The 69,907-nt window shown below is 44.7% G+C and overlaps 6 protein-coding genes and 1 long non-coding RNA gene across 12 annotated transcripts in view; 5 read left to right on the forward strand and 2 right to left on the reverse strand.

Moving 5' to 3' along the window:
• The first annotated feature begins 2,112 nt into the window (after positions 1-2,112).
• On the forward strand, positions 2,113-25,481 carry LOC132450785 (adhesion G protein-coupled receptor B1-like). The gene is given in 32 exon segments (XM_060042894.1): positions 2,113-2,581; positions 5,192-6,047; positions 7,162-7,311; positions 7,668-7,763; positions 7,935-7,958; positions 7,961-8,101; positions 8,531-8,581; positions 8,584-8,694; positions 9,940-10,104; positions 10,245-10,511; positions 10,636-10,742; positions 10,857-11,051; positions 11,237-11,305; positions 12,316-12,424; positions 12,942-13,085; positions 13,232-13,301; positions 13,416-13,518; positions 14,060-14,103; positions 15,802-15,928; positions 19,516-19,619; positions 19,750-19,852; positions 19,995-20,145; positions 20,332-20,401; positions 20,528-20,594; positions 20,706-20,791; positions 20,945-21,116; positions 21,254-21,349; positions 21,476-21,512; positions 21,687-22,348; positions 22,504-22,644; positions 22,901-22,951; positions 23,244-25,481. Coding segments are annotated over 31 exon segments (4,629 nt in total). The 5' UTR covers positions 2,113-2,581; positions 5,192-5,341; the 3' UTR covers positions 23,454-25,481.
• A 4,996-nt stretch (positions 25,482-30,477) lies between these two features.
• LOC132450796 (uncharacterized) lies at positions 30,478-32,121 on the forward strand. The gene is made up of 4 exons (XR_009523918.1): positions 30,478-30,948; positions 31,326-31,406; positions 31,795-31,830; positions 31,936-32,121. It is a non-coding gene; the product is annotated as an uncharacterized LOC132450796 (long non-coding RNA).
• A 2,538-nt stretch (positions 32,122-34,659) lies between these two features.
• atp5if1a (ATP synthase inhibitory factor subunit 1a) lies at positions 34,660-36,102 on the forward strand. The gene is made up of 3 exons (XM_060042884.1): positions 34,660-34,858; positions 35,124-35,236; positions 35,829-36,102. Exons 1-3 carry the CDS (start codon positions 34,787-34,789, stop codon positions 35,968-35,970), a joined length of 327 nt encoding a protein of 108 aa, XP_059898867.1. The 5' UTR covers positions 34,660-34,786; the 3' UTR covers positions 35,971-36,102.
• A 260-nt stretch (positions 36,103-36,362) lies between these two features.
• On the forward strand, positions 36,363-43,990 carry LOC132450720 (heterogeneous nuclear ribonucleoprotein R-like). Of its 3 annotated transcripts, none has more exons than XM_060042783.1 (15): positions 36,363-36,535; positions 37,084-37,241; positions 37,354-37,472; positions 37,597-37,704; positions 37,841-37,954; positions 38,071-38,247; positions 38,504-38,639; positions 38,776-38,981; positions 39,260-39,409; positions 39,505-39,626; positions 40,114-40,655; positions 42,317-42,379; positions 43,090-43,159; positions 43,367-43,510; positions 43,727-43,990. In XM_060042783.1, exons 2-12 carry the CDS (start codon positions 37,085-37,087, stop codon positions 42,346-42,348), a joined length of 1,863 nt encoding a protein of 620 aa, XP_059898766.1. In that variant the 5' UTR covers positions 36,363-36,535; position 37,084; the 3' UTR covers positions 42,349-42,379; positions 43,090-43,159; positions 43,367-43,510; positions 43,727-43,990. The 3 variants fall into 3 exon arrangements, with proteins under 3 accessions (XP_059898766.1, XP_059898767.1, XP_059898765.1); XM_060042784.1 differs by having other exon boundaries at positions 43,751-43,990; XM_060042782.1 differs by lacking the exons at positions 42,317-42,379; positions 43,090-43,159; positions 43,367-43,510; positions 43,727-43,990 and having other exon boundaries at positions 40,114-41,608.
• Positions 43,991-44,996: 1,006 nt separating this feature from the next.
• Positions 44,997-48,730, forward strand: dnajc8 (DnaJ (Hsp40) homolog, subfamily C, member 8). Its single transcript, XM_060042848.1, has 9 exons — positions 44,997-45,138; positions 45,707-45,808; positions 46,025-46,081; positions 46,224-46,290; positions 46,717-46,811; positions 46,925-46,996; positions 47,262-47,353; positions 47,719-47,794; positions 47,955-48,730. Exons 1-9 carry the CDS (start codon positions 45,067-45,069, stop codon positions 48,072-48,074), a joined length of 753 nt encoding a protein of 250 aa, XP_059898831.1. The 5' UTR covers positions 44,997-45,066; the 3' UTR covers positions 48,075-48,730.
• A 149-nt stretch (positions 48,731-48,879) lies between these two features.
• LOC132450758 (uncharacterized) lies at positions 48,880-51,894 on the reverse strand. Its single transcript, XM_060042855.1, has 4 exons — positions 51,661-51,894; positions 51,101-51,492; positions 50,311-50,398; positions 48,880-49,290 (listed from the first exon to the last, which is right to left on the reverse strand). The coding sequence occupies exons 1-4, from the start codon at positions 51,730-51,732 to the stop codon at positions 49,135-49,137; spliced, it is 708 nt and encodes a 235-aa protein (XP_059898838.1). The 5' UTR covers positions 51,733-51,894; the 3' UTR covers positions 48,880-49,134.
• Positions 51,895-66,524: 14,630 nt separating this feature from the next.
• clk2a (CDC-like kinase 2a) overlaps positions 66,525-69,907 on the reverse strand; it is an 11,185-nt gene continuing 7,802 nt past the window's right edge. For 3 of the 4 annotated variants that reach the window (XM_060042803.1, XM_060042802.1, XM_060042804.1), the window contains 4 exons: positions 69,257-69,339; positions 68,955-69,034; positions 68,786-68,876; positions 66,525-68,528 (listed from right to left, as the gene is read on the reverse strand). In XM_060042803.1, the coding sequence (XP_059898786.1) occupies positions 68,337-68,528; positions 68,786-68,876; positions 68,955-69,034; positions 69,257-69,339 (446 nt within the window). In that variant the 3' untranslated portion in view covers positions 66,525-68,336. The remainder of the gene's footprint in view (positions 68,529-68,785; positions 68,877-68,954; positions 69,035-69,256; positions 69,340-69,907) is intronic. The other variant, XR_009523902.1, reaches the window with a different exon arrangement.

The following is a 69,907-nucleotide window of genomic DNA, read 5'->3' on the forward strand; positions in this document are numbered from 1 at the left end:
GTGGGTGGGTGTGGGTGGGTGTGTTTAGGTTTGTGTGTGGGTGATTTGCCTACAGCGCAATACGGTTCCATTGAGCACCTTACCTTCCAAAGGTAACGCTGTTCCACACAAGCTCCCCCCTCAAGCCTCTCCGCCTCGCCAACGGTCCCACGCCGATGCCGGAGACCACGGGACCGGCGTCCCCGAGTGTGGGCCGGTGAGTCCGGCCCGCACCACCACCACCTGACTCACAAACCCAAAAAGTGTTTTCACCACGTATCAAAGATGCTTCGCACAGATTGGTAGCTATAAAAGGCTTGACGTGACGCTCTGCCTGCCTACACCTACTTGCCCACTCCTACTAAGGGGACTCCCCTCCTTCTGGTACTGCCAAACGTCCTCCTCCGGCTGTAGGGTCCCTGGCCAAGTGTGAGCAAATGGATAACATTTACATAATCCTGAGTCACCGCCGTCATCATCATGTGGACCTGGTGACCGTTTATTAATGTATTAACGTTTGTTGTTCGTTTCATTTTACTTCTGTGGAAGATTTGGTGGAGGACATCATCCAATAAACGCCCACTGCAAGATTTTTTTCAGTGTGAGTGAGAGAGAGAAAGAGTGTTTGTGTTTGTGTGTGCGTGACGTAGAGATTGTGTGTGTATGTATGTGTGTGTGTGTGTGAGACGTAGAGATGTTTGTGTATGTGTGTGACGTAGAGATTGTGTGTGTGTGTGTGTGTGTGTGTGTGTGTGTGTTTGTGTGCGTGTGTGTTTGTCTGTGTGTGTAAGACGTAGAGATCATGTGTGTTTGTTTGTGTGTGTGTTTGTGTATGATGTAGAGATGGCGTGTGTGTGAGAAGTAAAGATTGTGTGTGTATGTGTGTGTATGTGTGTGTGTGTGTGTGTGTATGTGTGAGACGTAGAGATGTGTGTGTGTGTATGTGTGGGACGTAGAGATTGTTTGTGTGAGAAGTAGTGTGTGTGTATGTGTGTATGTTTGTGTGTGTTTGTGACGTAGAGATTGTGTGTGTGTGTGTGTGTGTATGACGTATAGATTGCGTCTGTGTGTGAGAGGTAGAGTTTGCGTGTGTGCGTGTGTGAGAGGTAGAGTTTGCGTGTGAGAGAGAGAGAGAGAGAGAGAGAGAGAGAGAGAGAGAGAGAGAGAGAGAGAGAGTGCACGAGAGAGAGAGAGGGGGGGAATAAGGCGGGAGAGATGGAAGCACATGTTGAGGCAGATCCGCCAAAAGAATCGGCAGGGAGGGAGGGATGCAGGGAGGAGGAGGAGCATTGAGCTGATCCGTCTGCCTCTCTCCTCCTCACTTTTGCTCGGGCAGTGCGTGTGTGAGTTTGTTCGCAGTTGTGTGCATTGAACGTCTACTGCATATTATACCAGATAAATTCTCTTTTCCATCACAGCCCCAACTGGTAGTGGTGCACACATATGTATTCCACAAAGCCTGTCCAGTGTCATATGCTACATATACAAAGTGTCAAATCAAATAACAAAACTTGTTCTGTAAACGTTTCTATCAAATAGCTAATATGCCATCGAATTTAAATGTTGAAATCAGATCTCCGGTGGATCTGAAATTAGAATCTAAATATCCCGGCATGCATATTTAAATTAATTACTATAGCCATACGTGACGCGTTACTATGCGAAATATAAAATCCATATTTATCCGATAGATAGATATGAAACAATAAATGTGTAAATAAATGTGGGTTCGGCAGACATATACACATATCCCATGTCAATGAAAACTGCAATCGAATCGTTGTTATTCGCTTGAGACAATTACGCCATGTTATCCCATAGATATATCTATGATGTTATCCCACCAACAGCCCAACCATAGTGATCCTCTTTCCGGTCCTCTGCCTTAATATCTGCGTAGTTTTCTGCTTGTCACATCGTGCGCGTGTGTGTGTGTCTGTCTCTCTCAGTATCGCGCATTTCCCTCCCTCCTCTGCCCGAGCGAGCCACCCCGCCCTCTTCCGAGTACACAGTCACTGGAGGGAGTTCTCCCCCGCGCGCTTCCCTCCCTTCCTTCTTGCTGGCTCATTCACTTCGCACGCGCTGACTCCGAATCGTAGCACGAAGGAGGGAGGAGGGGTTGCATAAATAGTAGAGCGAGGAGGCCACGAGCTTCACTGAGACAGGACCCACTGGCAGTGCAAGGACCACAAGCAAGAAGACTCCGAAGCCGGGAGTAAAAGTACCAACAATTATACTGGAGCTTTGACGAGGACGATAAAGAATCCTTTCGTTTTGATTTCATTTGACTGGACTTGTCCGCGTTGGAGCTCGCAAAAATTCGACACGCCGCTTATACGCCAGTCTTCACTGGATATAGCGAACCGAGAAAAGTTGGTAGTAAACTCTTTGGAGTTTGGTCAGAGTCGCGATATTTTCATTTTTGCTTGTGAGAGTGGACTGCACTGAGTCTTGGGAACGACCCTGTTGGATCGTGTTTGGACCTTCTGCGGTGTTCTGCCGTGAAGTCTGAAGACTTCCGAAGTTGCTGTGCCAAGCCGAGTCGTATTGGACGCCCAGCCGAGCGAGCGCCATCAAGGCTCCTGCACAACGTGTTACACCGGTAAGTTAACCACACTTTGCTTTTGTCTTGCTCTTCTTAAATGTCTAACTAGATGTGCGTAAGAACATAAACATTTTCAGTTATGCTATAATCACCATATCGTAGTGTTTGTATATAGCACAACTGAACATGTTTATGTTGTTTTATTGCGTTAAAGTGTCTATAGCCTGCAACCGTTATGGAATTGCTTTGATTGCATGTGTGCATTTGCTATCATTGCACATCGCAATGTGACAACCCCTGAATGTTAAGCAAAGTTCCCATAGTGCTTTAAACACTGTCTCAGCGCATCGATTTCTATGAGCCGGATCGCTGTGTGTTTGCGCTTACGGCTTCACGTGTGATGGAGTCTTTCAGCACCACGGACAGCGACAGGTTGTGGCGCTGAACAGCGAGCGAAGAGAAGCGTAGAGAAACGCAATGTTATGCAATTGTTCGTGCAAAGAGTCCGCAAGTGCACGAAAGATGCTCAATCAGATGATTACTTTCTCATCTAGCGATGGGGAAAATAGTCCGTCTGATTATGCAGCAGCAACAGTTTCGTGGAGGCAACAAGTTGCATGGGGAAACTTTGCGCTACGGACTCGAACGACACGAATGCATGCTTAGCAAATGACGCATTCTTATTGTTTATTCAGTGTTACATAGGTTCTAAGTACAGAAATTAGTTCACTGTTTTCTCCTTAGTTCATTAGGACCGTGCCTCACTCAATTTGTGAAGGAAATTATCTCCGCACACACTCACACCCTACCCTCGGGTATATCCACAGACTGCTTCGGTGTCACATGTTATGTCATTTGTGCATACTGTCAGGAAAGCTTGCCAAAGCAACACACACATTTTCTTTTTAAACTCTAGTAAACAGTGTATGACAAAGTACAAAGCCTCTATCTATCCCAAAAATGTATTTGTCTCAATCAGCTGTGGAAATGGCTTCCTTGAAACATGTATGTCAGTTAGAACCCTTTCTGTATACTAATGAGTCAGTTCAGCAGCATGCGTGTTAGAAAATGGAGGATCACATTTAAAGTGCAACGCACATAATCATCATCGCAAGAACAAGACGCGAATCACTGCACATGGTGTGTATGTGATGTGGTGACATATACAGAGAGCATGCGGTAGAATGATCATTTGGCGCTGGTTCAGATTTTTTTTTCGCGCCGTTCTTCCAGGATAACAAGTCATCTCCATGGCAACCTCACTGCCCACATCACAGATCCGTTGACGACAGCAAACGCACGAAAGAAAGAGGAGGAGCGAAGTTAAATAATTATTGAAATACAGTTAGAAATACGTAGGAGAATAAAGTGTTAAAGAAAAAGAAGGGAGGGGAGAAATAGATAGCCGTTTTTTCTTTGCACACTTTGCAGCATCAGAAGCCCATTCATGGCGTTTCCGGTTGAGGGCAGAGAGACCACCCACACAAAGGCATGGTCTGTTGCTCTGAGTGTGAGAGTGGGAGGGGGAGGGAGAGCGAGAGAGGGAGGGAGCGAGAGAGAGGAGGCAGGGAGGAGGGAGGGAGAGATAGAGCAATTAGGTGTAGGCTGCCTTTGAGAAGTTCAGGTGCGCTTGGAGTGGCTGTCACTGCAGGGGAGAAGCATTCTGCAGAACCCGCCTCGACACTCTTCACCATTAACCACATGAAGACTAACCAGTCGCCTGCACAGACCTAGCTGTGTGCTCTTATCATGCAAGACACGTCACCTCACTGAATCATGTCAGCCGTCGGCCATCTCTGCGTTTGGGCGCAGTCGTCCCGAAAAGGAAGAGGCCCTTAATCTGCACCAATGCATCAGTGCGTCGGTATGCGCACGCATGGAATTTTGTGTCCGTGCACGCGTGTATTATTTGTTTGCACGCGCACAGACGTCCGTGTGCACGCGTTAAACATGTTGCTGAGCAACAGTCTTTCCCCGGCTCTGATGCATATTTTAGTCCAAAGCTTCGATCTTGACAATGAGTGAGAGTCTATCTCTCCTTGTCTGGGTTAGACTTAAGTACAATGGGGCTTCTCACCTTCCCCTGATTGCTTTAGCATCATGCATGCTCCAAAAGCAATTGTATATAATGAATATATTAATCAAAGATGTTAATTCATTGTATTAACCCATTAGTCGTCACAGTGGTGGGGGGTTGGGGAGGTCAAAAGTGATATGCCTCTGAAATACCTGCACATGTTTCACGTGTCATTTTAATAGTATTCGTTTTAAACCATGCATGTCAATGCACCAGTAAGCAGCAATCTACATAAGCCGCCAGTTGAATGCAGGGTCCTTTGATAACGACGTATATGTCACCGCTACAGCCTGACAACCCCTTTTATCCAACACTCAGACGTGTGGCGGGGCATTGTGAAAATAAGTGAACTGAGAAGCGTCCGTGGTAACCATGGCGACTGTGCCGTAGACGTCAGAATGACGCAGGAAGGCCAGCATGTGGGAGGCTGCAGCATGGAGAGGGCTGACAAGCCGGCCTGTAATTGCGCTTTCCAGCGCTATTATGCCCGGCTCCGTAGACTTTTCCAATGAATGATCATTATGCACCCGCACAAAAGAAAGTACTACGTGCTAACGGTGATTTCTTTCTTTCTCTCCACATGTCCGCAGCATAGAGCTGAGAGCTTCTGTGCATTCCCACTGAAGCCGATCAGAAGCCCAGCTAGTATCGCACAACCAAACGCGAGTGCCAAAGCAGCAGTGCACCAGCAGTCGCAGTAACCCACGACAGCAGGCGACCCCTGAACACAACCCCCTCCGATGGCGTGTACCGCCCTCGCCGCGCCCGCCGTGGCCCTCACCCTGCTCCTCTTCGGCATGGCCTCCGGCACCCCGTCGGGACCGGCCTCCGCCACCTGCGCCACCCTGGAGCAGAGCCGCTTCTTCGGGGTGTTCACCTCGGCCGCCGCGCTGCCCTCCACCCCCTGCTCCTGGACCCTGCAGAACCCCGACCCGCGCCGCTACACTGTCTACATGAAGATCACCAAGCCCACCGACGCCTGCACGCCGCGCCAGATCCGCACCTTCCAGTTCGACTCCTTCATCGAGACCTCCCGCACCTACCTGGGCATGGAGAGCTTCGACGAGGTGGTGCGCATGTGCGACGCCTCCACCACCGTCACCTACCTGGAGTCCACCAAGCAGTTCCTGCAGGTCCGCAAGGTGGCGCCGCGCAACGCCCTGCAGGAGATGGTGGAGGAGGTCGGCGGCGACGGGGAGTTCAAGGCCGAGTTCCTGGTGGTCGGGAAGAGGAACCCCAGCATGCCCGCCTGCCAGATGCTGTGCCTGTGGCTGGAGAAGTGCCTGGCGGCGAGTAGCCACGACAACCCCTGCGGCATCATGAACACCCCTTGCCAGTGCTGGGAGACCCCACAGAGGAAGCCAGGCAGCTGTTTCAGGGGCGGTGTGTACGTGGAGAAGTGTACCACGGTGCCCAAGGACGCCACCCGCGACGCCGAGATCATCAGTAAGTTTGGCACACGCTCTCCCCCCATGTGGTGTTATCATCCAGTTTAAAAAGTACACGCTTATGTCCAATCCTAAACCAAACAAGAACACGCTTACACTTTATCGTAACAGACCACATCAAAACATCCACCAACATCTGAAAAAACAAGACAAGTTTCTGATCATAAACCGACCGGGCAAAAGACAGAGAGGCAGAGGTTTTCACACCAGGTGTGATAAACTCTACCCCCCCCCCCCCCCTGACTCTAGATTGCCCTGTCTGCGTTACATGGAACAACGTGTTCTCGCAGACTCTTGTCTGCCGGACGGCCCCCTCAGCCAGCGCCCCGTTCATTAGACCCCGAGCGGGGATCTGCACCGGTCAATAATGTTTGCCTAGAGAGCGCCGGCTGCACAGGGGCGAGCTTAATCGCCGGCGAGCACACGTTGGCCCGAAGCAAACACTTGTGGTGTCCCCCCCCCCTACCAGCTGAAATTGAAACGGGGGCCACTTGTATGTCACCATGGCAACACACTTCTTGAGCCCCACAAAAACGCCGGAAAAGCGAACAATCCGTTGGAGCGTTTATCGACTTGGCCGCTCTTCCCGGCACACACAGAGGTGTCCTTGTCCAGGTTCTCCTGCGGCTGCCCGCAGTACAATAGCTTAATTAGTCACTTCCTGCCCGTGCATTTAAAGTCTGCGGATACAGTCTCCACTCTACATTCATATCATCTTTTTTCTCTCTCTCTCTCTGCTTACCTCTCTTCTCCGCGCTTGCTCAACCCTCTCAATCTTCACTCCCCCTGCCCTCTCTCTCTCTCTCTCTGCCCTCCCTCTCTCTCTCGCTCTCTCTCTCTTTCTGCTCTCTCTCTCTCTCTCTCTCTCTCTCTCTCTCTCTCTCTCTCTCTCTCTCTCTCTCTCTCTCTCTCTCTCTCTCTCTCTCTCTCTCTCTCTCAAAGGCAGAACTTAAGTCACAGCTACTGGATGTGTGCAGTAGTCATGTTTAACCGGAGTATATACCCAATGCCCCTTCCAGTCAAATCCCAGGAGTTGGCTAGGGGTTAACAAGAGTATCCCTGAAGCCGGAATGAACCATTCTTTTCCCTGCTTCCTCCCTTCCCCCCTACAGAGGGCTGGAGCACCTGGGGCCGTTGGGCCGAGTGCAGCCAGGAGTGCGGCGGCGGAGTCCAGGTGCGCAACCGTGCCTGCCAACCGGAGAACAGCGTGTGCCAGGGCGTGGTCGAGGAGGGCCGTGCCTGCAACCCCCAGCCCTGCATCGGTAAGCTTGGGCTCCCCGTCAGCCACAGTCATGGTGGTCCCGCAGCAGGTGTGCCTGTAGGTGGAGCTGGCCCGAAGTGATTCATTAAAATGCATCTCTCTCTTTCTCTCTCTCTCTCTCTCTCTCTCTCTCTCTCTCTCTCTCTCTCTCTCTCTCTCTCTCTCTCTCTCTCCCCCCCTCCTCTCGTTCTCTCTCTCTCTCTCTCTCTCTCTCTCTCTCTCTCTCTCCCCCCCTCCTCTCGTTCTCTCTCTCTCTCTCTCTCTCTCTCTCTCTCTCTCTCTCTCTCTCTCTCTCTCTCTCTCTCTCTCTCTCTCTCTCTCTCTCTCCCCCCCCTCCTCTCGTTCTCTCTCTCGCAGGTAAAGCGCGCAGCATGAGTCAGGGCCTGCGTTCCATCATCGGTCTGAAGAGAGATAATGTGGACGATTCCAGCAGAGCCGTTGCCGCCCCAGCAGGTGAGATGCACTAAACAGGTTGATTGTTTTTTGCCTGGCTTGATGTTATAATCACAGCTTTCTAAGAAGCCATGGAGACAGAACAATAAAAAAAAACACGAAGGAACAAGCCTTCCAATGTTAACCGATGTCCCGCTGTTGTTTTTGTTGTTGTTGTTGTTGTGGTGGGAGTAGAAGCTGTGGTGGACGAGTGGTCCAGTGGAGTGTGTGCTCGGTCACATGCGGCGAGGGCTGGCAGGGACGCACACGCACCTGTGTCACCTCCATCTTCACCACCCAGTGCACCGGACCCCTCCGCGAGAACCGCCCCTGCAACAACTCCGCCGTCTGCCCGGTGAGTGGAGCAAACTGTGTGTGTGTGTGTGTGCTGTGTGTGTGTGTGTGTGTGTGTGTGTGTGTGTGTGTGTGTGTGTGTGTGTGTGTGTGTGTGTGTGTGTGTGTGTGTGTGTGTGTGTGTGTGTGTGTATCTGTGTTTTACTGACGAGAGCGAGTAGAATTGTTGATGCGCACTTGTCCGCCAACCTGAGCCGAGGCTATACAACGGAGCACTACTCCACCTAGTGGACAATTTCTGAATCACAACCCAGATACCATAGCCTGCATCATCCCCATAAGGGTCCACTTATGGTTCTAAACCCCCATAGGGATAAGACAAGTGTCACAATACACATACATTTATATGGGTACAAAGAATTCACAGCCAGACAGAAAGAGGAAGTGTTAAGTGTGTAGCCACTCACACACTGCTCCCCCCTCTCTGACTCTAGTCGATGGTGCTTGGGATGAGTGGGCTCCCTGGAGCCTGTGCTCCTCCACCTGTGCCGTGGATTCCGCGAGCGCCTTCGCTCCTGCAAGCAGCCCGAGCACGGAGGAGAGCCCTGCACCGGCCCCAAGAAGCAAACCAAGTACTGCAACATCGCCATCTGCCCAGGTCAGTCCCTTACAGGCACACACCCTGGTCTCATTGGAATCTGCGGGAATGAAGTGATCGCATCCTAATCTCCCGTTAGAGGATTTAGACTGCAGCGGCCCCGCGATAAATCTGATTGTTCAGGGAAGGGAAGCGAGCCAGCGATATGCAGCAGGGGAACATTGAGTCCATGTTTATAAGCTATTGAGCACACAGCAGCGTTCACGCCTGCAAACAAAATCAGAGATTATTACTTTGACAGAGGCTTTGTGCTAATGTGGCCCTCCGCCTCCCACACACACACCTGAGTGCCTATTAAGTTAAAGACATTCCAACCATTTATGAGCGGCATTCCCTACCAGCCCGGAATCACATCTGACTCACCCACTAAACAAATCCTGCTCGTTAGTCAGCGGCACCATACAAACGCTGGGTGACTCAGCCACTGCTCATGGTCATCCAACGCCTCTCAGACCTTTTCAGCTGCTATCGCACCACCTACTTGAGTCCTCTGTGCCGGCACTTTAAAATGCGTTTTTAGAGCATACGTGTAGCGTATGCTAGGGGTGTTTTTCTCATTTTAAAAGCCTGTCCATTATCATGGTCGCTTTTGACTGGCACCGGATATGGGGGGCTTTTGTGATAAGTTGTTTGCAGGGTAATTGTCTCCCCAGTTTTAAGACTTTTTTATGAATGGGTGGTTTAGGTTTCTATGTATTGTCCCCTTTCAGCTCACTTTCTGTCTGGGTCGTTTTTAAAGCCTTCTTTGTAAAGGGACGAGTCACTTCACTAAATTGTCCTGACCCAATACCCCTCAGCCGATGGCTGTCTGCACCAGCAGATAATTGGGGCGCGCTTGATTCTGGGGGCTAGGAAAATGATTGCAGGTCTTTAATGAAAACCCTTTCTCATTTTACACATAATAGGGAGGCTTTTAAGATTGATTCCTCCCCTTAATAGTGTCACTTTAAATCATAAAAAATAACATCAGGTTTTTTGTAGATGGAATATTCACACTTTTATATTCTAGACTAATCTTTTATACTTCAGTTTAAACGGCTTTTATCTTTTAAGAGCTTCCACCTATATCGAATCATTAACTGAAGAGCTTATTTTGAATGATTCTTATCAGCGTTTAACTTGTACATAACAAGGTTCAACGCATTCCCACTCCAAAGCATTTTTTATGAATCCGAATGGATGACGATGTGCAGTTTTGCGAAACGCCATGGACCTTGGCTAACCCGCCTCTCTGCTTCCCTCTAGTGGACGGATCCTGGAACGAGTGGGCAGCCTGGACCCCCTGTTCTACCTCTTGCTCCAACGGAACCATGCAGAGGACCAGAGAGTGCAACGGGCCTTCCTATGGCGGCTCTGAGTGCCACGGAGGCTGGAAAGAGTCCACCAACTGCTTCTTGAAAGATTGCCCTGGTGAGTGACTCCCCTTGCCCCCTCCCGTCAGCAGCTGTCTGGCATAAACAGCTTATCAACAGGGCCTCTCAATCGGGGCTCGGCAATGAATCCCAAATCAAATTTTCCTGACATGCGTGCGCTGCTGTGTCTCTTTATAGTTGATGGACGCTGGCAGTCGTGGACCACCTGGGCTAGCTGCAGCAAGTCGTGCGGTGGCGGGATTCAGCAGAGACAGAGGATGTGCGAGGGGCCTTTGTTCGGAGGAGTGCCATGCCCCGGGGTCACGGAGGAGAAGAAGCGCTGCAATGAGAGGAGATGCCCAGAGCCCCATGAGATCTGCCCCGAGGAGCTGACCGGAGATGTCATCTGGAAGAGAACCCCTGCTGGAGACATTTCAGCTGTCACCTGCCCATCCGACGCCTCAGGTACTTACTCAGTCCATTATGTTCACCCCAGAAACATGCCCATGCACATGATTGGGAAGTCAGGCCTAATGGTAATAATTATTCACCGTGACAAACCAATTTCAACGTGAATTTCAATCATCAGGCTTGATCCTGCGTCGCTGCACCCTCGACGCCGTGGGCCTGGCCTATTGGGAGAGTCCCACTCACATCAAGTGCATCTCTGAGAACTACAAGACCATTCAGACCATGGTGAGTCTCAGACCGACAGGTCTTCCCGGCTTCAGGCACGCCTCCCTGCCGCGATACAAGCATAGAAATATCATGCGGCGTTCTTTAACGGTCTGCTCTCTGTTCTCCGTTCAGGCCCAGGAGTTCAGCGCCCAGATCCACACAGGACAGGGCATCGATGGCGTCCCAGAGGTGATTTCCCGCCTGAGATCCTCCACCGACCAAGGCGCCACATACAGCGGAGACCTACTGGCCACCATGGAAATCCTCAGGAACACCACGGAGATGTACAAGGGAACCAGCCTGAGAATGAGCAACGCCGACAAAGAGGTGAGATTAACACACACGGGTGTATACATCTCTATCCATCTCGATCCATCGTTGCAGCCTGATATCTCATGATATTGTGGTAGCTATCCAGCATTCTAAAATAAGCTACATTTTATAAATTAATACATTTTATTAATCAGTGCATGGGGTTCTAACGCTTGTGTCCTCTGTCTTGTCATCTGCAGAACTATATACAGACCATCAGCAACTTACTGAAGGAGGAACATCGTGACAAATGGGAGGAGGCACAGCTGGTAAGTGATGAGACGCTGTGCTTGTGTGTATCTGTGTGTCTGTGTGAGGCCAGTGTGAACTGTACTAATGTTTCACCCAAACTAGTGGTCGTTTGGGTGAAATTTGCTGTTTGGACGATATTTGGGGGAGAAGGACTTTTTCGGGGTTGCATTTCACAAGTTGCCACGAACAGGGTGTAAGTGTGAGAGAAGGGGGGTAGTGGGGGTAAAAGTAGGGATGAGTCACGCCGTTGGGCCAATTAGCACCCAATCTTAGACGAGATGCCAGGACATACTCCACACCACAAGGAACCACATCAAAAGGTTATAGAGGTTTCATAACTCCCTACATCCAAAATAAAGTGTACTCCTAGTTATAAAGTTGTGATTCCTCCAGTCCCTCAACCAACAACAGTTACCCTGCAATTACATTAAGCTCTACCGTGAAAACCAAGGACAGAATGCTGGGGTTAATGCTTCTCAGAAAGAACAGTGTGAGTCAAAGTGCGACAGAGAAAGAGAGAAAGAGAGAGGGAGGGTGGAGAGAGAGAGAGGGAGGGATAGCATCACTACGCCTACTCTGCAATCTGTGCGTCTGTTTTGGCAGCCTTGAGACCATTATGGTCAGATGTAAAGGGGCAAAGATGGCGCATCATCACACATAGGCACACACCTTGCGCCCACACCGCTGCAGTTCTGCGTCAGAGATACGCAATGCCAGACAGCCCTCCCCCTTTCCCAGTGAACAGGAGGGAGCGGGCACGCAGGAGGGAAAGAAAAGGACCCTGAGCATCTATTAAACAGTCTGACCATTTATGGGCCTCAGGAAATAGTCTGGTGTTGCATAGCAGCAGCCAGTGATGTGGGTTCTCTGGGTGCCTTTAGGGCGCAGTGCTCTAAAAGGAATACCAACTCGATTCCTTTGAAATGACTGCAACAGAAAAAGCCTTGCAGGGAATTTTGAATTGCATATAACGTGACCAGAACAATCCTCCTAACAAACGTGTTGTTCTGTTTTGTGTGTTGCATAGATGGGGGCCAACGTCAAGGAGTTCCTGCGCCTGGTGGAGGACTTTGTGAACTTGATTGGCACACAGATGCGCGGCTTTGAGGATGTCTACGAAGTCACCGAGAATTTAGGTGAGAGCCCCCCCCCCCCCCCCCTCAGCGGTAGCACATCCAGGGTGTACTTGTGAGTGCATCACTCTAATTCCTGCAGTGTGTCATCTTGACACACGGTGGCAGTGTACATCACCGCACACAGTCACAGTCCTTCTGCTGGTTAAGGTGCCATCCTGGCAGTCTGATCCCCCGGTGACATTTACAGTGACACACATATGGTGAAACACATAACGTTCAACCAAGCAATCTGGTACATTATGGAGGGAGAAAGATACAAGCCGTTGGTAAGACCTATCCCTTCACCTCTAAGGCACTGAGCCTCTGTACTCTGCAATGGGATGTACAGGCTTACACAACAGAGAGAAGCAGCACTCTTACACAATGTGAGCACCTTTATAAGAAAGGAAGGAGTTAACGATGCCGCAGCACCACCTAGTGGTCAGCGGAGGCACACTTCCACACAACGGTCCTTAAATCAAATCAATTTTGTTGTTGTTGACTCACTGACGTGACCCTGTGTTTTTCTCCACTACAGTTCTGAGCATCCACAAGAGACCCACCAGCACCGCATCCAACTTCAACTTCCCAGAGAAGGGCTGGAGGGGAATGCTGGACTGGGTCCGCACCGCCGAGGAGAAGATCACCGTGTCCCGCGACGCCCTCTCCATCGACCAATCAGGTGTGGATCCTCATTACTGCTGAGCCTCGGGTTGTTGTTGTGTGTGTATTCCATTGTATTCCCTGGTTCCCTCGGTTTGCTGTCTGCTGGTTACCTTTCAGACTAATAGAGTGTTTATTTTCTCTTCTCTCTTTCTTTTGGTGTAGATGGTACCACCGCCTTCTTTACTGGCATTGTCCTCTACAGAAACCTCGGGGCCATTATCTCCCAACAAAGGTATGCATCCCCGAGCTGACGGCAATACCCCAGTGGTCAATATAAAGATGCCAAATCGATGTGTGTCTTGTTAACCACACTAAAAATCTCAAACACCCTTGTTCGTCTCTACAGCAACAGCAGCCTCCTCAACTCCAAGGTGGTGACCGTGACCGTGAGCCCCAGCCCCAACCTCCTCTCCTCCCCCATTGAGATTGAGTTCCCCCACCTCCACAATGTAAGTCTACAGTCTGGTCTGGTTGGCTTAATAAAGAAATAAAGACATGAGCCGACTAAACTGAGCCAACCTCCTTCGTCCTCTGGGCCCCGGAGTGTTGTTAGTTCATCACAGTGCAGGGTGGGTGGGGGTGGGGGGGGGGGGGGGGGGGGGGGGAGTGGAGTGACATTTTGAAAGTCTTAGCGGTGACATTTGCCGCGCCATCGAGGCTTTCGCCTCCTGTCAGCGACAACCCACAGACATCGCAGCGGGGGGAAAAGTTGACTGAATAATTATGTCCGAGGCGCGCCTAATTAGGCCGCTTTGATCCGCTGACGGGTAGCCGGGGTTGTTTTTCCCTCAGAGGGAGCGGGAGGGGGAGTGTGGGTAAGGCAAAGGGGGGAGGTCGAGATGGGGAGCAGATTGACTGCCTGTCATAGCTGTTGCATCTCACACGTTCCGAAAGAGCTGCCGTTCCAGCCGCGCATGGGTTACCTCCATGTTTCCCACCTCGGTCGTCTGCTGCTCACGCCTCGTGTTTTGTCTGCCTCCTCCCTCGCAGGGTACCATCAACGAGACCTGCATCTCCTGGGACGAGAGCGAGACGTAAGTGTCTTTGGACAGAAGTCCATTTTTGTGTTGTTTTGTACATTGTAAAGCGCACACTATACACTGATTGGTCTCCAGAGATGTATCCAGGCAGAGTGCTCCGATCGCCAGCCCCCGTGCTTGGTGTTTCATGTTACCTGCCCTCTCATCACATGACCTCAAGGTCCTTACACACCACCCCCTCCTCCCCCATCCTGGCCCTGATGCACTCTGTTTACCATCCGTCCACCATGAGCCTTTTGTACGGGCCGAGGTGCATTTCATGTGAGTTGTTTGAGAACAAGGAGAGCTGTGGGCTAGCCTGACCTGGATCAATACCGGCCATCATATACTATAGTTTCTGTCCAACCACAGCCACTTGCCCCACTGAGACGCAAGCAGACAGGCAAAGTCTAAAGCCTTACAAGTCAGTGGCCAGGAAGCTTAAAGGAGACGAAGAGGATGATAGATATGAGGTAATAGCATTACCTTATGTGGTCTGAGCGAGGGCGGAGTGGGCGCTTCCGGACAAATTGGATTCATCATTTGGGATGAATGGACAGGGGGTAGGGACAAAGGAAAAGCTAGAGAGGAGACAGGCCTGGCGGTGTATAGAGGGTCAGTCACGGCCGTCCACCCTCGTTCTGAGACGTCCGGTTGATAGAGATGTATTTAATGTATGAGTTAAAGCGCCTTTCAGTTTTAAGATATATTGATTTTGGCCTAGCCTGCTCGGTTAAAACTGCTGCATGCTTATGCAACAGCAAGGTCAGTATATCGAAGGAGAAGGCAAAAAATGGAGGTGAGAATTAGAGAAGATGGAGCTTGATGGAAAAGCGACTGGCTTCCATTTTAGAGCCTACGCACTGACTCTGATTGGGAACCAACTGGGCCTATGCTGCTCTTCACTGGCTTAATGAATCAAACCATGAAATACAGTTTAAAGCTTTACAGTCATCAATTCTCCATATTCTTAATGGAAAAAAACGTACCCTGTATCTTTGACAGTAACAATTATGATCAAGGATATTTTCTTGACACTTTTAGTCATGAAAAAGAATATACAATGTTCTCCCCCCATCTGTTTTTATAGACATCATTTAAAATATCAGTGCCAATACACAGCTATTGATTTACAAATCAACATTCTGCATGATCCATCACTGTATGGACGTTGTCATAAACACCTCACACCACGGGAACACAATGTCCTCTGTCAACTCCTGTGAGTGTACGTGTTGCCATGTTATCACACCGTGTTAATGAGAAATAAGTTAATTTTGTGTTGGGCTATGATTTTGTACAAGCATGTTGGCCTATTGAAACGCACAAAAGGACTACTAATCATGTAAATGTTACCGGCTTGTTAATAAGACTTGTTTTAACTTCATGCCATTCAATCCCAATACATTAGATGAAACTGTGTATGTTTCTGATACAGACTTGTACAGTAGCCTACTGTGATTCAATGTAGAAATCCCCTTTGTCTTATTTAATGATCCTTTTATTTCAGGCTATATTGATTTCTAATTATCATTATAAATGATGGTATTTGTATGTTATTGCTTATCATGCACGAATTCCACCAACTATCTCATTGGAAATTAAAGGTGTAAAAAAAAGAGAAAAGGAAACACTTTCTTGAGCGGTGTCTCAGATGTCGAGGAAATCTCCTCTAACCCGTTGTTGTCTCTCTCTCTCTTCTGCTCTGTGCAGCTCTTCTCTGCTCGGGACCTGGTCTGCGCGGAACTGCAGAGCGGTCGTCGTCGATTCATTCAGAACCAAATGCGTGTGTGACAGCCTCTCCACCTTCGCCCTTTTATCGCGGATAAACACCGATTTGGTAAGTTTAAGATGCGTCTTTGACGTTAAACATGTTTTGTATTTGGTTTCGTCCTCGAGCGAAGTTTAAATGGGAGCGTTTACGTGTTTTTCGCACGATTCGTTATATTGCGTCCGTTGCCCACCTTTTGTGTTTCTGCAGGTGAATTTCACCAAATCATTTGTCTAAAGCCTGCTTTATTTATGATTCAAGTTATTTTGGGCGCTTAATTGAGCAACATGTTGAAGCAACATTGCGAAGAAGCATTTTGCATGTCGTTTAAGAACGACTTTGTTTATCGGTATTTCTATTGAATCGCAGCATGATAAACGTCCGTGCAAAATGTCAACGTTAATCACAACAGACGAATAATCGATAGGCCTATGTTTTGTAAAACATCGAAATAGCCTAATAAGGAATTTACCTAATGAGACATTTTTTTCTTCACAATGCCTCACTAATTTGTCGATGGGGCCGTGGGGTTATTTGTTGAATGTAGCCTTTATGGGCTCATAGGTAAATATAAAGCCTGCTCTTTTCACAATGTAACGTGTGGACGTGCAGACGGAAACCATCCACATCACAGAGGGCTTGTGACCGCCTATAAATCGCATGTCTCTGGAGCAATTCCCCGTGTTGTTGCCCTGGTAACGTCTTCTGCTGCGCAAGCTCGGTCCGTGTGATTTTTGGTAACTGAGCCACACCACCGCCTCCTCCTTTCATCCTCCCCGGGGGTCTGAGAAAAACACTCTGTCCACCGCTACTGTGCAATTAGGTTTTGCTCTGAGTTAATGACTTAATTAATTAACCCCGCCAATCAACAGATGGCATCCATTGTCCACGTAGTTCGGCGATCCCAGTGTCTGTTTATTGCTGTCGTTTTAATAGTTCACACTTATAACAACTGTTGTGAATGTCCGCAAAGGCTGCATGCTTATTATCTTTGGGGACTTGATACTGTACAGTTGCAGTCTATTGTTGCATTATTGCAGTCTATTGTTCGTCAGATGCAGTGGCCCTGTATTTCATTGTAAAGAGACAAACACTGAGGCCACACCGTCGTTGTGTTGTGCTTCCAACCTCCGGCGACAGTGGGGATGCAGCTGCGCCAATCACTGTCTGCCAGTATCTCTGAATTCCCCGTTACCTCAGACCCCTCCCCTCCAGCTCTCCACCAGCCTCTCCCCCCCCCCCCCCCCCCCCCCCCCCCCCTTCAACCGCTGCAGTTCTGCCCTGAAAATGCCAGAGTGGCAGACCAATAGAGAGACAGATGTCTGGTCATGCCTTCACCCCCGCCCCTACCCAGCCACCACCACCACCACCTTCCAGCACTCCCCGCCCTCTGCCCCACAGCCTCATCCACCCTTTGATGTGAGCTGTGGACATTTTGATACAGCGGAGAGAGATAGAGAGAGATAGAAGAGGGAGGGAGAGCGAGGTGGAGTAAAGAGAGAGGGGGGGAGAAAAACAGCCAGACACTGCAGTGTTCTAGCTCTCATTCGATATGATCTAATGTTGGTCTCTGCTGCACCATTTGGAACGAGCCCCGCTGGGATTCAGCCTACCTAGTTAAGCCAGCCGACGTCCTTGACCAAAATTACCCTGATTAGTGCTGGTTGCACTCTGGGAAATCAATTATCACCGCAAATGAAGGGGTGCACCAATTAACTTGTTTTCTTGGTGCACCGCTCTTATCGCTGTATGTATCCCCCTCTGGCTTGCTGTTTTCCTCTGCGCCCCCAAAAATGAAGGGAAATCAAGATTCGGTCAAGGGCACTCGAGAGGCATGTGTTATATTTAGGTCACATGGGCTGTCTCACTTTCCCTCAGTCAACCCAGATAGAAGGGACAGATTGCAAAGGGAAAAGCGAACACTATTTGATAGCTATTTTGAAAGCAGCACACCGCGTGGATGTCTAGAATCTGCTCAAGAAATGCATTTAGATCCAGTAGAACAGCCATTTGAGACACATTCCCAATGCTGATATGCAATTGGGCCACCATTGTCTGGACTAGACAGAAGTGGCGTCTTGGCCCATACACCTACTGTCTGTGTGTTGGGTGCCAAAGGCAATTTCAACCCTATTAACTCCCCAGCCACGTGTGCGCAAGCATTGCCGCGCTCACATGAATCTAGAAAATAGTTTCACTGAATCACCAACTCAAAAAGAGGACGAGACGAGATAACTGTAATTAGGTTGTTTGTACTCCTGACTCTTATCTGTGCCGGGTTCTACCCGCTTAATCCTATTACATGAAGAAAAAAATAATGTTACCTTTCGGCAAAAAACAAATGGCATTTGTTATCCGCATGAAATCAAAGCATTTGGCATTGAGGGATTTCTGCATCGCGGCCCCCCCACCGCCCTGCTACTGATGAGCGAGATTAATCAGAGGTGGTCGATGGAGGCAAACTCCCAGCAGCCCCAGAAGCCAAAAGAAACCAATGAAATCGCCTGAGGAACATGGGATGGCGTTCCTCCACTTGACCCAGCCAATAACACGGTACACAGTCAAATCCCCCCGACGAGGCTTTGTGATGTTGGCTCCTGTTACAAAGAACCCCCCCCACCACCACCCCTTTCCTCCTCCTCTCCCTCCCTCCCTCCCTCTCCTCCGTTGGCTGGCACCAGTGTCCCTATTGGCCCGCTGGGTATACCAGCGACAGCGGGCAGATCGGGAGGGGGGCAGGGGGTCCCATGGTGGGTCGGCGTCAGGTCTGCCCGGGTACACGGTGCCGCGACCGGGGCCAGCTGGGAGGTTCGCCTCACTGCTGTCACAACCCAGCAAGGTGGCAGGACGGGGGCGCATGGCGGGGGCGGGGGGAGGGTTAATGGGGCGGAGGGGGCGGGTGGCTGGGCGAGGGGGGGGGGGAGGGGTGGTAGATGAATGCACAGGTGCTAATAGCCCACCTGTCCCTTCACTGCAGGGAGAGTGGAAGAGTGCCACACGCACACCACAGAGCAGACACCAACGCGCACACACGCACACACACAAACACACACACACTGGCACGCCCACAAAGGCAAGGCACATGCGGACGACCGCCAGAGAGAGAGAGTGTCTGAATAGAAACGAGGCGTACGCTGTACGACGGGGGGCAAGAGGAAGCCGGGCTGAGAAGGTGACAATTAGACGGTTAGCGCAGTGGATGAGACGGAGAAAGAGAAGGGAACTCTAGCGGTAACAGTAGCCACGGTGATCAGAGCCATCCCTCTACCTGGGCCGAGGTGGCGGTGGAAGGAGATGCATGCTTTGTGTTCGCCGCGTTTCATGTGACGGTTTGAGAGAAGTGCTCAACGGGGGCGGGGGCGGGGGTGGGGGTGGGGGTGTGACCCCCGGTGGGGGCTTGCTTGGGCCGGTCTCTCCATCTTTCTGACACGCTCCTCTAGGGGTCACCTTGCCCAGCCGTGGCCTCATTATGCCATTCATCTGTTCGCCCACAGGGAGGACTCTGCTATTTGAGATAGTAGGCACCCGCAAGACTGAGAGCTGTTTATGTACTGTATATATGTGGGTGTGTGTGTGTGTGTGTGTGTGTGTTAGCTGAGGGCTAGTGCATGTTTTTCACACTCTACATGTCTCTCCTCTTGTCTCCCGCTGTGCAGAACATGGACAAGGCACTGCTCCCGTCCGTCACGCTCATCGTCGGCTGTGGGGTCTCCTCCCTCACCCTGCTCCTCCTCATCATCATCTACGTCTCCGTTTGGAAGTAAGTTCTCCCTCCCCCCCCTCCCCCACCACACCACACAAAGTACCCTACACTCCCGATTTGACCACGTGATCGACACTCACTCACTCAATCACTCGCTCACCCCCCCCATGTTTTTTTCTCTCTCCAGGTACATTCGCTCTGAGCGCTCGGTGATCCTCATCAACTTCTGCATCTCCATCATCTGCTCCAACGCTCTCATCCTTGTTGGACAGACCCAGGCTCGCAACAAGGTAAGGGGCCGCTCCCTCATTTAGATCTCCTTTAAAGCTCGCTAAAGGTGTTCTGCCATCGGGGACTCCACTGGCACTTTCTCACACTCTCTCTCTCTCTCTCTCTCTCTCTCTGTCTATCTGTCTCCTCTCATTCCCTCAGGTGGTCTGTTCTCTCGTCGCCGCTCTCCTCCACTTCTTCTTCCTTTCCTCCTTCTGCTGGGTGCTGACGGAAGCTTGGCAGTCCTACATGGCTGTCACGGGCCGTCTGCGCAACCGCATTATCCGCAAGCGTTTCCTGTGCCTGGGCTGGGGTAAGGCCCGCTCTCTTTGTCTTCTCTTTGTGTGGCTCGGGGCTTTTTTTCCTCCCCTGTTTTTTTAAAATCCTCTGTTCTATCTCTGTCCTGACCTACCTTGGTGGGTGATTATTCTTCTTTTGACACTAAAACTCTCTCTCGCTTTTTTCTCTCCCTCGCCCCATTTTCTTTCCTTACTGACAGGTCTTCCAGCTCTGGTGGTGGCTGTGTCTGTGGGTTTCACCAAGGCGAAGGGATATGGCACCGTTACTTAGTAAGCATTATACCCTCCTCTCCTCTCCTTGTTTCTCTGGGTGTCCCTTTGGGCTTTTCTTTCTGCCAATACAGTCTACTAGTTTTGTTTCTTTTCTGACGTTTCTCTACTTTTCTTTGTGTTCAGCTGCTGGCTTTCTCTGGAAGGGGGTCTTCTCTACTCGTTTGTGGGCCCCGCCGCAGCTGTCGTCCTGGTGTGTATTCCCTCCACCGCTCGTTATAATACACAGGGCATGACAAGTTGGAAGAATTGAAACGTGATTTGTTTGGCCCATTCCTAATACCTGTCCCATCTCGTCAAACAGGTGAACATGGTCATCGGTATCCTGGTCTTCAACAAGCTGGTGTCCAAGGACGGCATCACCGACGTGAAACTGAAGGAGAGAGCCGGGTAAGTCCTCACTTCACTCGTGCCGTACCAGCCCTCGAAAGCCTCATCGGGGCGTTATCGCTGCAGGGTGTTCGATAATACGCCTGTCCTCTGGGGGCGAAAGACGAGGTCCACAGTGTGCTCATGTCTGGCTTCTCTGTCTGTTGGCTGCAGGGCGTCTCTGTGGAGCTCCTGTGTGGTGCTGCCCCTCCTGGCCCTCACTTGGATGTCGGCCGTGCTGGCCATTACCGACCGCCGCTCGGCCCTCTTCCAGATCCTCTTCGCCGTGTTCGACTCGCTGGAGGGCTTCATCATCGTCATGGTGCACTGCATCCTGCGCAGAGAGGTGAGCTGAGAGGAAAAGACGAACCCATTAGGGGGAAGGAGAATGGAGGTTGTTTTAGTGGAGGGGGAAATGGTTGTGCGCTTTGCAAGTGGATGTCATCTGCAGACTGCTTCATTGTGAATTTGTTTCCTCTTCAGGTTCAAGAGGCTGTTAAGTGCAGAGTGGTGGACCGTAAGGACGATGGCAATGGAGATTCCGGTAGCTCCCAACAGAACGGCCACAGCCAACACGTGGTGAGTTTCCATTTGCTTCGGCTCTTTGCCTCTTTAAATGTCTTGGGCGCCTTGTGGGCCTCATCCCTATTCCTGTGCGATCATTCATCTCTAACAAAACCTTTGCTTCTGTTCTTTCCTCAACAGTCTGATTTCGAAAAGGACGGAGATTCCAGCAGACAAGGTGAGCCTTAACTTGATAAATATGTGCTTGATCTTTCTTTCATAAAACCTGGGCATTTCAGCCGCCTGCACAAATACTTACCATCCTTCCAGCGAATTTGCAACCTTTTTCCCCGAAACCCTGTATGATTGTTCAATCCACTCAACCTTTTTCTCCCTTATTTTCCTCGCACAGGGATGACAAGCTCCTCCGAGGAGAAGCTGACCCCGCCCCAGATGCCCCTCCCCATGGGCCCCAACTTCCACACCCTGCCGTCCAACCCCAGCGGCAAGACCCACATGCAGGCCATGCCCGAGTACTCAAGCCACACCCTCACCCTGAAGCGGGAGAAGAGCCGGCTGGCGGGCGGCGTGGACCCCTCGTGCGGCAAGCCCGTGTACGTGTGCGACGGCGAGCTCTTCAAGCAGCTGGACGCCGACATGGCCCGCGGCCACGTGGACTGCGGCCTCTCGGACGGCAGCGGCAGCGGCGTCAGCGGCGTGAGCGGCGGCTACGTGCTCATGCCCAACACGACGTCCACGCTGAGGACCAAGCCCAAGGAGGACATGTCCAAGTACAACATGGGCCTGGACCAGCTGCCCCAGCTGCCCCAGACCCGGCTGGTGCACCTCAGCGGGCCCTTCGCCGAGCCGCAGGCCGCCTTCGGCCTGCAGCAGCTGCCCTCGGACCAGGTGAGCGTGTCGTACTCGGAGCGCGACTCGCCCATCCAGAACCTGCACAACATGTCCAGCGAGTCGCACATCACCCACAGCAGCCTGGAGAACACCTTCGAGTCCATGAACTCCATGATGTCCAAGAGCGAGACCATCTCCACACTGTCCATGAGCTCCCTGGAGGTGAGGACGCCCGCACACACACACACACACAAACGCACACAGACACACACAAACACGAGGATGTCCTCCTCACGTTGTTTTTGGTTCTGACCGACTAATGCTGTTGTTATTGTGAGACTAACCAGTTTTTGTTTGGTGTCCCTTTCTTCTTGCAGAGGCAGAAATCGCGTTATGCTGAGTTAGATTTCGAGAAGATTATGCACACAAAGAAGAGGCACCAGAACATGTTCCAGGATCTGAACAGGAAGCTACATCATGCTGAGAAAGACCGGGAGTCTCCCGCCTCTGACACCAAGGTAAACCATCACAATAAGGACCTTGCCATCGTCATCATGCAGGGTCTCATTTCAAGTTGAAAGCAGTGCTCAAACAAAAATAAAAAAAAGTTATAAAAAAGAGGCGGAGGCCATTGTGTAAAAAAAAACATTTGAGCCGAAATGATGAGACATCTCATCGAGACGATAAAAAAGACTGTCAAAAAATACAACTGTGGAACTTTAGCTGTTGCCTGGAGGTCACATAAAGACCTATTCCCTGCCTTCCTCCTTACAGTCTGTGAGATGGAGTGTGTCATCAGGAGGAAGTGACAAAACGAACCACAGCGTGAGTGTTTATTTACAACCTCACAATGTAGGATGTAGAAAATAAAACCTCGACACACCATTCAGTATTACACACGCCTCACGGAGGGGGATACCTGACCCCACCGACTAGAACAAAGCACAATATCAAACCTAGTACCATTACCTTTATTCAGTCCACCTCGTAGTCTTCAACTCATTATACATTCACATGAACAACAAACAAAGGTCCACTGTCTTGAAATTCATACACACCTTGGGTGATGATCCAAAGGCACCAGTACTCAAAGGCCCTATCTCTCCTTCTCCCCCAGGACAAACAGCAGGCTCCCCTGGACAGGCCCTGGGACGGTGGCAACCGGGGCATGCAGCAGCAGCAGCAGTCTCCCCCCGCGTGGGTCCGCAAAGACCTGGAGCCCCTGGCCGCGTCGCCCCTGGAGCTCCACTCTGTGGACTGGGAGAAGGTGGGCACCACCATCCCGCTGGTGGGGCAGGACATCATCGACCTCCAGACGGAGGTCTGAGCGCGAGGAGACGACACGGGGGGGGGCCTGCGAGCCTCCCGGGTTTAACCTCAATCGCCCTCGTTTGGTTTTTGGAAAGGAGCAATGGACGATCGGTGGATCCTGTGTGGATGAGAGAGGAGAGAGCCGGAGAGAACGGACCTAACAGGGCGGGGCGTTCAGAAGGGCTTCGGCCCAGAATCCGTGTGTTCAAAGCTCAGCTCGTCACCGCAGGAGGAGTAGGTCGTGTGGCGGTCGCTCCACGGAGCGGTCTGGAGCCGGTGGTCCAGGGTTGAAGTGGTTGGTGTAGCCGGGTGATGCGTGGTTCCCACAGACCAGGACTGGCTGTGGTTGCCACAGACCAGGGCTGGCTGTGGTTCCAGTCACACTCCACTAACGATTTCCCTGTGCCCTTGGCTGGCACAGACCACGCTGGTGGTCCCACACGTTTGTGCTTCTCTCTTTGTTGCAATCAACCGACAATTGAAAAAAACTAAAAGCAGTGCGTCTTCGCCTCATCCGCGGAGGAGAACTGACTTGAGGTACTAGGAGTCAAGAAACCTTTCAAAAGGATTGAGAAAAGAAAAGTCAACGTCACGCTCATCATTTCCTCTACGCTGTTCGGTAGACTCGGACAGCCATTTTAATTTTTGTTTTTCTCTTGTCCCAGTTTATCGTTTGCTTCTACTGCTCTGCACTTAAAATGGCGTCTACAGGGCCTAATAAGAGACTCTTCTCCGAGAGACGCTCTGTAGTGAGAATTTCACACCGTCGCCTGAGATTAAGGTGTGAGGAACAAAGAGCTGGATATCAATCTTCGAGACGTTGTTTCCACTTTAATTATTGTTATTCTTATTATTATTAATAATATCTCAGTTATCATTACTATCGTTTAAATTTTCATGATTTATTATTTCATTCCCCTCATGACTATCGGTCATAGATTCAGTTCTTGGCACTGTCGTCAACACCACAAAGCTATGAAATCAGACTATTCTCTCATGAACTCAGTGAGGACGGCAACGGGACGAACAGAACAGGCAGCGATGGGCACGGTGTTTCTGCCAGCATCCAGCTTTAGGATACCAAAATGCCAATAACACTATCGGGAAGGGTGCCAACAGACTTTTGACACGGGAAGAGCAATGCATTCTGGGAACTGCTTTGATGCCTGTAATGGCGACACACACATCTGCTTCGAGCGGTCACCGCATTAGAGAATGCAGGCTCTTCCAGAACTGTCCACGGTAGACCAATGGGGTTGAGTAGGACTTTCACCATTGCCCTTTTGTTTCTCAGCCTTGCAGGTGATCACAGAGTTTCAGAGGGAAAATATAGAGGCTCCTGCTGCTGGCGTGACTTCCAGGTCTAGTGCCAGGGCCTCTAAAAAATTCAACACATACTTGTGTTTTAGCCATCAGTGTAAAATAATAGTGCATTATGATGGGCGCTTGATGCTCAAGCAGGACTGACTTTCGACAGTTTTTTTTTTTGTTTTTTTTACCAATGTCTACAGAGAAATACATTTTTTTATACCATGTTCCTCCATATTTACACAACATATAGACGATTTTATGAGACTATCGTATAACAAATCTGTATTAGCTAACTAAATGGAATCTATTTACTAGGGATTCGCTAGCACAAGACTCCATTTTTTGGAGATCTATGTGACAGGTAGATTATTGTACTTGTACTCTGAAAAGCAGACCCTTAGAATGAATAACCAACATATATTCCAAATGTGCTTCAGGGTGTGGTTACTACTGTGTAGCACACTTCATGTACGAACCTCATGTCTTCTGTAACAATGTGTTTTTAATAACCCGTTGTTCGTAACTTGAGCGTATGTACACACTGTACCCTGAACACAGCAGTACAAACCTCTAGTTACTAGTTACCCAATGCCCATTTGTATCTTCTTCTTGTCTCAAGTTTGTTGACATTTATTTTACTATCTTTCCTCTTGTAAATGTACAGTTTTCAGAGCACAAAATGATGAATGTCATTATTTCTAATAAAAAACACAAATCTATATTAAAACTGAAATGAGTATATGGTTTTATTGAATAAATTACCTTTCTCTCTCTCTCTCTCTCATCTCATTTTCGTCCGCTTACGGGTCGCGGGGGGAGCAGCTCAAGCAGGGGGCCCCAGACTTCCCTTTCCCGGGCCACATTGACCAACTCTGACGGGGGGATCCCGAGGCGTTCCCAGGCCAGTGTTGAGATATAATCTCTCCACCTAGTCCTGGGTCTTCCCCGAGGTCTCCTCCCCACTGGACGTGCCTGAAACACCTCCCAAGGAAGGCGCCCAGTGGGCATCCTTACCAGATGCCCGAACCACCTCAGCTGACTCCTTTCTAAGTAAAGGAGCAGCGGCTCTAATCCGAGTTCCTCACGGATGGCTGAGCTTCTCACCCTATCCCTAAGGGAGACGCCAGCCACCCTTCTGAGAAAACTCATCTCGGCCGCTTGTACCCGCGACCTCGTCCTTTCGGTCATCACCCAGCCCTCATGACCATAGGTGAGGATAGGAACAAAGATCGACCGGTAGATCGAGAGCTTTGCCTCGCGTCTCAGCTCTCTTTTCGTTACAACGGTGCGGTACAGCGAACGCAATACCGCCCCCGCTGCTCAGATTCTCCGGCCAATCTCACGCTCCATAATACCCTCACTCGCGAACAAGACACCGAGGTACTTGAACTCCTTCACTTGGGCTAAGGACTCATTTCCTACCCGGAGTAAGCAATCCATCGGTTTCCTGCTAAGAGTCATGGCCTCAGATTTAGCGGTGCTGATCCTCATCCCAGCCGCTTCACACTCGGCCGCCAGCCGATCCAGTGAGTGCTGAAGGTCACAGGCCGATGATCCAATGAGGACCACATCATCTGCAAAAAGCAGTGACGAGATCCTCAGACCACCGAACTGCAACCCCTCGCCACCACGACTACGCCTCGATATCCTGTCCATGTATATCACAAACAGGATTGGTGACAAGGCGCAGCCCTGGTGGAGACCAGCACCCACTGAGAACGAAACTGACTGGCTGCCGAGGACGCAAACACAGCTCTCGCTTTGGGAGTACAGGGATTGGATGGCCCTGAGGATAGACCGAAAAGTCCTTCTCCATGGCCTCTCCGAACTTCTCCCACACCCGCTGCTTAGCCTCCGACACGGCAGCAGCTGCAGCCCTTCGGGCCTGTCGGTACCCTGCAACCGAGTCAGGAGTCCTCCAGGATATCATATCCCGGAAGGCCTCCTTCTTCAATCGGACGGCTTCCCTGACCACCGGTGTCCACCACGGTGTCCGAGGGTTACCGCCCCTTGAGGAGCCTAAGACCCTGAGGCCACAGCTAGCCAACGCAGCTTCAGCAATGGAGGCTTTGAACACCGCCCACTCCGGCTCAATGCCCCCAACCTCCACAGAAATGCCAGAAAAACTCCGCCGGAGGTGTGAGTTGAAGATACCTAGGACGGGGGCCTCCTCCAGATGTTCCCAGTTCACCCGCACTACTCGTTTGGGCTTACCAGGTCTATCCGGAAATTTCCCCCATTCCCTGATCCAACCCACAACCAGATGGTGGTCGGTTGACAGTTCCGCCCCTCTCTTTACCCGAGTGTCCAAAACATGCGGCCTCAGATCAGATGACACGATCACAAAATCGATCATTGATCTTCGGCCTAGGGTACTCTGGTACCAGGTACACTTATGAGCACCCTTATGTTCGAACATGGTGTTTGTTATGGATAATCCATGACTAGCACAGAAGTCCAATAACAAACGACCGCTTGGGTTTAGATCAGGGAGGCCGTTCCTCCCCACCACGCCTCTCCAGGTGTCTCCATCGTTGCCCACGTGGGCGTTGAAGTCACCCAGCAGAACTACGGAGTCCCCTACTGGAGCCCCATACAGGACTCCATTCAGGGTCTCCAAGAAGGCCGAGTACTCTGAGCTGCTGTTTGGTGCATACGCACAAACAACAGTCAGAGTTTTCCCCCCTACAACCCTTAGGCGCAGGGAGGCGACCCTCTCGTCTACCGGGGTAAACTCCAACACCGCGGCGCTCAGCCGGGGATTTATGAGTATCCCCACACCCGCCCGGCGCCTCACGCCCTTGGCAACTCCGGAGAAGAATAGAGTCCAACCCTTATCCAGGAGTACGGTACCAGAGCTGAGACTGTGCGTGGAGGTAAGCCCCACCAGATCTAACTGATAGCGCTCCACCTCCCTCACAAGCTCCGGTTCCTTTCCCCACAGCGAGGTGACATTCCACGTCTCCAGAGCCAGCTTCTGCCGCCCGGGTCTGGTCCGTCGAGACCCCTGACCTTCGCTGCCACCCATGTGGCTGCGCACCCGACCCCAACGGGTCTTCCCACAGGTGGTGGGCCCATGGGATGAAGAGAGGGGGGGTGCCACGTAGTTTGTTCGGGCTGTGCCCGACCGGGCTCCGTGGCAAACCCGGCCACCAGGCGCTCGCCATCGAGCCCTCCGTCTGGGCCTGGCTCCAGACGGGGGCCCCGGGCTTCCTCCGGGCCGGGTCACATCTCCTCTTCTTACGTTATTCATTGAGGATTTTTGAACCATTCTTAGTCTGGCCCCTCACCTGAGACCACTCTGCCATGAGAGACCCTACCAGGAGCACAAGGCTCCTGTTAAATTGCCTTTAACATTTTGAGAATATGTTTTATCAATATCAAATTCAAGGTGAAACATCTGATATTACATGTTTTTTATATATGGCGATAGTTTCAATAATATAAAACAATGTTTCTTATTAATGTACTCTAATATCTTGAAGACTCAGTTCAGCATAAAATTAGACAAATAAAAATGGAGATTACTCCTTGGAAGATGAGCTTTTCAGAACTAAGATAAAATGGATGCTGCATCAGTACAGGCATTAATTTCTTGTCACATTTGAGACTCTAGAGATTTCGTTAAATATAGCATTACAGATAGTGCCATATTTAAAATAAATCCTTCTTTTAAGTTGAAGGTAAGAGTCTGGTCTATTTTTAGTATAAGGCAATCAAACTATCAAGAGGAGAAATAGCCATTGCAGCAAGGTAATACAAAATATCAAGATACAACGAATATAGAAAAACAAAGCAATGCGGCAAAGGTAAGGTTACTATTCTGTGTTTGATCTTATTTAGCACCACATAGTCTCCACATGGCTGTTCTGATGTTTCTTGGCTCCTCTCTAAAATTAGATATTCTTGTTCTCAGTGAATTTTAATCGTGCTGCATGCGAGCTCAGCTTCAGGGCACGAGGAAGACGACATTTGCATGATTCTTCCCTTGCTCACTGCTCCCTCTCATGAGTTCATATAAGGAGCAAATTGGCTCTGTAGTGAGCATTGAGCTTTAGGCCATGGTTTTTTCCCTGATCAAATTGAGGGGAAGAATGCAACCAGCCCATGTTGTAACCTAATAATGCCATCTGGGGCTCCAGACTTCATGTGACAGACCCTGCATCAGCAGAGGCATAACCCTTTTGGTTACAAGATACAGGGCGTAGTTAGCAGTAGCAGTAGTATAGACAGAATATAATTTAGGGCTTTATTTTACAAACTAGCTTTTGGTCTCACCTCAGTGACAGTAAAACCGAGCACATTATGTACAGACACACACAGACACATAAAACGATTCAATACAACTGGTATGTTTGATTGCATCAGGTTTCATTTTACAATTGATAAACAGCTGCAGGAGGCCTATCAAATACAATACATCTGTACATCCCTTTATTACTTCCTTCCACGGATGTGTTGTCATAACACAAAGAAAACACAAAGACAGAAATTACATTGTATGTGTCGCTTTCGCCCGCCATTTTCTGTTTTGTTACACACCCATGTTATTCACCACCATTGAATATGTATGCATACTGAAAGTGTATACACATATAAAATATATACTTTATTGATTAGCCTTTGTATGAATACACAGGTTGCTACATTGTACAGATTTCGGATTCTGAATATACATTTATAGATTCTGCATTAAACAACAATTTTACTAAACAAGGAATACACCTATTAGGCTACTGATATTAGTTCAATCATCCCTTTAAGGATGTGCAGGGATTGGTCCATCTTTTGACATCTCTGTGCACTGCACACAACCATGCTTACTTGCATCTGACTTGCATCAGCCAGCCAAAACTAGAAGCAATCAAAATGAACTAAACGATATTCAAGCTTTAGTGAAGGCACGCCTGAGTTAGAGTTTTTGCGCATTGTTAAAGTCGACTGTTATCATTGAGACATTTGCATTGGCGCGATCCCCCCCTCCCCCACCCGTTGTGAAACTCAGTATCAATTAGCCCCTTGCTGGCAATAACACACCCTCCTCTGCCGTGGCTTAATTGAATGCTGTTGCCATAGGAACGGCAGAAGCTAATCCTCAAGGTGGAAGAGTGAGAGTGAGAGAGAGAGAGAGAGAGAGAGAGAGAGAGAAGAGAGAGAGAGAAAGAGAGAGAGAGAGAGAGAGAGAGAGAGAGAGAGAGAGAGAGAGAGAGAGAGAGAGAGAGAGAGTAGGCCTTCATATTTCCCTTGGGACTGCCACTGGTTGAGAGAGAAGACGAGAGGAGACACTTCCTGAGGCAATTACGTTATCCCTAGTGCCTGTCGGCCTGTAAGCCTTAATGTCATGAAATGTGCAGGTGTAAAGAGGCTGAGACCAACGCACACAACGAAAAAGGGAATACAAATGGATTTGGCGAACCCTCAGCTGAAAAGCACTGTTATGAAGATTAACCTTCATCTACCATTACAAATCCATCCTTTTACCATTAATCCATCAGACCATCCATCAAGCATCTATGTATTGGTAGTGTGGCATCACAAGAGGACTTATTGTTGATAGCAGATGCAGTCCTTCTAGTTTGATGCATCAACTACAAATAAAGGGGGCTGCTGAATAAAAGACTACAACAACCAGTAGGTCAACACCAACTGGGCCCAGCTGCAGCTCATAAAGACTATTTAACAAGGCACTTGAACGTCACCCTGATTGGATTTCCGGTGCATAATTAGTGTCCAAGTTCACCCTATTCTTATTCCTTAAATAGTGTACTATATAGTGCTCACTGTGCAGGGAATGAGTGTATAAGAGAGCCAAATCGAACACAGCTCCTGTTACGGCTTGATAACATTGTTTGAGTTGATCCCCCGAGCACTGGTGACAGAACAGTCGATGAGTTAATTCAGAGATCTTCATTGACAATTTAACTTGCATTTAATCCGTCTTTATTTTCCACCATCACTCGGTTAACGCATCCACATTTGAATGATGTCAAAGTGGTTCTAAAAGTTTGGTCCGCCATTACAATTAGAAATACTTGCATAAAGAGGACATTTTAGTTAAACTAAATCTACCAACAAAAAGACCAACTCCAATGAATCATTGCCTGGTTTGGTTAACCCCTTCCTCTATTAACCTCTACTAAACTTACTCACCAATGCAATTGAAAAGAAACTGAACCCAAGAAGTGTAATAAACACCAAAGGTATGTATCTCAACAAACTGAGGCTGACTCAGTTTGCCACACATTGCATGTTTTGGCTCAAAAGTATAGAGTTGCTGTATAATATCAAGGCATATTTAAAGCCATCACAGACCGCTCATTGATTCAGCACTTGGGGAGGCCAGCTGCGGGAGCAAGCTCTCCTAGGGCTTCAGTGATGATCACTAATTGGCCTTCAGGCGACTAGTATGTACATACATGCCTATACGTTTTCTCTCTCTCTCTCTCTCTCTCTCTCTCTCTGGCTCTCTGTTTCTCTGAGACACGCTTGTTATATTCCACTCTTTTCTCCTGAGTCCTGATTATGTAGAACCAAAGAAAATATGGAAGCACGCTTTTATTTTTCTCTGATTTTTCAGCAGACTGAGGGCCGGCCGGAGAGCTGGTGATTCCACCTATGAGTCATGTCATTCCCCCCGCCGCCAGGGGGATCGTCAGAGGTAATGACTGCCTTCAACACCCATGGAATGCTAGGGGGATTTATGTGAAAGGAAATCACAAAGAAGGAGAAAAGTAATAGTCATCTAATGTGGTGCATATATTGCCTCTAAAACTTGATGATGTTATAATGCATAATTATGGAACCTATTGGAAAATACTGCTTGTATAATTTGGGTAGCGCAATCATTCAACATAAATGCTATGCCATAACGTATTCATATGTATTTTTTGGTATCTGTAAACACAATTTCATTTAAGATAACCCCTTGAGATATTGTTTTTCAGAGGGCTCCAATTCATTTCAGAACCGAGCCTTAGCCTTTACTGGAAATTCACATCATAAAACTTGCGAATGAAGCTATGGATTATATATTTGTTGTTTTGTAGGCAGTTGTCTTTTCTCTCCCACGGCAAAAATCAAGGGTAAGCATTCCCCTTTAGCGATGAGCGAACATTGCCTCTAAATCGATAATGTCTATGGCTAACCTGAAATGGACAAGACACAAAGAATTCAGTTCTTTTCTACAGGCCCGGCGGTCTCCATGGCAACAGTGACAACATCCAACCAGGTTATGAAGGCCATCTGCAGGGATGGGTCTCTGCAGCAGCAGACAAAAGCCTAATAACATGACAAAATGTGCTGCGCTGCTGTTGCATGTTGAGTTTAATCACATAACATCGGCTGCTTCTAAATGAGCCAGTCTCTCGCTTTGCCCACTGGTTCGTTCTTCATCCTCTGGTATTTACATGTAAGATAACAACACTTTATCTTCAATGGTTGTTCATCCAATATGGTATGCCAGACCGGTACGGTGGGAAAGGAAAAATGTGCATTGTAAATAAGCAACATTAATCATAATAATGATACCAATAATAATTGTGCACTTTTTCCAGGGTGCAGGTCCTTTGTAATATAGTATGCACAATGTTCATCTAGCCTGACTAAAGTCTGCATGATTTCATTTGTACTGCACCAACCAGACTTACAGAGTCTGTGCATACGATGTTATGAGTGAGCTATGAACGAGCAGCCTCGAGCTATAACGACATCTTGCACATTCTCATAAGCTCTGCGTGACCTTACTTTGTCTTTGCTCAGGTCGGTGCTGCTGTTGCCAGGATACTAATTCCTATGGCAACACTTGAGCACAGCGAGGGAAGCAACGCTGAAAAAAATGCAGGTAATTGGCGGGATCTGACTCTCGTGGACCGGAAGTCCATCCACTAAAAAAACTCACAAAGCCGCTCAGACAGGTGAACACGCATGCAGGGAACAAATGCATGAGAGTCTATTGATACTGTTATGTTACCTAACAGGTTTTTGGGTAATTATTAGACATTAGCAGGGAGTGTTCTGCTGTGTATAATGAAGGCAGAATAATCACAATCTGATAATAGATAATAGATGTGATTCAACGACATGGATCACCTCCCTCGTGTACTATTCATTTAATGAGCATAAATTATGTTGGCTGTATCTTTAAACATCTCATCTTTCACAAAAGGGTTTTGTCCATTCTAAAGAAAGAAATGTTGTTTTCATGGGGAAGTGCACTGTATACCAATGTTGAATATGGCAGAGATGGCTTATGTTTGCATGAGAACATACTGCCACCATTTGTCGAAAGATTGGCACTGCTTCGACCATGCATTCCATGCAAGCGGAAGCATGAGCAGACCATTTCTGCCCCTCGAGAAAGGTTGAAGAAAAACAATCCTTGGGAAACATCGGGAACATTCAAATGTTGTCTGAATTGGAGAAAAAAGAAAGAGGCCTTCCTCATGTATAAAAAATACCAGAACTCTAGAGAAGCTGAGAAGGCTAATATTAATATTTTATTTTCTTTCATAACCCAGTGAAAAACAAACCCAAAACATTTGGGTCAGGTTACATTCATGACGCCCGGATGCCTGTGTTATGTAAACCGGCCTCGTCACAGTTACCTCAAGATCACTGATTTATAAAAGCGTACAGGACCCTGTTCCACTGGAAAGGCCATCCCCACCGTCACGGCCATTGTTAAACGCATGGTGTGGTCTTGAGGATGCACCTCTGTACACACAGCAGTTAGCCATCCCCTCTGCTGAGTCCCAACAATGACACAGAGCGAGGCCTGAACAGACAGAGCTCTGTCATTCTTATCAGTGGTGTGTGTGTGTGTGTGTGTGTGTGTGTGTGTGTGTGTGTGTGTGTGTGTGTGTGTGTGTGTGTGTGTGTGTGTGTGTGTGTGTGTGTGTGTGTGTGTGTGTGTGTGTGTGTGTGTGTGTGTGTGTGCGCGCTCCAGCACTTGAAAGATTAGTGGTCATTAATTCATTCATCATAGAAGAACCACCAGAGGTTATAACCACACTAATGTTTGTACTGTGCAGAACAGTTGTTAACACCTCCCCATGGACAAGACACAACCAAATTGCCTTCCACATGAAATGGCAAGGGACACCTAAATATAATGAAACTATTGACACATACAAATTACCATTATATAAAACAGGATGAAAAAAACAGTTTGTTTGTGCGTTTTATTTCGGAATTATCTGAATTACATTCTTAGAATGCATGTTCACAGTGTCGCACAAAGTCCAATCTGTGACCGGATCAGGAGAACCAAAAGCCACTCACACTACAGCGATCTGCAACGAGGAAGCACACGCACCCGCTAGTCGGGCTTACAATTTATATTGCTGCCACTAGATGGCATCGCAAACAAGCTCACCATAAATTCAGTATCAGCCGCAGAACCATCATTGGCACCGGTTTTACAATATAAAAGCACGGGACATTTTGATTTCATACGGTCCTATCAGTTCGTTTGAGTATAAAACATATTCACCTTCAAATACGAACACAATTCAAAGACCAATAATATCTATATTTATTTATCAAGAGATCTTTTTCTTAATTAGAGGTATATTTCATAATTGTTGGCCTATTGGTGAGTAGACTATGAAGTTTTAAGTTAGACGGATTCAAACAAAAATTTAAATGCATCAATTTCATCAATGCAAAGCTTATAACTTATAAAGCAAATACAGTTCTGATGGACATTTTATGTACACACCTTTCACACAAACTAACCCTACAAAAAACGATTCCAAATGTTTTTTGTAGGTATATGTCAAATGCTTGTTATTTTTTTATGTTTCTTTTTTATTGAACTTATTTTTTATTCTTAAAAGAAACATATTTTTTTATGTTTCTTTTTTATTAAACTCGTTCCGCTTTTATTTTGAAAGGGTCATAGCGGATATGCCCATTTCCTTAGGTCCCTTGCTGTTTACGTCCGTTACAGTAACAGCCCTGACCACCAAAAATAATTTCCGCATCGGGTGTGTGTTGAAAGGTCTGTTTGCTTTTGGATCTGAATCAATTTAATTGAAAATGGCTAGATTGGTACTTAGGTCCAGCTTTAGGGGATACATGTCCAGTCAGATTAGGATGGCGTCTGACCAGGTAAATGGGTAAACACTTTTTAAATGCTTTCTTTAATGCAGGCTTTACTAGGCTTATTTCATCCGTGCATGCATGACAACACATAGTGAACGAGTACAATGTTTAGTTACATATGTCAACAGTATAAAGTGGATAATTAAAGCGCATATGTGCCCTCAGCACAACTTGATGTTCCTGTCTTGGTGGTGCGTCCCACCCCGTCCCACATATGTTGTGATCTCCAGGTCACACACTGCATACTGTCAACACGTCATTTTCTCCACAGCTCGGGGAACTAGGTGGAGGAGCAGGAAAGGGGGGTGGCGGGGGAGGCGCAGTGAGAGAGGCCGGAGGAGCTTTTGGAAAGCGACAAGCAGCAGAGGAAGAACGGTATTTTAGGTAGGACGCCTTGGTTGTATCTGATCTATTTGTAATCACTTCTATTATAAGGTCAAGTCTGGCACCGCAATGGTGGGACAAGCTCCCTGCCGACGTCAGGACCGCAAAGTCGCTCGCCAGACTCAAGGCTCCCTTGTCCAGGTTTCACCTGGACTGCCTCCCCTTTACCGCCCACCACCCCTTCTCCCCTACTCTCCTAAAAACACCCCTCTTATGCACTTATGTATGTTTGTACGTCCACTTAATGTACGCACGTGTTGTATATTGTACGTCCTGACACTTAATTATAGTACTTAGCATTGTGTGTAATCTAATCCTAGCTATCTTGTTCTATGCAGGAAATAGTTTTAACCTAGCAATTGTAAGGGCTTATTGGCACTTGTTCTATGAAAATCCTCCCTGTACCGATATATGGTTGTTTCTATTTTCTTCTGACAAATGTACTTATTGTAAGTCGCTTTGGATAAAAGTGTCTGCTAAATGCCGTAAATGTGAATGTTCCCGCCTGGACCTGGCAGACACATGTGTTATGACCACGTTATTGGTCCTCTAACAATTGTTGTCATGAATTTGTTGTTTTCAACCAATTTAGGCAAAAGGAGAAGGAGCAGCTGGCCCTCCTGAGGAAGCATCACGAGGAGGAGATCGATCACCATAAGAAGGAGATCGATCGCCTCCGACAGGAGATCGAGCGACATAACGGGAAAATAAGAAAACTAAAACATGACGACTGAGTTTTCTGAGTCCGAGGCATCATCCATATTACGACCTTAAAATATCGCTGATTCGATACCAGTCCCAATCATTATTATATGAACACTCCGTATTGTATGTCATATGAATCAAAATAAAGCTTTTAATTTGTATCAATTGTGTTTTTAATGTCATGCTGCCACATGGCTCATTTACGTTGAAGTGCATTGTTCGTGTCTCTTCACCGTTTGAATTTGTGTATTTCGTTGGGTAGCTTTCTACATTGTTCTGGTCGAAATAAAAAATATGTAGAAAATAAAACAGTTGCATACCCCTAATAGAGTCACGTGAAAACCCGCCTTTCAGTGTATCAAAACGACCCCCCCCCCCCCCCCCCCAGGTCTACCTCCGAATCTCGCGATGATCCCCGAGTGGTGGCGATGATCGCCGAGCGGTGGCGTTGTTCGAGCGACGACGGCGCTGTCTGGAAATCTGTCTCGTGGGCAGACCCACACGTATTATTGATATTACCTATTTGATAACATCTCACGCATCAAGAATTTCATATTTAATTCCACGGTGGTGTTAATTTTCTATAAGATATAGGTAAGTACGGCTAACTATTGTTTTGCACGACGCGTGCTTATTTGAATTGTGAAAGGTGTTTTTCTGCACGACTAGGCCTCCGCTGTAGCCTCTCTGACGAGCTAGCAGGCTAATGATATTTGTGTTAGTCTTTGAGTCAGATGGAAAACGAACACGTTTGTTTATTTACCAAAGACTTTCGCGATATCATTGTGCATTGGTACTTAAATGCATTACCTGTGTGCGTATTGAGACTAGAATGTAAATGCATTCGACAATATTAAGTTTGCTAGTAACCTGCATGCAAAGGGGGCGGGACAGTGCCTGTTGGTTAGTATATTCACATCCAATTCTGCTGTGACATAGCCTCATTTAGTCACGGGAAAAGTAAAAATGCATACCGTTGTCCGTGTGTATGTCCAATTTAATGGTAATGTTAAACTTGGTCGAGGCGTCATTCGTATTGTATTGCATGTATATTTATTGCATGCTCGGCATCAAGCGCCAAACGCGTCTCGGAACTATGACAACTTCTTACATTAAGCGCACAACCCTGCTTTTGTTTTTAGAATGGCCACTGCTGAGGTGAACGGCAGTTCTGCCCTAGCAAAGGAGGAGGATGAACCGATGGACGTGTCGACCACGCACACGGAGAATTACCAGACGTTACTGGACGCCGGGCTCCCTCTGAAAGTAGCGGAAAGCCTGGATAACATTTTCCAGACAGGTGGGCTGTTACTTCTGAACTTTATTCCATCACAGTCTCATTTACATTTTCGTGCATACGATGAATATGTGATTAAGGACCACACAATGCATGCGTGCATTATTAATGACAGGCTTGGTAGCGTACGAGGACCTGGATGAACGGGCGATCGACGCGTTGCGGGAGTTCAACGAAGAAGGGGCCCTCACGGTGCTGCTGCAGTTCAAAGAAAGTGACTTGTCCCATGTTCAGGTTGGTGCCGTAAAGTCCTCACTGAGAAGGGGATGGGGGCGGGGGGGGCGTGCTTTCTGATGCATTTTCAGTATTAGTGCATATAATAATGGAGGGAAACCCCCCCAAAAAAATCTTTCCACAGAACAAAAGTGCTTTCCTCTGTGGTGTCATGAAGACGTATAGGCAGAGGGAAAAGCAAGGAAGCAAAGTACAAGAATCCACCAAGGGCCCTGACGAGACCAAAATCAAGGTAAACCAACAAAGTGTCAGTTCCTAGTCTGAACTAGGCCGGTAGCTCTGCATTCCATCCTTATACACATGTCACTGTTGACTCATCATTGAACACGTGTTATGTTATGTCGTATTGTTCATTTGTCTGTTTTTAGGCTCTGCTGGATCGAACTGGATACACATTGGATGTGACCACGGGGCAAAGGAAATACGGGGGACCCCCACCACCCCAGGTCTTCACGGGGTGCCAGCCCGGCGTTGGCACGGAGGTAATCGACCGGGGACACTTCCCAATGTCTGGTCATTCGCCACAGGAGACAAATGGCATGCCAGGACTTGTATGAGGATGCTAATCGCTGCGACCGTACTGCTCACGTTCCTTCAGGTGTTTGTGGGAAAGATCCCCAGAGACCTGTACGAGGACGAGCTGGTGCCCCTCTTTGAGACGGCCGGGCCCATCTGGGACCTCAGGTTAATGATGGACCCCCTGTCTGGCCAGAACCGCGGCTACGCCTTCATCACCTACTGCAACAAGGACGACGCGCAGGAGGCCGTGAAACTCGTAAGTAGCCGATCGGATTCGATTGAAATGGATCTAGACAAGGTATCAGGATTGTTGTGGAAATGCTACCGGATTTCAGTGGGTTGTCTTCTCATTGTAAAAATTAAAGTAAAGCAACAAATCGATCTAAGGAAACCTGCGCAGAATCGTAGACAAAAATGTTTTAAACTCGCATTTCAACCCGTTTTCCAACTCGCTACATGCACATCTTTTACAGAACAACAGTGAGTGACCTTTGACCTCTGTCCTTCTCCAGTGTGATAACTATGAGATCCGGCCAGGGAAGTACTTGGGAGTTTGCATATCGGTGGCAAACAATCGGCTGTTTGTAGGATCCATTCCAAAGAACAAGACGAGAGAGAGCATATTGGAGGACTTTGGCAAAGTCACAGGTTGGTCTTCTGCGGTCTAACAAAACAACCGACGTGTTGAAATCATTTTGAATTTCCAGCAGAGTAATGTGGAATTGCACTGCCTCAAGACGCCCTCCAGTGGAACCCACCTCCCTCCTCTTGTCTCGCTCTGCAGAGGGTCTCCAGGAGGTGATCCTGTACCACCAGCCGGACGACAAGAAGAAGAACCGCGGCTTCTGCTTCCTGGAGTACGAGGACCACAAGTCGGCCGCCCAGGCCCGCCGCCGCCTCATGAGCGGCAAGGTGAAGGTGTGGGGGAACCCCGTCACGGTGGAGTGGGCCGACCCCGTGGCCGAGCCCGACCCGGATGTCATGGCCAAGGTGAGAAGCTCACTCTTTGTTTTTGTTTTTTGTCTTCATACTCCAGGTTAACCGCTGGTGTACAACGGGTGTCGTAATAGACGGGCCTAACGGTTGCATTACAGTCATAACCGGGGCTGTTATGTCAAATAATGTGTGTGTGTGTGTGTGTGTGTGTGTGTGTGTGTGTGTGTGTGTGTGTGTGTGTGTGTGTGTGTGTGTGTGTGTGTGTGTGTGTGTGTGTGTGTGTGTGTGTGTGTGTGTGTGTGTGTGTGTGTGTGTGTTGATTGTGTGTGTAGGTGAAGGTGCTGTTTGTGAGGAAACTAGCCACGCCGGTCACTGAGGAGCTCCTGGAGAAGACCTTCTCTCAGTTTGGCAAGCTGGAGCGTGTGAAGAAGCTCAAAGACTACGCGTTCGTCCACTTTGAGGAGCGGGACTCTGCAGTAAAGGTGGGTCACCTGTGGCACGTCGGAACAACAAACGACCATTCCCCACGCGTGTTGTTTCCTTTGGGCTCATTCCTGCAATGGTTGTGGTCCGCTAGGCGATGGAGGAGATGAATGGGAAGGAGCTGGGCGGGGAGGAGATTGAGATAGTCCTGGCCAAACCCCCAGACAAGAAGAGGAAGGAGAGGCAGGCGGCCCGCCAGACCACCAGGAACACAGGGTAACCCCACCTTCTGTGTGCTCACTTCAGAGAGGGTGCATTGAATTTGTACTGTTTATGTTAGTATTTTTGATTGAAACAAGGTTTTTTGCTTGCCGCTTGAAGGGTATGTTTAATTTCTGATAAAAAGATATATATATTGAGACAAACAACAGGCTTGGCCCTGGACTGATGCTGTTGCCCACAGCGTCAGTGGAGTAAGGAAGTCGCCATTACTGTAGTCTGGTGAGGAGCTATCTAATTTATTCAAGTTTGAATAAAGGCATGGTAAAATCTGGGTTTTCCTCTCCCTCTTCTCTCTCTCTCTCTCTCTCTCTCTCTCTCTCTCTCTCTCTCTCTCTCTCTCTCTCTCTCTCTCTCTCTCTCTCTCTCTCTCTCTCTCTCTCTCTCTCTCTCTCTCTCTCTCTCTCTCTCTCTCTCTCTCTCTCTCTCTCTCTCTCTCTCTCTCTCTCTCTCGCCCGACCCCCACCCGTTGCTTTCTCTGCAGGTATGACGACTACTACTACTACCCCCCGCCCCGCATGCCCCCCCCAGGCCGGGGCCGGGGCCGCGGCGGCCGAGGGGGCTACGCCTACCCGCCCGACTACTACGGCTACGAAGACTACTACGACGACTACTACGGGGGCTACGACTACCACGACTACCGCGGCGGCTACGAGGACCCCTACTACGGCTACGACGACATGTACAGCATGAGGGGCCGGGGGTCGCGTCCCGGCCGGGCGGGGCCGCCGCCGCCCAGGGCCCGGGGGGCCCCTCCCACGCGGGGCCGGGGGGGCTACGCACAGCGGGGGCCCCCCATCGGAGGGCCCCGGGGCGGCAGAGGAGGCCGCGGGGCCCCCTTCCAGCCGCAGAGGGGCCGTGGCCCCCGTGGCGCCAGGGGCAACCGCGGCGGTAACGTGGGCGGGAAGAGGAAGGCGGACGTGTTCAACCAGCCCGACTCGAAGCGCCGGCAGACCAACAACCAGCAGAACTGGGGGTCCCAGCCCATCGCCCAGCAGCCCCTGCAGCAGGGTGCCGACTATTCCGGTAACTATGGTTACAGTAATGACACCCTGGAGTTTTCACAGGATTCCTATGGGCAGCAGTGGAAGTAGACGCGCCGACAGGTATTTGTCAGAGTAAGTGACAAAACAAACAAACAAACAAAATCCAAAAAAAAGGAAAAGAACAAAAAGGAAAAAAAAAATCAGGAGATTGGGCCCCAATTTTTTTGATTGACTTTTTATTCTTCGTTCCTCATCGAAAAAAGAAACAAATATATAAATATATATTATCCCTGAAAAATGGACGGATCCCAGAATTGGCTCCTCTTGATTGGCTGGAAAGCATTTTGGCTGAAGAAGTGAGCGTAACCGTTTTGCTGAATCCTTTCTTACTCCTTGCGGTTACATTTTGGACATGTGTTTAAAAAAAAATGAAAAAAATTCCCTGAGCTAAACACTTTTACTGTTTGTTCCTCATTCTTTTAAAGCCAACAATGAACACTACAAAAAGACAAAAAAAAAAAAATCCAAACACGGACGTTCATTTTACAAAAGTCTGAAGGGACATTAAATCATCGTATATTGCCTTGCAGGAAGTATGTGTCCACGCTCCTTCCCTGTCCTCCCCTTCTTGTAACCCATCTATTCGTGGTTTCATAGTGGCTTAGGGACTTGCTTGTAAATAAATGCATATGGTTAGCGCTTGATATTTTTTGTTTTGTTTTTGCTGTGGTGGAGAAAAGAATCCACGGGAGGAGAGGAGGAATCAAAGTTTTGTAATGTGTATGCGTAGCATTTCTAGAGGTAGACCACATGTGTTTTTTAAACTGATACAACTTCCTATGTATTCTTTGAACTTGCCCGATTATAGGTTTTTGGTTTGGCTTACGTAAGAGCCATAGCAGTTTGTTCTTTGATGTTCTTTGTATTTATAACTTCTACGTTTTGTTCAGTTTCAATAAAACTCAGTTGAGTATCAGTCAATTGTCAAAGATACCTCAAATTGAATGGAGTCATTCAGTATTTGATTTGAATTTCTACCTCAATTCTCACATTTTGATGGAGATTTTCTAGTAAACAATGCTTCAAAGTTCAAACAAAGACTCGCTAAAATTAAACAATCTGGACGTGGAAAAGTTGGGTGGTGGCTGGGTGAAATGTTGATTAAAAATACAGGATTTTAACCCTTTATTGTCCTCTGCATGCCACTTGAAGCTGCCTCTACTCCTCCTACACACACCTAATCCATGTAGCCTACATTCCAGGTACATTCCAGACCTATTAAAGAGTTCGGTCCCATTGGATTTCCATTGATTCCAGTTAAACACAAGCTTTGACCGCTGAATGGACCCCCAGTGAAGCACCAAAATCATCACCAAACCACTGAAGAACCATATTTTACAATTATTTGCTATTTTTCCTCTTGAAAGGCACTAATTCAAAGGGGTTAGAATTCTCTACGCCATTAAAGATTTGTCTTTTTCTTTTAATGAGTTTTTTTTCAAAAAAAGGGTTAAAATTCTTCTGTGTGTATATATCTGTGCTCATGAGGCTTAGCAGTTGCTCATCTAACCCTGTCCCCCCCCCCACCCCTTCCCCAACCCCACCCCTTCAGCACAGCGCTTTTAGCATCTGCCTCTTGGTACATTGATGTCCCTGTGTGCTTTGTTTGATGTCTCTGTCCTCTTATTCCAACCTGCGCAGGTGGAGCATCATTGAGAGTGCGGCACGGCTAGCGTGAGGAACTCCCCTGAGCGGTACTCGAGGGTGAGCTCGCCTTGCACAGAGTACCTTCTCCTCCTCACCCTGCTGCTTACTCTTTAATCACTGGCTGTGAACAACAAAACAACTAGCAGACGCCATTGTTCCTCTACTAACGATTCAGCGTCTAGCGTTGTTTCAGCCATTTCGGTTGGGTCATGAGGTCGGATCCGACAACCGAAAGCGGACGGGCGGGGATTTGGGTAGGGACGCGATACCCTAGCAATAATAATTTGGAGAACTGCCCTAGTCATCCAGCTTACAAAGGAGCAAAATATCCATGGCCTGTTTTCACCACTAGGTGTAGCAATGGGACACAGTGCAGCAAAGACAGTCCCGTTCCGTGATCCCAGTGATGGCTTAGTTATGGAGATGGTTACTACACTTGTGCGTTGGATTGTGAATAATTCAACATATTTTAAATTATTCTACTTGTAGTGGGGTTAATTCATTCAGACGTGAGACGGTGCCTCAAAAGATGTTTTAATCTGTACAGCCACTAGATGGCACTAGGTGGCTAAAATAAGGGGTGTGTCTGAGAGAATGAGATGCAGGATGGATGTCGTGACTCCTGTAAAAATCCTGGCATTAAGCAATGTGGAAGTATGAAGCCTCACATACCATTACAAGTATCAAACTACCAAACCAAACTGTGTTATTCTGTCAAAAGTATTTCAATTAGATTTGTGTCTTTATATGTTGCCTCTTGTTACCAGACAGTATGGAGGCTGCCCTAGATCCATGTGAATGACTCAGAGAGTTCACAAGAGTGCAACACATTAACTGGTAAGGTATTTGCTATCTGAATTTTAACATGTGAAAATGTCCATTGTTTTTGACCTATGTTGTTTTTAAATCTTAAATGTACGGATATAAACACATTAAATCTAGTTACTTTAAACAATATTCCTCGTCAGACCATACACAATACAATGAAGATGACTGTCCCAAGATGGGTTGTATAAATACTCACTGTGTGCCCTCTGCTTTTAGGAACAGCTTGACTACGGATGACATGTGACCCGGGAGACTTATGAGTGCAATACGAACTCCGGGTCCCAGACGTCCTTGAGTCCCTGTAGGCGGTCGGGCACTTAGTGTTCAGGCTTTGTTTGCAGCGTTCCAACACAAGATATGGTGAGTGATTTACTTTTCCAAAGGGATTTAATGGGGATTGTCTGCATCTCCAAATGAAAATGTAGAACAAAATTCACTAAGATTCATGCTCAAGAAAAAAAAAGTGCAGGAATGTAATTCAAACAAACTAAACATTCATACATAAAATTTCCAAAAATAAAAACCTTCACCTAATTCTTAAGTATTGATTTGAAACTTGTTGCTTGTTTGACGTAGATCATGCACTCCTCCTGACTGCAGTTACCAGCGGAGGGCAGGAAGGACCGTCATGGGGATAGACCGAAGGCTGCGTGTGACAGGGGAAGGAGGAGGAAGCTGGACCCTGATACTCCACCACCAGAACACACACACAAACACCACCCTGTACGCTGATTGGAAGGATCACGAAGACGGATGACCTCTGCAGCAATAGTTGTAGGCCGGGTGTAATTTTAGCTATTCCTCAAAGCTAAACAAATAAAGCAATAAGGAGCTTGATAATTGTGCAGCAAGGGTGTTCTCTTCGAGTATTTCCATTCATTTTGATACGTATAACTTTTGAGATGTCGTTTTGTATGGGCCACATGAGATATTTGTCTGGGTTAGGGTTAAGGATTAGGAGCAATACCCACATATTTTATATCAAGTGCCATCCGCAATTCTAGTTCAATTTGGAAGTAACTGACATTAGTATTATAATTAAAATACAAATGGGTGGAGGTGGATCACGCACACCCCTTTTTTAAATCAGCTATTTCTGAGAGCAAGGATGACGTACAATACATGGTCTGAGACGTAACACAATCCTGACATTGTTGCTTTCCTACACCTACACATTTATGAAAGAAAAATATACACGTATTTTATGCATTGCCAGTCTGCTGCAAACCAGAAAACTACAACGATTTGCAATTGATGGTGATGTGATTCATAGTCCTCTGGGCTATGGTTCTTTGGGGCACCTAAACCTTACTGTAGGCTATGAAACCCACATAAATCTGACCAACCAACTCAAGTCAAGAGCAATTCTTCGTCTCCAAAAAATACCCTTAATTTTAACCGACGACCCTGTGGACTAATGTTAATTAATTTCGATAATTATCCCAAAAAGCACAATCAAATGTCATGTTGGTTCACACAAAATATGACACTGAGAATATACTATATTCTCCATATGTGACCCTATGAAAACGGGTGAGATCTCTTGTATATGCGTTTTAGGTTTTATTGTAGTAGGCTTATTTAATATGCTTTAACATATTTTCTATCTCAATCCATGCTTGCAACGAAAATAAAAACTTACTATAAAGGAACCGGAAATGTTTGCCCAACTGGCCCCGCCCACATGGAAAAAACGATAAATCCATACCAGAGAAATGTTTTTCCCAAATCAAACATAAATCGATTAAACGAACCAATTTATATTTTAATTATAATTAAAATATAATAAATAGTTAAATTATTATTTAATTATAAAGGGCATATCGTACACGTAATCTTATGCTTCAAAACATTTAAAGAAGGAACTTAGCCAGTCACGTGACAACCTCCTACGTCAGATGTAAACCCGGGACAAGATGGCGGCTGCCGGAGGAGAGCCCTCAGCTCCGAGCTCCTCGGATGATTTATTTCAAAACTTTTACACAGAGGTGATAAAACATTCTAAATAAAAATGTCTGTTACCGTTATTTTGATTAAGTACTTAAGATTACGTCTGAGATTTGACGCGGTTTTAAATGCTTTGCTTGTAAAGCCTTTCAGCCCTCAACATCAGCTAACGAAATGTTGGCTAACGATAGCAGTGCAGAATAACACGCTTGGTAAAAACATGTTCACATGCCACACATTTGACCCGCTCAATGGTTAACTGTTTGGATACGTATGTGCATTTTTGTTACGTATGTGGATACCTATGTGCAGTTTGTCAAACATTAATTATCAGCAATTGACTATCATGTGTCTCAATTGCCTCCTAGTATCGATTCACATGATAACACATGAAACGTTTTCAATGAGGTGCATAATGTCGCGTATATTAATATAAACGCGATGCTTCAAAAAACAAAAAAATATCCATACTGCTATGTTGTAATGAACACGATTTGCTCTTTCATTATTGTCTTTAGAGAGACCTCAAGAGTGAGTCTTTATTGATTGGTGCTATACTATATATAGACTGGCTAACGATTTAATTGTGTTTGTGTTTCTGCGTCTCAGGTGAAGCAGATAGAGAAGCGGGACTCTGTGTTGACCTCCACGCAGCAAATAGATAGACTCCTCAGGCCTGGAGCCTCCTATTTCAACCTAAACCCATTTGAGGTAACTGGGTCAACATTGATCACCTTTTGCAGGTGACATAAACGGCTTGGAATATCAGTATGAAATAGGTGGTATTTACATCGGTTAGGTTTAGTTATACTAGACTGTTGTAAGACTGGCATTCTTTTATCAAATGATGATGATAATGGTGTGTGAGTATGTATTTGTTTTATATAAATATATATTATACGTACTAAAATAATGACTGTCTTTCAGGTGTTGCAAATCGATCCCGAGGCAACTGATACTGAATTGAAGAAGAGATTCCGCGCGGTAAGAAATCGACCTCCAGACACCCTAGCAGATTCCTCGATTTCGCTGGACAAAATGTACCACACTCATTTTGGAAATAGAGAAAGCAAACAAATTGCAATTCCTATTCACATTTTAATATCTGCTTCCTTTCTGTATACAGCTCTCCATTTTGGTACATCCTGATAAGAACCAAGATGACCCAGACAGAGCACAGAAAGCATTCGAAGGTAGAAGTCCTTTCTGGTTTTCTCATAATGGATTTCAGGTATCCAGCCTGTATTTCTGGGACTGCAGGAGTTGAGATGGTATGGTAATTTAGTGGGTCTTTCTTTAGCCATATCCAACACGGCATGTTGTTGTTATTATGTAGCCCAACACTCCATTATATACTACCCAATGAAAACATTGACTTTAAATGCAAATCTAGTGTTTTATCTACTTTCCATGTTCAGAATGGATTTATCAGGACATGCACATGGATATCCTTATCCTCAGCCAGTATATTACCCTCTATACAATCTGAAACTAAAGGTTAAATTCACAAAATCACCATCCACAGCATCGTATAATGGGGAATATTTTTATTGAAATGGGGCTAACCATTGTACAATTTAAAATGTATTAAGTGACATTTGTTTGTTGTCTCGCTCTAGCTGTGGACAAGGCATACAAAAACCTTCTGGATCCCGAGCAGAAGAAGAGGGCTGTGGATGTCATCAGTGCTGGGAGGGAGTACATAGAGCATACGGTGAGGGAACACTCCTATTCGGGGATACTCATAGGGCAGATCTCACCCTGTAAGTTAGCATTCACATGGTGACTTGATGTAAACACGACGATGCTGCCCTGTGCACCCAACAGATGAAGGAAAAGAAGAAACAGCTGAAGAAGGATGGCAAGCCAGTGTTTGTGGAGGAGGATGACCCAGAAATGGTAATGCAATCCCATCTCCCTCTTTAGGCTCTCCACCCAAATCGACTTCTGATGGTTTTAATTGGGAAAAAAACTGAATTGAGACTGTATTCTACTATTTCAATTTGGTATGTGAATAATATGTGGATGATATTTATGTGAATAAGAAAAAAAAATATATAATTTTCTTTAATAATAGAAAATGTTGTCTAAATATATATAGGTTTAATATATCTATGTATTATTTTTTAATTACAATGCACTGACGTGTTCCTTTCCTTTCCAGTTCAGACAGGCTGTGTACAAGCAGACCATGAAGCTTTTTGCAGAGCTGGAGATTAAGAGGAAGGAAAGGGAAGCAAAGGATATGCATGAAAGGTAAAGCCCAAGTGTTTTGTGTGCCCCTTTATTTAAAACGGAACCCCTTTGAACTAAATGGCTTCCTTATAAACTACTGTGAAGAGTGCCACTATCAATGCTGTCTTAATTTGGATGTGTGTAATCCTAATTTGAATGCGTGTCATTTCCATTTGGATACATCTTAATAATTAAAGTAAACAGATTATAAAGCGTGAGATATTTGTATGCAAATGTCAACGCATCCTCTCCCTTTGCATTGCATTCGGCCGATGTTGGCTTTAGCCAATGCTAAAGATATCGGGTAACAATAGTGTGATTGTTTAACTGAGACAACATATTGTCGTTGGGTCATGCATTCATCTTTTGCTGTCTTTTTCCACCAGGAAAAGGGCGAGAGAAGAAGAGATCGAGACGGCAGAAAAAGCAAAGAGAGACCGAGAGTGGCAAAAGAACTTTGAGGTGTGTTTCTGCAGGAATCCTCAACACACACGGATAGATACATAAATAGATCTATAGATCGATCGGTCTATAGATCTATAGATCTATCTAGATTGATAGATCTATAGATAAGATAGTCCTTTGAGTGTGATGATATGGATTTATAATGCTTGTTAACCAGGAAACGAGGGACGGTCGCGTGGACAGTTGGAGGACCTTCCAGTCCAAGGGGAAGAAAAAGGAGAAGAAGAATCGGTCTTTCCTCAAGCCCCCCAAAGTCAAGATGGAGCAGAGAGAGTGAAACATCGTTTTATAACTTCCAAAGCCGCCGCCGCCGCCACCACCACACTGTCTGCAGGAAGGTCTTCAGTCGCCATGCAGCTGTTTACGTGACAATTTACCCCCCCATCCACCCCCCCCTCTTAAGAAATTTAGTTATTTGAGGTTTCTATTTTTTTTTTATTGTACACATTTGTGAATGTGGAACCTGTATGAGAGCATGATGACATTTGGCACAAATGTAGGAGGGAGTGGGGGGCGCGGTTATTCAGTAATCATTTCTCCTATCGCACTGTAATTTGTCTTGATTTCTGTGGGATGTCCTTTCATAATAAAGCGTGTAAAGCCTATTTTTGACGTGTTCTACGCGATGAGTGGGAGATGGAATATTCAAAAAGCCACAGGATATGGTTCCATGAATGTGAATTGGGATGGCATCGTAGTGAAGGTGACGGTATTTACTAAATGTATTTATCTGAAACCATGAGATATGTGTGTGCAGATAACTTTGCGGAATATTCATTTATGGTTGGATTTCACTACGTTTCCTTGAACTCCAAAGCAGCTCAACATAAAACAAATGGCGATAATGCAATACTTGTCGGGTGTCTCGATTAGTACTGGATGTTAGGATGTAACCTTTAGTGCTGTTAAATAAATACTAGGTGTTTTTTTTCACCTCGGTTGTTTAATTAATCGATCCTGTACGGTTTTTACATGTTTATATTGATGTGATGCCTGGTTCCTGCCACTGAATCCATGCCAACAGACTTCGTGTGATTAAGGACTAACTGTCATGACAATATATTAGAAATTGAGGATGAAAGTTAGGCTTAAACATGTCATTCATCTTTATTAAAACATTCATTTGGCAGAAAAAAGCTTGCAAATTCAAAGTAACAAACTAAAATACAACTAATTTACAACTGCTATTGCTTCACTAATATAGGGTATTTACATGTCAACATGCTTATGAATCAATCAGGAATTCTCAATCAGTTCGGGATCACCAGCATTGCTTGTTCTTCTGAAGTACTTAAACCCTCATGAAATCCTGGTGTCTGGGAAGCCGTTTGCTAACTTTACATAACTTTGCACGGGTCTCCCCCAGCGGAGGCTCTGGCAGCCGCGCCCCGCCCACCTCCCATAGCCCCATCCAGGCTGAGGCCCTGGAAGGCCCCGAATAATGACTTTTGGTTGCGCTTGGATGCAGGCTTTCTGGCTGGGTTGCTGGGCTTCTACAGAAGAGCATTGTAAAGCAAAAAGACAGAAATAAAGGATTAAACACCCAACTATTCAGTAGAGTGCATGGTCTTCGTCTTCTGGACAATCGAATGTGTTTAGACAGATGTTTGACTGCCAGATATTGTTTGTTTGATCCCCAACGTTTGGAGTCCACCTGTAAGTGTGTATTATTTTGCAGGGTTTCTCTGGAAGCTAAGCAGGGTCCATCCTTGGATGGTAGACCAAACATAGGTTTAATATATCTATGTATTATTTAATATTTAATATTTAATTACAATGCACTGACGTGTTCCTTTCCTTTCCAGTTCAGACAGGCTGTATACAAGCAGACCATGAAGCTTTTTGCAGAGCTGGAGATTAAGAGGAAGGAAAGGGAAGCAAAGGATATGCATGAAAGGTAAAGCCCAAGTGTTTTGTGTGCCCCTTTATTTAAAATGGAACCCCTTTGAACTAAATGGCTTCCTTATAAACTACTGTGAAGAGTGCCACTATCAATGCAGGGTTTCTCTGGAAGCTAAGCAGGGTCCATCCTTGGATGGTAGACCAAACAGTGCTGGGAGAGATGTTGGGAGGCCAAGGCCAGTAGGGGGTGCTCATCCCTCTGGCCTATATAATTGGCCCATGACAGACACAGAGACTCAGACAAAATATCCCATGGCACTCAAGAGCAGAGGCGCCCTGGTGTCCTGGCCAAAGTCCCAACCACTCCATTGCCACGGTTCTGGCACATACTGGCTGCTGTGTCACCCAGGAAGGCTGATGAAACAAACATCCTGTCTCAGCTAGTCCCTGCACACTTTCTAAATTTAACAAATGCCTTGAGCCCTCTTCTGTTTAGACACCTTTTCTGATTGAGGGTTGGGATGACCACCTGTCCTGATAAAACCAGTAAAGTTTTGAACCAAGCTCTATTCATAACACCCTTTCCATCCATATGTTATTTGTATGGGTTTAAGTTTTCCTGTAATTATAACACTGAAACTCATCCTTTGTGTGTTCGATTCTCAGCCTACCCTTGGAAGACAGTGCTGGCTCCTGAAGTGGGTCTTTCCGATGGACCTCTCTGCGTTCTTCTTGGCCAGCACTGCTTGCTGTCGTTTCCTATAAAATACAATTTCAAAGACGTGGAACATCTTTAGCAACGCGAGGTCTGTACACACACACACACACACACACACACACACACACACACACACACACACACACACACACACACACACACACACACACACACACACACACACACACACAAACACGCAATCAAATGGCTTACCTACTTGCGGTTGAGGCTTATCCCCAATAATTGAAGAGACTAGTAAAAATAATTCTATTTTAGCAGTCAAGTAAACATATTAATGTATTAAATGGTTTAATACATTAATATGTCCAATTATGCCAAAAGTATAATGGATTTGTTGTCCGTAGAAAGTCCTCGATGAACCAATGCTGGGGCACGTCCAAATTTGGAATGTGATTTTACTTGGCCTCAAATAACAATAATCCCAATAGGGGAGGGCTTGTATACCCCCACTGTAGTTATGCCAGTGACAACAGCCAGACCTGCTGAATGTTGCATGGATGCCACCACCCAGAATGTGTGTATGAATGGGTGAATGAAGCATCAATTGATACATGCTTTGAGTGGCCACAGGTCACAGAAAAGCGATAAATCAAATTAGATAGAACCCTTTTATTCGCTAGTGTAAGTCAATATTAGTTTCAAATTGTGTTTATTAACATGTTTCAATGTAACCAGTACGCAGATAAAATAAACAGACAGTTATATATAAATGAGCTACATACCTTTCCTTCTGGAGGTCAGCCTGGTACACAGTGAGCCAGGACTCTGGGACCTTTTGGCTAGGCCTACAGGGCAGAGACTTCCGTCGGCCGATGCCCTTGCCGGGAAGGGACATCCGACGCGCTCCGATGCTCTTCCTACGCGTGAAGCTGTTTCTGCGGACGGACGGCGTCTTCTTGCCGGGGTTGGCCCAGTAAACACAGCTGGCAAAAGGGGCCCCCAGGGACTTCATGGAATCCATAGTGGAAGACTTGTGGTCAGGTTGGAGGTTGCGACTTGGGGGCACTTCGGACGGATGGTACCCCTTTCCGAAGGTCGTCTGGAGGTGCCAAAATATCACACCGCAATACGGGATGCCTTGATGACAGCAATGTCGCTCCCAGGCGTTGGGGATCTGAAAATAAATGCAAAAAATATATTGTTCAAATACACTTAAAACTCATTTAACTTTGTGGTAAAGATTCTTTAGTGTCGAATAAAATGACCAGATGAGATGGAAAATAAAAACATAGCATATATTTATATTAACATTTGACAGTCTTTATCAGACTCTCATACACACCTGGGAAATGGCACTGCTATAGTCCAAGTGTTGTTGTGAAGCGCACCACCACCAATTGGAGTGTTGTTTCATGAACTGCTTGCTTGGTCGCTTAATGAGATAGACTAATGACTCCTTACAACCCCCCCGCCCCGCTTTCCTGTCCTGCAAGAGATTATCTGGAGATCTAAATAGGCTTCATCTCATTAACGGACGCGGAGGGTACAGCCATACCTGTGTTGGGAGTAAAACTGTTGTCGACACATCAACAGAGTCCAGACAACACAAACATCTGCTCTCTCTTCCCGAGAGAATACGGGATAACAGCAATATTAAAGTCAGTTATTTTAAAGAAATTGTTATTCGTGAATTCATTCATCGTATCCTCACCATATAGCATAGCTGGTGCAGCAAATAGAACTGTTGGTTATCAGGATTCAGGCCCTTGGCTCAATTAGGCTACTGCTAAGGGCGGTCTCCATGGAAACCCAACATCGTGACGTCTTTGTGGAACCATAGCAATGCCATGTGGATTACAATGTCAATTAGAATCCCTGACTAATCACAGGTGGCATCACGGTGGCGCAGCAGATACACGCTGCTGGAGATCCTCTCTGGAGACACGGGCTCAACTCCTGTCGAGTGCAGCCTCTATGGAAACCTAATGTTATTTTGGAAACATAACGATGCCACGTCAATGGTAAAGTCAATTGAAACCTCCAGATTATAATGGCTATGGAAAGCCAAGAAGGCCACAATCCGGCCCTAGAATGGCGCGGTAAAAGTGCAAAACCGCACAGAAACCGTACGGTTAATGCACAATTTAAAGGGGGCCAGTAACTATACAAATCTATAGTATATAAAAAGTGTAGCCCCCTATGTTTTATTTGATAAATATCGACAGTGTTACCCCACATGTTTTTTTCCCATGATGACTGATGAAAAAAAACAGTGATACCCCTTATATTTTATTTGAGAAGGACAATTATTTCTTTTTTTTTTATATGTTTTTTTTCATTACGACCAATAAAATACGACAGTGTTACCCCTTATATTTTATTTGACAAAGACAAAAGTGTTACCCCTTATGTTTATATTCATGACGACCAATGAAAAAACAACAGTGTTACCCCTTATGTTTCATTTGATAAAAACGACAGTGTTACCCCTTATGTTTTATTTCATGACGACCAAAGAAAAACAACAGTGTCACCCCCTTTGTTTTATTTGATAAATATCGACAGTGTTACCCCTCATGTTTTTTTTCATGACGACCAATAAAAAACAACAGTGTTACCCCTTATGTTTTTTTTCATGACAGCCAATAAAAAACAACAGTGTTACCCCTGATGTTTTTTTTCATGACGACCAATAAAAAACAACAGTGTTACCCCTTACGTTTTTTATCATGACAGCCAATAAAAAACAACAGTGTTACCCCTTATGTTTTTTTTCATGACGACCAATAAAAAACAACAGTGGTACCCCTTATGTTTTTTTTCATGACGACCAATAAAAAACAACAGTGTTACCCCTTATGTTTTTTTTCATGACAGCCAATAAAAAACAACAGTGTTACCCCTTATGTTTTTTTTCATGACGACCAATAAAAAACAACAGTGTTACCCCTTGTTTTTTTTCATGACAACCAATAAAAAACAACAGTGTTACCCCTTATGTTTTTTTTCATGACGACCAATAAAAAACAACAGTGTTACCCCTTATGTTTTTTTTCATGACAGCCAATAAAAAACAACAGTGTTACCCCTTACGTTTTTTTTCATGACGACCAATAAAAAACAACAGTGTTACCCCTTATGTTTTTTTTCATGACAGCCAATAAAAAACAACAGTGTTACCCCTTATGTTTTTTTTCATGACGACCAATAAAAAACAACAGTGTTACCCCTTATGTTTTTTTTCATGACGACCAAAGAAAAACAACAGTGTAACCCCCTATGTTTTATTTGATAAATATTGACAGTGTTACCCCATATGTTTTTTTCCCATGATGACTGATGAAATAAAACAGTGATACCCCTTATATTTTATTTGACAAAGACAAAAGTGTTACCCCTTATGTTTTTTTTCATGACGACCAAAGAAAAACAACAGTGTCACCCCCTTTGTTTTATTTGATAAATATCGACAGTGTTACCCCTCATGTTTTTTTTCATGACGACCAATAAAAAACAACAGTGTTACCCCTTATGTTTTTTTTCATGACGACCAATAAAAAACAACAGTGTTACCCCTTATGTTTTTTTTCATGACAGCCAATAAAAAACAACAGTGTTACCCCTTATGTTTTTTTTCATGACGACCAATAAAAAACAACAGTGTTACCCCTTATGTTTTTTTTCATGACGACCAATAAAAAACAACAGTGTTACCCCTTATGTTTTTTTTCATGACAGCCAATAAAAAACAACAGTGTTACCCCTTATGTTTTTTTTCATGACGACCAAAGAAAAACAACAGTGTTACCCCTTATGTTTTTTTTCATGACAGCCAATAAAAAACAACAGTGTTACCCCTTATGTTTCATTTGATAAAAACGACAGTGCTACCCCTTGTGTTTTTTTTCATGACGACCAAAGAAAAACAACAGTGTCACCCCCTTTGTTTTATTTGATAAATATCGACAGTGTTACCCCTCATGTTTTTTTTCATGACGACCAATAAAAAACAACAGTGTTACCCCTTATGTTTTTTTTCATGACGACCAATAAAAAACAACAGTGTTACCCCTTGTTTTTTTTCATGACGACCAATAAAAAACAACAGTTACCCCTTATGTTTTTTTTCATGACAGCCAATAAAAAACAACAGTGTTACCCCTTATGTTTTTTTTCATGACGACCAATAAAAAACAACAGTGTTACCCCTTATGTTTTTTTTCATGACGACTAAAGAAAAACAACAGTGTCACCCCCTTTGTTTTATTTGATAAATATCGACAGTGTTACCCCTCATGTTTTTTTTCATGACGACCAATAAAAAACAACAGTGTTACCCCTTATGTTTTTTTTCATGACAGCCAATAAAAAATAACAGTGTTACCCCTTATGTTTTTTTTCATGACGACAAATAAAAAACAACAGTGTTACCCCTTGTTTTTTTTCATGACAACCAATAAAAAACAACAGTGTTACCCCTTATGTTTTTTTTCATGACGACCAATAAAAAACAACAGTGTTACCCCTTATGTTTTTTTTCATGACAGCCAATAAAAAACAACAGTGTTACCCCTTACTTTTTTTTCATGACGACCAATAAAAAACAACAGTGTTACCCCTTATGTTTTTTTTCATGACAGCCAATAAAAAACAACAGTGTTACCCCTTATGTTTTTTTTCATGACAGCCAATAAAAAACAACAGTGTTACCCCTTATGTTTTTTTTCATGACGACCAATAAAAAACAACAGTGTTACCCCTTATGTTTTTTTTCATGACGACTAAAGAAAAACAACAGTGTCACCCCCTTTGTTTTATTTGATAAATATCGACAGTGTTACCCCTCATGTTTTTTTTCATGACGACCAATAAAAAACAACAGTGTTACCCCTTATGTTTTTTTTCATGACAGCCAATAAAAAATAACAGTGTTACCCCTTATGTTTTTTTTCATGACGACAAATAAAAAACAACAGTGTTACCCCTTGTTTTTTTTCATGACAACCAATAAAAAACAACAGTGTTACCCCTTATGTTTTTTTTCATGACGACCAATAAAAAACAACAGTGTTACCCCTTATGTTTTTTTTCATGACAGCCAATAAAAAACAACAGTGTTACCCCTTACGTTTTTTTTCATGACGACCAATAAAAAACAACAGTGTTACCCCTTATGTTTTTTTTCATGACAGCCAATAAAAAACAACAGTGTTACCCCTTATGTTTTTTTTCATGACGACCAATAAAAAACAACAGTGTTACCCCTTATGTTTTTTTTCATGACGACCAAAGAAAAACAACAGTGTAACCCCCTATGTTTTATTTGATAAATATTGACAGTGTTACCCCATATGTTTTTTTCCCATGATGACTGATGAAATAAAACAGTGATACCCCTTATATTTTATTTGACAAAGACAAAAGTGTTACCCCTTATGTTTTTTTTCATGACGACCAAAGAAAAACAACAGTGTCACCCCCTTTGTTTTATTTGATAAATATCGACAGTGTTACCCCTCATGTTTTTTTTCATGACGACCAATAAAAAACAACAGTGTTACCCCTTATGTTTTTTTTCATGACGACCAATAAAAAACAACAGTGTTACCCCTTATGTTTTTTTTCATGACAGCCAATAAAAAACAACAGTGTTACCCCTTATGTTTTTTTTCATGACGACCAATAAAAAACAACAGTGTTACCCCTTATGTTTTTTTTCATGACGACCAATAAAAAACAACAGTGTTACCCCTTATGTTTTTTTTCATGACAGCCAATAAAAAACAACAGTGTTACCCCTTATGTTTTTTTTCATGACGACCAAAGAAAAACAACAGTGTTACCCCTTATGTTTTTTTTCATGACAGCCAATAAAAAACAACAGTGTTACCCCTTATGTTTCATTTGATAAAAACGACAGTGCTACCCCTTGTGTTTTTTTTCATGACGACCAAAGAAAAACAACAGTGTCACCCCCTTTGTTTTATTTGATAAATATCGACAGTGTTACCCCTCATGTTTTTTTTCATGACGACCAATAAAAAACAACAGTGTTACCCCTTATGTTTTTTTTCATGACGACCAATAAAAAACAACAGTGTTACCCCTTGTTTTTTTTCATGACGACCAATAAAAAACAACAGTTACCCCTTATGTTTTTTTTCATGACAGCCAATAAAAAACAACAGTGTTACCCCTTATGTTTTTTTTCATGACGACCAATAAAAAACAACAGTGTTACCCCTTATGTTTTTTTTCATGACGACTAAAGAAAAACAACAGTGTCACCCCCTTTGTTTTATTTGATAAATATCGACAGTGTTACCCCTCATGTTTTTTTTCATGACGACCAATAAAAAACAACAGTGTTACCCCTTATGTTTTTTTTCATGACAGCCAATAAAAAATAACAGTGTTACCCCTTATGTTTTTTTTCATGACGACAAATAAAAAACAACAGTGTTACCCCTTGTTTTTTTTCATGACAACCAATAAAAAACAACAGTGTTACCCCTTATGTTTTTTTTCATGACGACCAATAAAAAACAACAGTGTTACCCCTTATGTTTTTTTTCATGACAGCCAATAAAAAACAACAGTGTTACCCCTTACTTTTTTTTTCATGACGACCAATAAAAAACAACAGTGTTACCCCTTACATTTTTTTTCATGACGACCAATAAAAAACAACAGTGTTACCCCTTATGTTTTTTTTCATGACGACCAATAAAAAACAACAGTGTTACCCCTTATGTTTTTTTTCATGACGACCAAAGAAAAACAACAGTGTAACCCCCTATGTTTTATTTGATAAATATTGACAGTGTTACCCCATATGTTTTTTTTCCCATGATGACTGATGAAATAAAACAGTGATACCCCTTATATTTTACTTGACAAAGACAAAAGTGTTACCCCCTATGTTTTTTTTCATGACGACCAAAGAAAAACAACAGTGTCACCCCCTTTGTTTTATTTGATAAATATCGACAGTGTTACCCCTCATGTTTTTTTTCATGACGACCAATAAAAAACAACAGTGTTACCCCTCATGTTTTTTTTCATGACGACCAATAAAAAACAACAGTGTTACCCCTTATGTTTTTTTTCATGACAACCAATAAAAAACAACAGTGTTACCCCTTATGTTTTTTTTCATGACGACCAATAAAAAACAACAGTGTTACCCCTTATGTTTTTTTTCATGACGACCAATAAAAAACAACAGTGTTACCCCTTATGTTTTTGTTCATGACAGCCAATAAAAAACAACAGTGTTACCCCTTATGTTTTTTTTCATGACGACCAATAAAAAACAACAGTGTTACCCCTTATGTTTTTTTTCATGACGACCAAAGAAAAACAACAGTGTAACCCCCTATGTTTTATTTGATAAATATTGACAGTGTTACCCCATATGTTTTTTTCCCATGATGACTGATGAAATAAAACAGTGATACCCCTTATATTTTATTTGACAAAGACAAAAGTGTTACCCCTTATGTTTATATTCATGACGGCCAATGAAAAAACAACAGTGTTACCCCTTGTTTCATTTGATAAAAACGACAGTGTTACCCCTTATGTTTTTTTTCATGACGACCAATAAAAAACAACAGTGTTACCCCTTATGTTTTTTTTCATGACGACCAATAAAAAACAACAGTGTTACCCCTTATGTTTTTGTTCATGACAGCCAATAAAAAACAACAGTGTTACCCCTTATGTTTTTTTTCATGACGACCAATAAAAAACAACAGTGTTACCCCTTATGTTTTTTTTCATGACGACCAAAGAAAAACAACAGTGTAACCCCCTATGTTTTATTTGATAAATATTGACAGTGTTACCCCATATGTTTTTTTCCCATGATGACTGATGAAATAAAACAGTGATACCCCTTATATTTTATTTGACAAAGACAAAAGTGTTACCCCTTATGTTTACATTCATGACGACCAATGAAAAAACAACAGTGTTACCCCTTATGTTTCATTTGATTAAAACGACAGTGCTACCCCTTGTGTTTTTTTTCATGACGACCAAAGAAAAACAACAGTGTCACCCCCTTTGTTTTATTTGATAAATATCGACAGTGTTACCCCTCATGTTTTTTTTCATGACGACCAATAAAAAACAGTGTTACCCCTTATGTTTTTTTTCATGACGACCAATAAAAAACAACAGTGTTACCCCTCATGTTTTTTTTCATGACGGCGAATAAAAAACAACAGTGTTACCCCTTATGTTTTTTTTCATGACGACCAATAAAAAACAACAGTGTTACCCCTTATGTTTTTTTTCAAGACAGCCAATAAAAAACAACAGTGTTACCCCTTATGTTTTTTTTCATGACGACCAATAAAAAACAACAGTGTTACCCCTTATGTTTTTTTTCATGACAGCCAATAAAAAACAACAGTGTTACCCCTTATGTTTTTTTTCATGACGACCAATAAAAAACAACAGTGTTACCCCTTATGTTTTTTTTCATGACGACCAATAAAAAACAACAGTGTTACCCCTTATGTTTTTTTTCATGACAGCCAATAAAAAACAACAGTGTTACCCCTTATGTTTTTTTTCATGACGACCAATAAAAAACAACAGTGTTACCCCTTATGTTTTTTTTCATGACAGCCAATAAAAAACAACAGTGTTACCCCTTATGATTTTTTCATGACGACCAATAAAAAACAACAGTGTTACCCCTTATGTTTTTGTTCATGACAGCCAATAAAAAACAACAGTGTTACCCCTTATGTTTTTTTTCATGACGACCAATAAAAAACAACAGTGTTACCCCTTATGTTTTTTTTCATGACGACCAAAGAAAAACAACAGTGTAACCCCCTATGTTTTATTTGATAAATATTGACAGTGTTACCCCATATGTTTTTTTCCCATGATGACTGATGAAATAAAACAGTGATACCCCTTATATTTTATTTGACAAAGACAAAAGTGTTACCCCTTATGTTTACATTCATGACGACCAATGAAAAAACAACAGTGTTACCCCTTATGTTTCATTTGATTAAAACGACAGTGCTACCCCTTGTGTTTTTTTTCATGACGACCAAAGAAAAACAACAGTGTCACCCCCTTTGTTTTATTTGATAAATATCGACAGTGTTACCCCTCATGTTTTTTTTCATGACGACCAATAAAAAACAGTGTTACCCCTTATGTTTTTTTTCATGACGACCAAAGAAAAACAACAGTGTAACCCCCTATGTTTTATTTGATAAATATTGACAGTGTTACCCCATATGTTTTTTTCCCATGATGACTGATGAAATAAAACAGTGATACCCCTTATATTTTATTTGACAAAGACAAAAGTGTTACCCCTTATGTTTACATTCATGACGACCAATGAAAAAACAACAGTGTTACCCCTTATGTTTCATTTGATTAAAACGACAGTGCTACCCCTTGTGTTTTTTTTCATGACGACCAAAGAAAAACAACAGTGTCACCCCCTTTGTTTTATTTGATAAATATCGACAGTGTTACCCCTCATGTTTTTTTTCATGACGACCAATAAAAAACAGTGTTACCCCTTATGTTTTTTTTCATGACGACCAATAAAAAACAACAGTGTTACCCCTCATGTTTTTTTTCATGACGGCGAATAAAAAACAACAGTGTTACCCCTTATGTTTTTTTTCATGACGACCAATAAAAAACAACAGTGTTACCCCTTATGTTTTTTTTCAAGACAGCCAATAAAAAACAACAGTGTTACCCCTTATGTTTTTTTTCATGACGACCAATAAAAAACAACAGTGTTACCCCTTATGTTTTTTTTCATGACAGCCAATAAAAAACAACAGTGTTACCCCTTATGTTTTTTTTCATGACGACCAATAAAAAACAACAGTGTTACCCCTTATGTTTTTTTTCATGACGACCAATAAAAAACAACAGTGTTACCCCTTATGTTTTTTTTCATGACAGCCAATAAAAAACAACAGTGTTACCCCTTATGTTTTTTTTCATGACGACCAATAAAAAACAACAGTGTTACCCCTTATGTTTTTTTTCATGACAGCCAATAAAAAACAACAGTGTTACCCCTTATGATTTTTTCATGACGACCAATAAAAAACAACAGTGTTACCCCTTATGTTTTTTTTCATGACGACCAATAAAAAACAACAGTGTTACCCCTTATGTTTTTTTTCATGACAGCCAATAAAAAACAACAGTGTTACCCCTTATGTTTTTTTTCATGACGACCAATAAAAAACAACAGTGTTACCCCTTATGTTTTTTTTCATGACGACCAAAGAAAAACAACAGTGTAACCCCCTATGTTTTATTTGATAAATATTGACAGTGTTACCCCATATGTTTTTTTCCCATGATGACTGATGAAATAAAACAGTGATACCCCTTATATTTTATTTGACAAAGACAAAAGTGTTACCCCTTATGTTTATATTCATGACGACCAATAAAAAACAACAGTGTTACCCCTTATGTTTTTTTTCATGACGACCAATAAAAAACAACAGTGTTACCCCTTATGTTTTTTTTCATGACGACCAAAGAAAAACAACAGTGTCACCCCCTTTGTTTTATTTGATAAATATCGACAGTGTTACCCCTTATGTTTTTTTTCATGCCGACCAATAAAAAACAACAGTGTTACCCCTTATGTTTTTTTTCATGACGACCAATAAAAAACAGTGTTACCCCTTATGTTTTTTTTCATGACAGCCAATAAAAAACAACAGTGTTACCCCTTATGTTTTTTTTCATGACGACCAATAAAAAACAACAGTGTTACCCCTCATGTTTTTTTTCATGACGACCAATAAAAAACAACAGTGTTACCCCTTATGTTTTTTTTCATGACGACCAATAAAAAACAACAGTGTTACCCCTTATGTTTTTTTTCATGACAGCCAATAAAAAACAAGTGTTACCCCTTATGTTTTTTTTCATGACGCCCATAAAAAACAACAGTGTTACCCCCTATGTTTTTTTTCATGACAGCCAATAAAAAACAACAGTGTTACCCCTTATGTTTTTTTTCATGACGACCAATAAAAAACAACATTGTTACCCCTTATGTTTTTTTTCATGACGACCAATAAAAAACAACAGTGTTACCCCTTATGTTTTTTTTCATGACGACCAATAAAAAACAACAGTGTTACCCCTTATGTTTTTTTTCATGACAGCCAATAAAAAACAACAGTGTTACCCCTTATGTTTTTTTTCATGACGACCAATAAAAAACAACAGTGTTACCCCTTATGTTTTTTTTCATGACGACCAATAAAAAACAACAGTGTTACCCCTTAAGTTTTTTTTCATGACAGCCAATAAAAAACAACAGTGTCACCCCTTGTGTTTTTTTTCATGATGACCAATAAAAAACAGTGTTACCCCTTATGTTTTTTTTCATGACGACCAAAGAAAAACAAGTGTCACCCCCTTTGTTTTATTTGATAAATATCGACAGTGTTACCCCTCATGTTTTTTTTCATGACGACCAATAAAAAACAACAGTGTTACCCCTTATGTTTTTTTTCATGACGACCAATAAAAAACAACAGTGTTACCCCTTATGTTTTTTTTCATGACGGCCAATAAAAAACAACAGTGTTACCCCTTATGTTTTTTTTCATGACGACCAATAAAAAACAACAGTGTTACCCCTTATGTTTTTTTTCATGACGACCAATAAAAAACAACAGTGTTACCCCTTATGTTTTTTTTCATGACGACCAATAAAAAACAACAGTGTTACCCCTTATGTTTTTTTTCATGACAGCCAATAAAAAACAACAGTGTCACCCCCTTTGTTTTATTTGATAAATATCAACAGTGTTACCCCTTATGTTTTTTTTCATGACGACCAATAAAAAACAGTGTTACCCCTTATGTTTTTTTTCATGACGACCAATAAAAAACAACAGTGTTACCCCTTATATTTTTTTTCATGACGGCCAATAAAAAACAACAGTGTTACCCCTTATGTTTTTTTTCATGACGACCAATAAAAAACAACAGTGTTACCCCTTATGTTTTTTTTCATGACGACCAAAGAAAAACAACAGTGTAACCCCCTATGTTTTATTTGATAAATATTGACAGTGTTACCCCATATGTTTTTTTCCCATGATGACTGATGAAATAAAACAGTGATACCCCTTATATTTTATTTGACAAAGACAAAAGTGTTACCCCTTATGTTTATATTCATGACGGCCAATGAAAAAACAACAGTGTTACCCCTTGTTTCATTTGATAAAAACGACAGTGTTACCCCTTATGTTTTTTTTCATGACGACCAATAAAAAACAACAGTGTTACCCCTTATGTTTTTTTCATGACGACCAATAAAAAACAACAGTTATGTTTTTTTTCAACCCTTATGTTTTTTTTCATGACGACCAAAGAAAAACAACTGTGTCACCCCCTTTGTTTTATTTGATAAATATCAACAGTGTTACCCCTTATGTTTTTTTTCATGACGACCAATAAAAAACAACAGTGTTACCCCTTATGTTTTTTTTCATGACGACCAAAGAAAAACAACAGTGTAACCCCCTATGTTTTATTTGATAAATATTGACAGTGTTACCCCATATGTTTTTTTCCCATGATGACTGATGAAATAAAACAGTGATACCCCTTATATTTTATTTGACAAAGACAAAAGTGTTACCCCTTATGTTTATATTCATGACGGCCAATGAAAAAACAACAGTGTTACCCCTTGTTTCATTTGATAAAAACGACAGTGTTACCCCTTATGTTTTTTTTCATGACGACCAATAAAAAACAACAGTGTTACCCCTTATGTTTTTTTTCATGACGACCAATAAAAAACAACAGTGTTACCCCTTATGTTTTTTTCATGACGACCAATAAAAAACAACAGTGTTACCCCTTATGTTTTTTTCATGACGACCAATAAAAAACAACAGTTATGTTTTTTTTCAACCCTTATGTTTTTTTTCATGACGACCAAAGAAAAACAACAGTGTTACCCCCTATGTTTTATTTGATAAATATCGACAGTGTTACCCCTTATGTTTATTTCATGACGGCCGATAAAAAACGACAGAGTTACCCCTCATGTTTTTTCCATGTTGACCAATAAAAAATGACAGTGGTACCCCTGTCTACGTGTTTGCGGGGATCCGAACCTGAGCTGTTTAGAGTGTTAACCTCCGAAATGATCAATGCACCATCAAGACACCGGATAAAGAAAACACAACGGTTATACTTGACTTCATAATTCGCATGAAAAAGCGATATGAGTCTTCCAACAGACGACATCAACCGGACTTGACCCCGGTCTCCAGGGGGTTAGCTCACAGCTCTCTCCACTTCCCACTGAGATTTGTTATTTAAATATGTTTGTGGTTATGCATGATGGCGTTACGTTTAAAATATAAAGATATTGTGTTTTCCACAGAAATTGAGCCGCGGTCTCGAGTGGGTTAGGCATAATTTCCACATTGTTTACTTGCTAACGTTTGTGAATAACAGTGGCTAGTTGGCAGAACTCTTTTTACACACCAGTAGAGTGTTTATCAGAGCGGAGCCCTGAACGTGACGTTACCCGTCATCTCGTCTCTGTAAACAATGGATGTCGTGCAGCATTTATTATGACGTCATTATATAGACTCTCTCTCAGCACCCCCCCCTGGGACTGACTTCCCGCGTCCCTGGTGTTACCCCCTATATTTTATTCGATACATTTCGACACTATAACTTTCTTCATAGGATATTTTATTAGTCTTTGACATTTTAACAGATCAATAGGCTGTACAATATAATCAATATAAATTTGTACACATCACTGTATTACTTAAATATAGATGGATAGACCAATAGGCCTATATATTATTGTATGTACGTTTTTATTATACTGACGCAAGTGTATTTATTCTGTTCAATGAGATGTTAACTGATAACATATAGGCTTTTTGTTATGGTAGCAGCCATGGTGACAATGGCTGGCTGCCACAGGTCGCTCATTCAGCCATACCTCTGGTTGGTTGCGACCTATTTGCCGCCAAAAGGGTCGCGACGCATTTATGGTCGTGACCTAGTCGGTCAGCCTGCCAGAGCCAGCTGCCAGCCGCAGCCAGCGGCCAGTGGCCAGTGGCAGACAGCGGCCAGCCGTGGCTGGCCTGTCGTCGCAGCCAGCCAGCCGATACCAGCCAGGCGTCGCAGCCCGTCATTACGTCGTATAATTATCATACCATCGTACTAAATCATACAAAAATTTTCAAATGAAAGAGGCCGATTGCGTCAGTAAGTTTGACTGAAAGAGCAGAAATGTATCTGACCCCGGAGAGAATCGAACAACCGCCTTCTTGATTACTAACCAGGCGTCACTACCGCTTGTACCACTGTGACAAATTCTTCCACATCTGGCACTTATATTAACCTATATCACTCTATAACGAAGAACTTTGTGCATAACATACCTTATTAGGCGTAAAGGCACCCAGTGCAACTTTATGTAAACATTCAATGAAAAATAAACATTCAATTTCTAGTCTTTTTTACACGTAAGTTTCAATAACTCCATACCATTACATATCGACATTCAAGGAGCAAAGATGAGACGTCGTTGTGTGGTGAGAACTGATAGAAAATCGTAAACAACAACAATCGCCGGTGGGGAGAAGCCATTTTTCCATTGACTGGAAGCCTGCTTTATTTATTGTAGGTTACAAAAAATAAAGAAAATGGCGGCATTGTTGTTGTTATCGATTTTCTATCAGTTCTCACCACACAACGACGTCTCATCTTTGCTGCTTGAATGTCGGTATGTAATGGTATGGAGTTATTGAAACTTACTACGTGTAAAAAAGACTAGAAATTGAATGTTTATTTTTAAGCCTCGAAAGTTGCACTGGGTGCCTTTAATGACATTTAACAAAACAAAAAGGCTATATATAATGTATAAAATACATTATTTGAATACGCCCCAAATTACAACTAATATATCACTCTATAACGAAGAACTTTGTGTATAATATACCTTATTAGGCTTACTGTCATTTAACAAAACAAATAGGCTATATAATATCTAAAATACATTATTTGAATCCGCCCCAAATTACAACTAATATATTTTATTGCCACTGATAGACCAACGATTTCATAATTTTAAACTGTAGGCCTACTTCAATATAAAAATATAAAAATAATATTTGCAATAAAGAGCTGTAGGAAGCTTTTGCCAGAGAGCATGGCTTTCTAGTACTTCAACTGTCGCACCGTTAAGTTACCTTAAAAGGGACACGTGTAATATTTTAAGTCATTTATTTCCTCAAATCAACGTATTCATTCATAAATATGTCCTCATTGGTGTAAAATTATCTCTGCCAAAAATCTCACTTATCCTCCTGAGCGAAGAATACTTAATATGTACTTACATAGGACGGGTAAGCTTCATGGAGGCTTCCATGTTCTTCCGGTCTATGAACTGCCGAGAGGGACAAAAAGCACTACGTGGTAGAGGAAATGCAAACGCGTTTTCACTCTGAGCCAGCGTGAATGATGACTGAAATAATTCACTATCTTGCTCGAGGAATAATTACTCTTAGCTTACACTAATGTTTCAATGCAGTTTGAAATTTGTTTGAAATAACAAACCTCCTAATCACTCGAATGACTCAATGAGGTAGTATTGGATGTCATGACAAAGCATCTTGGCACATACTGCCCACCGTAGTTTTTGAACAAGCGAGCACTATTAGTTTGAATGCAATATACAATTGTACCACGGGATGGGAGTAATTTTTACAGTGTCCCTTTAACATGCAAATTAACTGATAAACGACCGCCCATAGATTTTGAGCGACCAAGCCAGCCAGCGACCACAGCGACTGAAAGCAGCCAGACGAGCGACCTACGTCGCGACCAATGTGACCTACGACGCGACCAATGCGACCTACGACGCGACCAATGCGACCTACGTCGCGACGCACGTCGTTGGCCACTCAAAGAGCTCGGACTTCCTCGAGCTGCTACTAAATTATGTGTAGATCAACGCAGATGAGTTCAGCAGCAACCTCACCATACCTGTTTGAATCCCCATGTGATTCAAAAACACCTGTCCCTGGAGGCTTTGGGGTTCTCTACAGGGAGATGAATAGAACAGAGCAAGTGACATTTCTGTAGAAAGCAGCCAAGTGTTGGATAGAAATTGCTGCCAGCCAGGGAGATTGTTGTGTTTATATATTCATAGAACTTTCTACGTTACATTGAATGTTTGGTCTTTTCAAACCGTGGGACTTTTGATTGTTACGTTGATAATCACAATTTTGAGTGAGGGCCAGTAAACATTTTCCTCCGGGGGAGTATGTTTCAGACCGAGGTGGCCCAGAAAACTGGCTGACACGGCAATCTTTGGCCTTCCACCACCAGGGGTGAAACCTATCCGTTTTGTGGCAAACAGTTCATGTGCGAGCGTGACTGCAACACACGTGTCATGATGCCATTGCACCTCCCAGCCCTAATCCGTCTGCGGGAAGTCATGGCAGTTGTAGGATTAGAGCGTCATTAGGGCGTCACCGAACACCACCGACACGCACATCACGCCTTTAAGCCTTTGGCCAGAACTTTACTGTAATTCTACACAATCATACATATATACACTTTTTAATACGCTTACATTTCATACAAAAAGAGTAATGTACAGGTTTTTAAGAGCGGAAGGGGGGGGGGGGGGGGGGGGTCATACAGGGTGACAAGGAGGTCATGGCCCGCTAATTCCAACATAAATATAACAACGGGTTAGTGCGTTGCCCATGGTTACCAGTAAGAGCTGTGCTTAATCTCAATGCAAAGAGCAGAGTTCATGGCCTATAGTCAATCAGGGTAGGGGGGGTTAACATTTTGTGTGATGTGGCGTGCGTTTCACAGCTGTACGACTGATGTTTGTGTGTTCCGGGGGGAAAGCTAATGACCCTTAACCCCAAAGCCCCCCCCCCCCCCCCCCCGCCCAACCATCAACACAAACATACACATCATCCCACACATAAAGAAAAACAAATGAAAAAAATTGCATACTGTAACAGAAACAAGTTAAATCCCTTCAAAAGACCAGCTACAGAGGCCTGCTGTTCTGGAGTGTTCAACGCGTCGCTTACAAACCCAGAGGACGGTGATCGAAGAGGGAAATATAAAAACACCACCATTGAAAGGGACAGTCCTATTATACAATACTCATCGTTCCAGGCAGGACACAGTTACGGCTCATTATGTAATACCTTGCTGGAGTCATCCATCCGATAGAAATGTGTCGTTTATTTCAATTGACTTTTTACTAGCTTTGCTCTGACCGCTGTGCCTTTAACCCCACCCAGTCAATGTACGGCCAGCATAGTGGAAGACCCTGCGTACCATGGGGATGACATCCAGTCTCCTTAAACTGCGTTGAGGACTCCTTTAGACGTCCTTGCTCGAGAAAAACAAAAAAAACCTCACCCTATATACCAGAATTGGAAGACAGGTTGAACCCCAAAACATCACCTTTTGATTTAAATATGAGTAACAATAACACCGCTTCTTAGAAAGGGCCGTTTTTCACCTGACATGCCGACCACAGGGATAGAAAGGGGCCAAAGGTGGAGTAAAGCTGATGAACGAAGGCAGGAGAAAAAAATAAAAACACTGTGTGTGTGCGTTTGTGTTTGATGGGCAGAGAGGTCAACAGTTTGGGTTTAACAAACAATCGCAGGGCATCTTGGAGCAGGATCTGTTTGGGGAACGTAAAGCGGGACAAGATTCTTCTTTGGTCTCCTCCAAGACCCCTCAGGGGCCCCGCGGAACCCCCCGCAGGGAAGGGAGGGGCCCGCGGTACCCCCCGCAGGGAAGGGAGGGGCGAGAGAGAAGGAGGGGCTCGAGTGCAGTCCAAAAATCACACTCGCGTCCAAACACCAAAACCAAAAGAGGATCCCCACGACCTCGTCTGTCCGTTTGTCTGTCTGTCTGTCTGTGTGCGTGTCCATCAGGCGTCCACGGACATCACCGGCTGATGTCGCGGTTCCCCTCCCAGTTCTTGCCGGCGGACGGGTCGGACCCGCCGCCGCCGCCCTCGAAGAAGGGGTGCTTGAGGGAGTCCCCCAGCGTCAGCCGCTTGCCCGGCTCGTACTCCAGCATGCTCTCGATGAGGTCGAAGAGCTGGTGGTGCTCCTCCGCCTCCGACAGCAGGTAGCGCTGGAGGGGGACCAGAGGAGGACAAGCGTCTCATTGGCTGAGGCAGGCGGGTCTGGGACGGGCACCTTGCTCTCACAAATTGGCACAAACCGACTTATGGGTTATGGTCATTGGATTACATAATATGCATTCTGACCTTTCTGAACGTCACCCCTCGACAAATATCCCATATTGCAGAGAAGGAAACTGAAACTAACAGAAAATTAAACCGAAACCAGGTGTTAATAAAAGGAGGAAAAAAACGGTCTTGTTCTTACCCGCAGGGGCTTGCAGTTCTCCCTGACGTACTTCCCAGCAGACGAGCTCTCATCCCAGTCTAGTCTGCCCCGGTAGAAGTACTTCTGCTTCCTGTTCCAGGGGAAAGAAGGAGTCAAAACAGGGTCCGCGAAGAGCCTTCATAATGGCCGTGTGTGCGCGTGTACTAACCGCGTCTTGCGGATCATCCTGGAGGGCACGGGTCCCAGGATCCTCTCCATCATGGCCAGGTGCTCTCTGTTGTCGTGTGTCTGGGGGAGGTCAAGACCAGCACATTACACACGTGGTGGGGCACAGTGTGTGTGAACCCAACTAGTATCTTATGGACAGGAATTAACCCGTATTGGGCGTCACAGGAAACGCAACAGGGCTGACAAGCAGCCGATGCATGGCCTACTTTGGTCATCACTCCCTGAGTGAATGTAAGTGAGTGAGTGAGTGAAAGAACGAGGGTGGGTGGTAGAGTGAGGTACCTGGAACAAGGTGAAGCCCAGGTAGTACTCAAACAGGATGCAGCCGATGCTCCACACGTCACACGGCTGGCACCACCCGAGCTCTGCGGGTTAAACAACGAAAAACAAACACCCCCCCAAAAAGGTTAGAGTGGGTACAAGGGTGAGAAACCTGTACGGAACCAATAACGCAGATAGTCATCTTGACAAGGGCCTTTTGGCCAGAAAGCAACAAGGGTTGTCAAACTTATAATGAATTCGAACTTAAACCAAACTAATACCGTTTTCCCGACGAATTCATTACAAAACAAAGAAAAGCGAGGAAGAGTCAGCACTTTCCAAACTAATGAGCTCATTACACTCTTTAAGGTGTTCATCTCCCCGAGGGTGTTGCATTTGTGACGGGTTAGCAGAGCACTGCACGAGACCATGTACGCATGCTCATTAGGACGAACACCACACGTCTCTCAATATAACTCTGCGGACCAGAGTAGCCGGGGGGGTCAAATTTCGACACATAAAACGCTTACATGAGATTTAGTTTCCGTGAGCGAGATTGGGATAAAAAAAAAAAACTGATTAATAAAGAAAGCGCCTGTGTGGACACATGAAGGTTTGAAACGGGGAAGGAGAACATTGAGAGAAAACGATCAGGTCCTTTATTATGATTTG

The sequence above is a fragment of the Gadus macrocephalus genome, chromosome 22 (assembly GCF_031168955.1).
Source record: "Gadus macrocephalus chromosome 22, ASM3116895v1".
NCBI lineage: Eukaryota > Metazoa > Chordata > Actinopteri > Gadiformes > Gadidae > Gadus > Gadus macrocephalus.

Coding starts and splice junctions, on each gene's coding strand:
- LOC132450758 (XM_060042855.1), bottom strand. CDS start 51,732: ATGAAACAACACTCCAATTGGTGGTGGTGCGCTTCACAACAACACTTG. Junction 51,493..51,660: donor ATAGCAGTGCCATTTCCCAG/GTGTGTATGAGA, acceptor ATTTATTTTCAG/ATCCCCAACGCCTGGGAGCG. Junction 50,399..51,100: donor GCTGACCTCCAGAAGGAAAG/GTATGTAGCTCA, acceptor TGTATTTTATAG/GAAACGACAGCAAGCAGTGC.
- atp5if1a (XM_060042884.1), top strand. CDS start 34,787: ATGGCTAGATTGGTACTTAGGTCCAGCTTTAGGGGATACATGTCCAGT. Junction 34,859..35,123: donor TTAGGATGGCGTCTGACCAG/GTAAATGGGTAA, acceptor TTTTCTCCACAG/CTCGGGGAACTAGGTGGAGG. Junction 35,237..35,828: donor GAGGAAGAACGGTATTTTAG/GTAGGACGCCTT, acceptor CAACCAATTTAG/GCAAAAGGAGAAGGAGCAGC.
- LOC132450720 (XM_060042782.1), top strand. CDS start 37,085: ATGGCCACTGCTGAGGTGAACGGCAGTTCTGCCCTAGCAAAGGAGGAG. Junction 37,473..37,596: donor GTGACTTGTCCCATGTTCAG/GTTGGTGCCGTA, acceptor ATCTTTCCACAG/AACAAAAGTGCTTTCCTCTG. Junction 38,248..38,503: donor CGCAGGAGGCCGTGAAACTC/GTAAGTAGCCGA, acceptor GTCCTTCTCCAG/TGTGATAACTATGAGATCCG.
- dnajc8 (XM_060042848.1), top strand. CDS start 45,067: ATGGCGGCTGCCGGAGGAGAGCCCTCAGCTCCGAGCTCCTCGGATGAT. Junction 45,139..45,706: donor TTCAAAACTTTTACACAGAG/GTGATAAAACAT, acceptor TCTGCGTCTCAG/GTGAAGCAGATAGAGAAGCG. Junction 47,354..47,718: donor GCAAAGGATATGCATGAAAG/GTAAAGCCCAAG, acceptor TTTTTCCACCAG/GAAAAGGGCGAGAGAAGAAG.